We start from the raw sequence: 71,262 nt of genomic DNA on the forward strand, positions 1-71,262 counted from the left end.
GATCAATTCTGGACAAGATTATGTCAGAGAAACTAAAAACTCAGGTTCTGACCTGGGAAAGGTTTTTTCTACTTGTGAAAATGCAAAAAAATAAGATTTCACCACATTAGACCAGATCTAAAACCACCAAGTATCCACTGGTCAAATCTGAACTAAACTGTCCCACAGAAGCTAAAAACTCTTTAAGGCAGTTTCTGATTCGTGAAAGTTTTATTATATTTGTAAAAATGCAGAAAATGCACATTTCACATTTTTTTTCGTTCACATCTGAACCATGTAGGACCAGATCCCATCTAAAACCAATATATGCAGGCCGGTCAGATCTTGACTAAATTATACCAGAGGAGCTAAAAAGAGAGATTTCACTGCTTTTTTGCATCTGGATCATAATAGAACATGTCCTGATCTAAATCTTTATTATATTTGTAAAACTGCAGAAAAAAATAACATTTCACTGCTATTCTTCTCCATGTGAACCACATTAGACCAGGTCCTGATCTAAAACCACTAAATATAGAAGAATCAAATCTGGACTACATGATGCCAGAGAAGCTAAAAACACAGTTTCTGATTCGTAAAAGCCTTTTTCTAATTAGAAAAATAAATCTAAATCTCTATTATATTTGTCAAACCGCAGAAAAAATAAAATTTCACTGCTACTTTTTTGAATGTAAACCACATTACACCTGGTCCTGATACTGGTCCTACTAAATATAAACGGGTCAAATCTGGACTACATCGTGTCAGAGAAGCTTAAAATTCTCTAAAACACAGTTTCTCATTCCTGTAATAGATTATATTTCAGGTCTGGTTGTCTACATACAACAGAAAACCGTGAAATCTCTGTCGTTCTGGATGTGCTCCAATGTCTGAGGGTATTTTAATGCAGCATTCAAACCTCTGGTGTCCATCTTTGGAAGGAACTAGAACTACTTCTACGGAGGTCAGAAGACTGTGTCCTTCACTACTATTCATGATACTTTTGAGATGGAGGCAAACTGAAAAAATCCAATATTAGCTGATCTTTTGAAGCTTCTTTCTGTGACCTCTGCCCAGGTACAGAAGTAATCCTTTATTTGATCATTTAATCTGGTATTTTCACTCCAACCTGGCAGCGACTTTCCAGTTATTATTCTTTCCTGTATTTTTATACTCTCCTGTAAGATGCCGTGTACTAGCTGTGGAGTATTTATACCTCGGCCTTTAGGTAACATTGTGTGGTAGACTGGTTCTGGATGTAAGGCAGTAACACTGATCGTGCGGTTGGTTGGTTGGTTGGAGGCGTTCAGGGGTTTAAATTTATCACATATTATATATAAAGACATTAACTGATGTTAGGACAGAATAATCTGACTGAGTGCCAGACTCTGAGACACTCTGGCAGAAGAGTTTCTGGCTCCGGCTCTGATTTTATTCAACTTATTTATGTGACAGCTAACCTTGAGAGGAGAAGCCAGAGAGCCTGTATTAAAATGACGAATATAAAAATAACTTCTGTAGGAGAGGTGTCTGTTAAAATGAACTCCAGCAGCACTAAAGCATTCAATTTAAAGTTTCCACTGCAGAAATATTACTGAGAAACTCTGGCTCGGGAACACTTAATTAAAAGCATAATAGCAAGATTGTTGACTTAGATCAACCTTTAAATTTGAAGAGAAGAAGAAGGGGAAGAACAGGCAGAAGAAGAAGACAAAAAAGAAGAAGACGAAGAAGAAGACAAAAAAGAAAAAGAAGAAGGGGAAGCAGCAGAAAAGGAAGAAGAAGGGGAGAAGAAGAGAAGAGGATGAAGAACAAGAAGAAGAGAAAAAGAACAGGAAGAAGAAGAAGACAAAGAAGAAGAGGAACAGGAAGAAGAAGAAGAGGAAGGTGAAGAAGGAGGAAGAACAAGAAGAGGAAGAAGAAGAACAGGAAGAAGAGAAGAAGAAGAAGGATAAGAGGAGGAAGAAGAAGAAAGGGTAGAAGAAGAAGAGGAAGATGAAGAGGACGAACAAGTAGTAGAAGAAGAAGAAAAATAAAAAGAAGAGGAGGAAGAAGAAGAAGAGAATAAAGAAGAAGAAGAGGAGGAAGAAGAAGAAGAAGACGGCGGATGAAGGCCACCGATATATCAGAGACCCAGACAGGAGGTCGTCATTACCAGGAAACCTCCAGCAGAGGACGTGTTGGAAACAGGAAAATAAGATGTTGACCGACCGGCCTGTAATGATTTCCGATACGTCAGCTTTGTTTTTCCCTCTAAAGTGGTAAACAAGCTGTTTCTCTTGAAAACTCACAGACCGAGGGTGTTTGATGTGCGTCTTTATAACCTCCGGCCAACGAGAAAAAGCACTTCTTCATCTTGATACGAGGGTTCTTGAAGTGCAAATGATGGAGTGAAATCAGAGTGATGAAACAAGGCGGCAACACTCGGCTTCAAAACTCCGTCTTCTGTGGCTTTAATTCTCTGCGGTGACGTGTCCTCTGAGACGCAGAATGTCTGACTAATCGGCCGTGAGTCACCACTTAACCAGGTAAATGAGGCTGGACTGATCTGGACTGGACACAGCGATGATTAACGACGTCGCAGAAAGTGAAGGAAGAACAGCTGCTTGTTGGAGATTCAGTCAGAATAAAGATGTAGATGGAAAAAAAAAACATGTTCAGCAGGGGCTCTGATGATGACATTAAAAACCAAGAAAAGTGTTAAAAATCACACTGTGCACCAACTGTCTGCTTTAGCATATGCACTCAGTGGCCACTTTATTAGGAACACCTTCTAGTAAAAGGTTGGACCCCCTTTTTGTCTTCAGAACTGCCTTAATTCTTGGTGTCATACTTTCAACAAGGTGTCGGAAACGTTCCTCGGAGGTTTTGGTCAATATTGACATGATAGCAATATCATGGCTGAACATCCATGACGCCAATCTCCCGTTCCACCACATCCCAAAGGTTCTACTGGACTGAAATCTGGTGACTGTGGAGGCCGTTGGAGTTCAGAGAACTCATTGTCATGTTCATGAAACCAGTTTGAGATGATCTAAGCTTTGTGACATGGAGCATTATCCTGCTGGAAGTAGCATCAGAAGATGGTCCACTGTGGTCATAAAGAGATGGACATGGTTAGCAACAATACTCAGGTAGGCTGTGGAGTTTAAACCAGGATCAGTTGGTACTAAGAAAACATCCCCCAGACCATCACACCAATAACACCATGACACCAGCAGCAGCCTGAACCGTTGATACAAGACAGGATGGATCCATGCTTTATGTCGTTTACTTCTAATTTGTTTGGTCATTTTCAATCTCTTTGTTGTTTTTTGTCGCATTTTTTTGTCATTTTAATCTCTTTTTCTTGTTTTTTCCTTCTAACTTTTCTAATTTTATGAATCCATGCTTTCATGTTGTTTACGCCAATTTCTGACCATCTGAAAGTTACAGCTGAAATGGAGACTCATCAGATCAGGAAACGTTTTTCCAATCTTCTGTTGTCCAGCTTTGATGAGTCTGTGTGAATTGTAACCTCAGTTTCCTTTTCTTAGCTGACAGGAGTGGAACCGGTGTGGTCTTCTGCTGCTGTAGAACGTCTTCTTCAAGGTTGGACGTCTCCAACCAGTCTGTCCATTCTCCTCTGACCTCTCACATCAACAAGGCATTCTGGTCCACACAGCTCACTGGATATTTTTTTTTGGGACCATTCTCTGTAAGCCCTAGAGATGGTTGTGGTGAAAATCCCAGTAGATCAGCAGTTTGTGAAACACTCAGACCAACAACAATGCCATGTTCAAAGTCTCTTAAATCCCTTTTCTTCCTCATTCTGATGCTCGGTTTGAACTTCAGCAGGTTGTCTCGACCACGTCTACATGAATAAATGCATTGAGTTGCTGCCATGTAATTGGCTGATTAGATATTTGTGTTAACAAGCAGTTGAACAGGTGTACCTAACAAAGTGGCCAGTGAGTGTGTTTTAACATCCTTTTCTTGGTTTTGCCGGATTTTCTTTTGTCCCGTTAACCTTCTTGAACCTTCAGGTCTTGTCATAGTGGCCTTTTATTTCACAAAACTCAGAATAAAAACCTCACAGTGAGTCAACCTTTTGTTTTTATGGTTCATGTCAAGACCAGAGGCGTTCAGGATTTAAAGGTTACGAAGGAAACGTCAGGTTTAACTCACTAATGACCAGATCAATCCAGATTATCTTCCCGATGTGCATTAAAACATCAACTCACGAGTTTCGCAAATGATTTCAAAGCCATTTAATTGTTCCATATGTCTCGAATCCTTAAACAGACAAAACACTAAAGTCTTATAGCCGGACTCTGGACCTCATAAGATTTGCAGTAAAGTCTACTTTATGTTTTTATATTTGTTCTGTTTAACACCACCCACATGCAGCTGAAAGAATAAAACTGTCAGAAAAACACATCTAAGCAACACATAGGATATATAGTAATAGTTAAAATGTAATTTATGTTGTAGCAAAATTTAATTTCTATTTGGATGAATTGTATTTGTAATATGATGATCACAAATAAGTCTAGACCTGAGCATGAATATGTTTTCGACTATTCTGTTATGTGATTATGTTGCACCATGTTATTATAATCCTGGGACTTTTTGGCTGAATTGTAGTTTGTCTTTACACAGAACAGATAGAAAGCTAATTTAAAAAAAAAAAAAGAAAAACATCTAGTGTTGTTAATACCTGTGGATACTTGGAAAAAAGATTGTTCATGTTGATTCCAGGAGTCAAGGAAAGTGCATGTGACAAACTTGGTGCGTCACATACTTTTCAATTTGAAAACATCCAAAAAATGTTTTTTTTTAATTAATATATATAAAACAAGATGTGTAACAGCTACCTAAAATCATTCACTACTTCAAGCTAAAGGACAAAATACTAATTTAGGAATATAATAATAATAATCTCAGTCAATAACAAGCCAGAAAGCACCCACAGCAAGTGTAAAAACATTCTTTTCTCTATTACAGGACAGATAATGGAAATGTAGCAGTTTCCTTTTTCATTTTTTTTCCAATGCATCACTTGAATCACGACTGCGTTGGCGGTGATTCATTACAACTGATGAATGTGTGAGTCATGAGGATGATTTCACGTCTGATCTCACCTCGTCTGATCCTCCTGGGTGGGAAACTTCGTCCACAGCAGCTTTCTGGAGGACATGAGGCAGATTAAGACCTCAGAGCAGAGAGTGGAGGTCATCAGGAAGACCGAGACAAAGACGACAGCAAAGCTCAAAATCTTTACAAAACAAAGCACAACCATATGGTTTTTTAAAGAGCCCATAAGACATTTGCATAACACCTGTCTAGCAGCTAGTCTGACTTTGATTTATTCATTTATTTTTACAGATTTTCTCTATTTTCTAAAATTACACATAATATCTAGCAAAAAAACCAAATATAACAAAAACAATAATTTACATGTAAACTGTAATAAAAACTGTCCAAAATTGCAAATAATGTCCACATCTTTCACAATGTGTCTGCAAAATTACACTGCACATTAATCAGGAGGAAAAAAAACATTATTTTGCAGATATTCGCCATTATTTGAAAAATAATAAATGCTAAATTAAGGCTGAAAAAAGGAACACATTTTTCTAGCTGTTGTTTTATATTTTCTTTTCCTGCTTGGTCAAATTACAAACATCTATAAAATTTATTTCCATAATGCCCACATCAAGAATCTCTATTTTTTCTAAATAGTAGTGTAATAGTGTAATAGTAGTAATTACACTGTTAGTGTACTGAAATCTGCTAAAAATGTATAATTATTTTACAGGCATTTAGTTATTTTCACTGTAATTGAGTTCTTTTTTTAACATTACAGCATTAAATTATTCTTTAATGTGTTTTTTGTGGGATTGTTGCTGCCTTTTTCTACAGCACAAAAGAGACAAAAGCTGAAATGAAGCGTTTTAGACAAATGGTGAGAAAAGAACCTGCAGAAATGTACAGTATGAGAAAAATAATGTGTGTTTTTAATGTTAAAGCATGGAAACATATTCTAGTAAACCTAAAAAATAATTCTTAACCTGTAAACGTGCTGAATATAGGCTTTTAAACTGTTTGTGACAAACAAGATCAATCAGTCTGGGTGTTTTTAGAGAATTGTTTACATTAAGAAAATGGAATTGAGTCCATCTTACCCTTTAAATATTTGTTTCTTTTAAATGAATAAATATTTTGCGGGCATGGATCCTAGTATGCAGAGCCGTGTTTAAACGCTTAATTTTAAACTTATTCAAAGTATTTGGTGGCGTACAGACTCACATATGCAGCTACACAACAAACAAGAATTAATATATCATTGAAGCCTGTTTCCAAAGCTAGATTCTGTCCACTTTAGCGACTGTGACGCTGTCAGCTCGGCTCTCTGATGAAGAAACAAGAGGTCATTATTCCGGATGGACATTCTGCACTGAGCTGGAATCACCACTGGGGGGCAGCAGTCAGTAGCTGAAGCAGAAAACAAAAATGCACATTTTTGTGATTTCTCTGCAGTGTGCAATCCCACTTACACCTTATTCAACACTTTTTAAAGCTTTAAAACAGAGAATGAGGTCAGCATGATGCAGATGTGCTGCTGAGGTTTGGAATATGACAGGACAAGCTTCACAAGAGGACAAAAATCTAAAATTAATTTAGAAAAATACGGCTTTAGTAGCTCCTTAATACAGAAACACTCACATCTGGCCTCATGTGTCTCGCTGAGTTCCCAGACTTGGGGAAGATGCAGAAGAAACCCTGGAAGTAGAGTTGACGTTGTTCAAGAAAACAATATATTTTTCTCCTGTGGATCATGAATTGAGGAAGTGTGAAGACGGTTGGTACAATTTTCTTGGAATTGACAGTAAAATTTGCTGTTGAGATCAGGTTTAGCTATTATATTTTGTGCAAAACTATAGTGTAATTCTGTTCTGAAATGTGCACAGTAAATAATGTAAATTAAGCTTGTTTTTCTCCAAACGTTCCTTAAACTGCTCGTGAGTTGACCAAATCTAAGCTTAAAATCCTAATATTCAATCAAATCACTTTCTCATTTAAATATTTGCCAAAAATAAATTATTTCCTGTACCCAGTTTCTGCAAAAAATAAAATATTCTGCGTTTCTTGGTGCAACTGGTAAGTTATTAATGATTCAGCTGCCACCAATAGTCGTGTTGCAAAAATTCAGAGACTTTTCGACTGAACAGGCTGTTTCTGCAGGACAAATAGGAAACAAATTAAAAACACTCAGAGAGCGCAGTACTCCACCAAGGCTGCTCATGCCTTGTATCATTTCCAACATAAGTCCTGATAAGTCCTCAGCGGTGGATTTGTAGTAAGATCACAATCATGTGATCGTCATCAGGCAGCTGACGTAGTGTTCGCTTGTTGTCATGGTTACAGTGCCGCTATCTGGCAATGATACAGAAATCTTTAACAAATCCGTGGATCCAGACTATAAGCTGCATCACTGCCAAAATCTAAACACTTGGTCCTTGTGTCATTTCTGACCTTCCCTGAAAATTTCATCTAAATTTGTTCGTCCGTTGTTGAGTAATGTTGCTGACAGACAGACAGACAGACAGACAGATACGCCGATCGTCACATAACTCTGTCGCATTCCTTGGCGGAGTAAATATAGTACATTATCTAAAGTATGCAGAGCTCCATTTGTTTTAGTGCTGGTAACAATACTCAGAAAAATGGTGTTCGTGTTGATAAAATTTGGTAAAACAAATTAAACTTTTTCATTTTTCTTACATTCTACTTGTGTCATACCGCACGGACATTTCTTTTTCTCAAAAAAAGCCAAAAACCACCTTCAGCGAGAATAATAACTTCCTCGTTAAATACGGTAATTAAAAGTGTCCATTCATTTTTTCTAATGCACATAAAAATACAGTTATTCAGGGTTTCTGCTTAGATTCATACAAAATTGCTTCTTTTCTCACCAAGCAAAATAAATAAATAAATAAACCTCATACTTTGCATAAACTTAAAGTTTATTTAAATGAAAATGATTAAATTCAACACTTATGCTGAATGTCCACTTGATACCATTTTTTCATGAACATGTCCACTACCGTTTAAAAGTTTGGGGTCACTTAGAAATTTCCTTATTTTTGAAAGAAAAGCATTTTTTTTTCAGTGAAGATAACATTAAATGAATGATGAATCCAGTCTAGACATTGTTAGTGTGGTAAATGACTATTCTATCTGGAAACGGCTGATTTTTAATGGAATATCTACATAGGGGTACAGAGGAACATTTCCAGCAACCATCACTCCTGTGTTCTAATGCTACATTGTGTTAGCTAATGGTGTTGAAAGGCTCATTGATGATTAGAAAACCCTTGTGCAGTTATGTTAGCACATGAATAAAAGTGTGAGTTTTCATGGAAAACATGAAAATATCTGGGTGATCCCATACTTTTAAATGGTGGTGTATATTCTGTTATTTAATTAATAACAAAAAGTTCTTTACGACAGCAAGACAACAACTCTTACAATAACAAACAAAAGTGCTTATAGAAAGTGGCATCAGGACCTGGTCCAAAACAACGTAGACTTAAGGCGATAACGGATGTAGAAACAACTTAAAGTGCAACGACAACAGCTGCTACATGTCGCCTCATAATGACTCTGACGTACCTTACTCATTTAAAGAGTCAACTTCTTAAACAAAATACTAAACATTATTTTTAAATCAGTCAATGTGCTCCCAATTGGTACAGTTAAGCACTCCACTAGGTTTGCTGGTGGTCATTTAGGAAATTATTGCTTCAAGCCAACAGAACTGAGGCTCTAAGTATCGCAGTGATTCTGAGAAAAAAAAAACAGCCACAACATTAAAACCACTGATTGCTTATCTCATTACAACACAATGTTCTGATTGGAACTTTTGGTCATGCATTCATGCAGACATTACTTTGACGCCTATCTAGGGACTGTTGCAGAACTTTCAGTAGGATTATACTTCCTGCCACACTGCTAGCATTGTTCAGGGAGATAATTAGGAGTTCAGGGTGTTGACTCTAAATTCCCCAAATCTCAATCCAGCTGAGCGCTTGTGGAATCCCTCAGCAGCAGATCCTATAAGTCCTGGAAGTTGTAAATGTTTTGGTGCCTGATACGGCTGGACGCCTTTATTGGAGTCCAGCTACACAATATTAGGCATGTGATTTCAAAGCTGTGGCTTATTGGTGTGCAATACTTGTAAATTAATATTTTATTTCCTAAAAAAAATGGAATAAAGGGGCAAAAAGTCTCTCGTCTCCCTAGTGTTTTGACACTTGTGGTTCCTGTTGTTGTACTGATTGTAGAGCACTGTTTCTGTAGCAGTTTATTAGTATTAGCATTAGGAGAAATTAGGGTTAATGAAGTGTGCATGGCACAGGACTCATTAGTAAAAATAAATACGTAAAAGACTAATTTTATAGTCAAACTTTGCTGACTTTGAAATGAGCTTTATAGCTGGTGAGATGCTGCACGTACGCCCCCTATTGACCTGCTGTTATTACTTCTAATTTGTAATATACAGAGTCAACAATTCCAAATGAAGTCTAAACATGGCAATAACAAAAAATTAAAGCTCCAAGTAAGTTGGAGCTTCTCTTGTTTTTTTTTCCCAAACAAACTTAATGTTTTCACAATTGTAATTTGGGTTTCTACCCAAGGTGGAACCTCATGTGTCTGTTTAAGCTGCCCTGTTGGGTAAATCCTTGACCACAAACCGCACAACTAAATGGTTTCTCTCCTGTGTGAACTGTGCTGTGTGTCTCGAGATGTGTTTTGCGGTTAAATCGTCTACCGCAAACATCACAGCTGTACGGTTTCTCTCCTGAATGGACTATCATGTGTGTCGCAAGATGTGATTTACGGTTGAATCTTTTACCACAGATGCCACAGCTATACGGTTTTTCTCCTGTGTGGACTATCATGTGTGTTCTAAGGTGCGATTTTCGGCTGAATCTTCTGCCGCAGTTATCACAACCAAATGGTTTCTCTCCCGTGTGGGTCATCATGTGCACCTTAAGATTATTTTGATGCCGAGATCTTTTACCACAAATGTCACACACATATGGCTTCTCTCCGGTGTGGGTTCTCATGTGCGTCTTAATATTATTCTGATGCCTAGATCTTTTACCACAAATAGGGCAAACAAATGGTTTCTCTCCGGTGTGGATTCTCATGTGTGTCTTCAGGTTTTGCGGGTGTGTAAATCTTTTTCCACAAACATCACAACCAAACGGTTTTACTATGTGGACTCTCATGTGTGAATCTACATTTTCACTGTTTACACCTGATTCAGTTGCCCTAGTGTCCTTCCAGCCATCATCACTGTCATCAGGTTCAGGGACACAATCTGACAGAGGTTCCTGCCAATGACAACCATCACCATCATCCTCATCATCATCATCACTGTCGTCAGTCCCAGAAGTGTCTGAAGCGTTTTCATCAGCGGTTGGTTGAACATGATAATTTGGATTTGGGTTCCAGGCTGTTTCTGGTTCTCCATAGTCCTCTTCATCCATTTCAGTTTTTATCCATTTAGTTGGGCTGCTGGTTGCCTCTCTGGTGTCTTCAGTTAAGCTCTGCTGAAAATGTGAAGACTGAGGTTTCTCTTCATCCCATTCACTCTTCACAGGTACACCAGTGAATGTAAACATGGTGAAATCAGTCTCCTGCTGCCCATTAAGCTGCTCTTCCTCCTGTCTGGCCCACAGTTCCTCCTGTTCCTCCTGTTCCTCCTGTCTGGCCCACAGTTTCTCCTGTTCCTCCTGTCTGGCCCACAGTTTCTCCTGTTCCTCCTGTTTCTCCTGTTCCTCCTGTTCCTCCTGTCTGGCCCACAGTTCCTCCTGTTCATCCTGTTCATCCTGTTCCTCCTGTTCATCCTGTTCATCCTGTTCATCCTGTTCATCCTGTTCATGGAAGAACTCTTGTTCTTGGTCCAGACTGGGGCTCCAGGGAACCTCTTCTTTAATCACCAACACCTCCTGAACATCTGCAGGCAACACTGGAACACAGATAAAAGACAACTGTGACTTAAAATATATGTTTGTAAAAATCGACAGCAGGTTTAATTTCATTTGGAGGATGACATCACGTTATTTCCAAGCATTTCCGATGAAGTGCAGGGTGGGACGGTAAGCAGAGTTTTCAAGTGAGCCTGCAAAACAGCTGAGTGGGAAAAAAATGATAAGGAGATGGAAACAATCATTGAAAATCAACTATAAACCACAGAAATTACATTATAAAACGGACAGAAGTGGCCCTTGGCTTAGTTGCACTAAATGCTGCTGTAAAATACTCTACATCAATGTTACTGGCTTCAAAATGTCCAATTGACTGGTTAATTTTGATTAAATTGGTGAGGTAAGGATTGACTACGGTGGAAAGACAAGGACGGGAGACAGAAGAAAGACTCAAAGAAAGAACTGACGAAAAAAATGAGCTGGAAGTGAACAGAAACAAAGCCGGGACCATTAAACATTAACATCTAAAAGTTACTGGCTATTGATTTCAAAATGAAGCTAAACAAGGTTCTCCAACAGTTTTACATTGGTTTTACTTTTAACCAGCAAGTCATTGATCCAATCCTGGTCCTCCAACCACCAAGAACAGTCAGAAACACACAACACTGTCATTGAACCGGTGTACAAAGAACTAGAGACGCCTGTAAAACAAACAAAGAGAGTCTACAGAGTTTTATGTTTGAACAGCGGAGAACCTGCTGGGTTCAAAATCCTTTTAATCAGCTGACCTTTTATCTTCCTTTAACATGGACCAAAGCAAAGATCTGTGGTGTGTTAATGATGTAACTTTAGCTAGCACATTTTACTTTGTAGCCTGTTGAGTTCACCTGTCTTTAGCCTACAAAATGAAGATGGTTGATAGATATGTTCATAAAATGTAACTTCAGCATCATGGGAACATTTTTCCTGCATTATTCTAACATTAGGTCTAATAGAGAAACTATGGGGTAAAGTTCTTGAACTACATGTTGCCACATATTTGTAAAGCAGCCAGCGCTTACAAAATCTACACCAACCACAGTTTATGAAGAACCAGTGCACAAAAACTCAGCTGAAGGGCATAAATGTAAACCGTCCCTGCAATGTTCGAAGATATTACAGCACTATATACAGTTGCGCCATGCAGTTAAAATGCTCCTGTCCAGAGTCAAACACCTTTCTACCAGCAGAGAAGATTGCTATCATAATTGAACAATCAATGGAGATGTCCACATAAATGTTAATAATCACCCCAATCTTAATAATGGATAATGAATTATTCGCTGCTACACACCAGTGACTTAACTGTGCAGTAATCCAAGATCCATCAGGGCCCAAATACTTCTTCTAAATGCTTGTTTTTTATTATTATTGTTGCATTATATTTAGATTTTCTAATACTTTTTTAAAAATTGTAGTAGCATCTTTTGTTTTGTAATTCGTTCTTCCACCAGCATGATCTGCACCATATTTTTGTTACATGTAATGTGTGAGCTACAGGATACCTTGAATTTGAATCTATCTATCTATGGATAAATAATTAAAATAAATAGGCAAATAAATAGGCAAATAAAATAAACCAGATGATTTTTTTAAAAAAAAATTATTAGTATTAGTGTGCAGCAGATAATGAATAACCTTCCCTGTAAAATAAGCAAGCAAGTTTATTTATGTAGAACCTTATCATACACCGATGTTATTAAAAGTGCTTTAGAGACAAATGTAAAAAAAAATGAACAGAATAAAACTGAATGACTAAACAAGCTGAAAGAGACATGAGATGTGGAAAAATAAAAGCATGTACTAGAAAATAAATTAAGAAAAATAAGAAATTGAGAAAAATTCAGTGTCCGTTTGTGGCTTCTGAGCTCTCGTCTGCACTACAACAGCTTAATAAAATTCCTGAAATTCAGTCACAGCTGTTGGTTTTCGTGTTTCCCCCTCAGACTTTCTGTTTTCCCTTTTTTTTTTTTTTTTTTTTTTTTTACCCCCCGACCAAATATTTCTGGATACGACTAAAACCTGCAGCAGCTGCGAACATCTGGAGCTCAGTAGAGAAAACCCCCCAGAAAACATCCTCATCTTCACGTCAGCTGCTACCTGCAGCCTCACCTCTCCTCACCCGTCCTCACCCAGCAGCGGCTAGCGGCTAGCAGCATTTAGCATTTTAGCATCAGCTGTCAAATCTTCTTACCGGCGGTTTGCTTCAGAACGACGTCCTGCGGCTGATGGAGGCGTTTCATCTGCATTTTCTCCTCCAGACACACACCTCCGGCCCACTGCTGTCGGACAGATTCGTTCATGGTGTCTCTTCTTCTGCTTCTGCTTCTTCAAAACTAATAACTGGAGGCCGAGTCTCGGAGGAGCCGCGCCTGCGCAGAATCCATCGCCGCCGACGGCAGCACAGCGCGTGTCGGGAATATTTCTGCCAGAGCTCATCGTGATTGTGCTAAAACAGCTGATTCCGATTCGATTAGTGAGAATGTTTTGTTTTTATAACCGATTTATTGTTGCGTCTGTCGTTTTTTTAATCAGGCATCTGCAAGGACCCCTATATTCTCCGTCAGTCGCCATAGCAACCACAGCCTCCATGTGTTTGTCATTAACTTGCATACTTAAGCAAAAAGTAGCGAATTAACAAAGAAAACCAGAAATATTCCGTAAATTAATAAAGACTATTATAATCTGCAGTAACAATATCGCATTTCTATGATATTTTAAAGGAATTTTTGCTGGAATTTTTAGAATATTTTGCATAAATTCACGTTTTTATTTAAAATCTGACGTAAATTTCAGTCTACATTTACTAGTTTCGGATTTTATGAGCAGCCTGCACAGAAAATAACATCAAAATATCCTAAAAAGGAACAGCTAACCAACTTTAAACTGTTTTCTCTTAAAGCAGTATATGCATTTATTAAACACGTTCCGTTTAAATGAAAATATAATTCATTAAACCATGAAAATGACTAAAACTGTAGCAATCTCACATTTTACACTGTAATATTTTATTTCTTATGTATTATTTTATTGACATTCTTACAAAAATATTTATTTATAAATCAATTCTGTTGCACAGAATTATTTATATGCTTTTATATCTAAATTTTTTATTATTCTGACATTATTTGCTGACATCAGTCTAGTGGAAATTTAATTTCAACTGTTAGATCATGTTTTTTTCAGGATTTTTTTGGTTTATGTTTTATTAAAATAAGTCTACAATAAAAATTATGGACCACACATTTGGTTTTTTAAATTTTGTACATTTTATGACGTTTAATTGTGTTTTTTTTAACTATTTGTCTGAGATTTTGTGCTAATATCTGAGGATAATCATGGAAAACGTAGAAATGTTTAAACTTAGCTGTCAGTAAAAATGTCTCTGATTCTGAAGCTTCTATCTCCTAAAATAAAACAGGTCTGGTTTGATATTTTCATCCAGATTATATCCATGTAAAGTTATCTAAATTAAAATGTTTCTTCTGCGTATTGAGCTGCAGTGATCGATTAATGTGTCTTTTGACATCTTCTCTGGAATCTACAACCTTCCCTGGACAGTTACTGAAACACATGGCGCCCCCTGTTGACAGGTTAGTACCATGACTCACTAGAAGTGCATCAAAAACTGTTCCAAAAACAAGAGTCTGTTTTGGATGAATGCGTCTCTTTACACATAATGTCATGTATGACTTGCGCTCTACAAAGGCAGCTGACTCTCAGTATTTACCTTTAATAAGAAAATTTTACTTCTTTATATCTTTCGTCATCGTTCTTCAAATTATTTCAAACGGATTAAAGAGTCTTTTTTGGGCTTTAATACCAAAAGTTTACAGAAAAGTTTGCTTTTCATTCCCTCCAAATAAGGCTACGCTGAAACCATTTACATGTCTGACGGCCAGAATAATCAAATTATTCAACAGACATTCAGCACTACAATAGAAAACAGAAAACCTGATCTGTGTGTATAATCTGAGTTCAATTTCAGTCTTGGAAATATATTTTATGGGAAAGTTAATTTATAAATTTAAATGCACCTCTTTTGCTTTAGTTTAGATCTAACATGAAAGGTATAATTTCAAGATTTTAAGAGTGTCCATCACAGAAAAAACATGAAACCTTAAGAAAACAGTTAGTAAAACTTAGAAAAATGGTTTCTAATAAAGGAGGTGGTGCATTTATCAATTACGTTCATTTTGTTGATCTTTAAAGGATACAAAATTACTCTAAAAAACCTGAAAAATATTCTGTGACACCTATAGTTGAAGCTAGAAAAGAATTACAAATTCTCTTCTCCACCTGTTCCAAAGACAGAAAGACTCAAATAAAATATATTCATGGCTGTGGTTTGGGGTTTTGTGAAGAGAGGAGTGACGCTTGAACAGTTTCCAACACTGAAGAGCTTCCTGATGGAGGCAGGCAAACGTAACTTGGACATTTTAAAGTCACAGTTTAAAAAACCTTTTAAAAATATAAATTATGCTACAGAGATGTGCCAAATATTGCTTTAGCTCGATAAAAGCTTGTATGTTTATTTTGCAATCATAACATTCATGACATTAAAATGAGCTACCTTCATTTTTTTACCCTCTGGATCCCAGTTTGTTTTTGTTTAATTGCAAAAATGACTTCAACATCTCTTTATTGCACATGTCTAGTTTAAAAATTCACCAAAAATAAACTATTTTGTCTAACCAGATTCTGTAAAAAGAAAAAAAAAATCCTGCTCATCAGTGCAATCAAACAGCTATGACTGACGCAGCTGTGACCAACAGTCACATGATAAAAATTCAGAAACTTTTTGGCTGAACTGCAGGCAGTGTAATCACACAGAGCAGATACATAGTATGGAAACAAAACACAAGTATGAATAGTTAAATACTTGCAGTCTGGCATGTTTTCCTGAATCTGTAACACCTATGGACATCCTGTCAAAATACATAATTAGGAAATTCTACTTTTTTGCACAGAAACCCTTGCTAACTTGCTGCTGTTTCCTTAAAAGTGCAGGACTTTATGCAGGTTGGGCTTCAGAGGATTCGTTTCCCTTTTTCCCAATAAAATCACTTTTTTTTTTTAGAAAGAAAGTTTAAATTAATGTCATTTATTGTTTACGTCCCTCTGATTAGGGAAGGATTAAATTAACGCTCCATGGATTTCTGACAAACTACCCAGCATACATTATACACACAAGGCACTTTGTTTTCACAGTTTGAGTCTGAAAAAAAGCAGCTGCCCTTGACTCTCTAGATATCCTCAATCCATAATGTCAAAGAACCTTTAAAGACAATATTTTTTTGGCAAAGACAAAACAAATTGAAGGAATGTTTTTAACATATTTTAAAATATATACAAGACACAGATAAATATAATCAAAATAAAAGACAATAAAAATGTGGTTCTTGCCAGCATTTAGGAAATGAAATCTTCCCAATCAACCCTGCATTTGTCCAGTTTTTATCACGTATGGACTCTCATGTGTCTCTTCAGATTTCCTTGTCGTGTAAATCTTTCCCCACAAATGTCACAGGAAAATGGTTTCTCTCCTGTGTGGACACTCGTGTGTCTTTTAAGAGTATATTGATGTCGAAACCTTTTCCCGCAAATGTCGCAGCCGAATGGTTTCTCTCCTGTGTGGACTCTCATGTGACTCTTCAGAACCCCTTGTTCTGTAAATCTTTCTCCACAAACATCACAACCAAAAGGTCTCTCTCCTGTGTGAACCCTCATGTGTCTCTTCAGATGCGTATTGCGACTAAACGTTTTACCACAATCATCGCAACTAAATGGTTTCTCCCCTGTGTGAACTCCACTGTGCCGTTTAAGACTTCCCTGTTCTGTAAATCTTTCGCCACAAACATCACATCCAAATGGTTTTTCTCCCGTGTGGACTCTCATGTGTCTTTTCAAATTATACTGGAGTCTAAATCTTTTTCCGCAAGCATCACAACTAAAGGGTTTCTCTCCTGTGTGGACTCGTATGTGAATCTTGTAATGTGTCTTCTGGCTAAACCTTTTCCCACAAAAACTACAATCAAACGGTTTTTCTCCTGTGTGGACAGTCATATGTGTCTTGAAATGAGTCTTCCGGCTAAATTTTTTACCACAAACGCCACAACCAAATGGTTTCTGTCCTGTGTGGACTCCTCTGTGTCTCTTCAGACTTCCCTGCTCTGTAAATCTTTTACCACAAATACCACAAATAAATGGTTTTTCTCCTGTGTGGACTCTGGTGTGTGATTTGAGATTAGACTGATGTATAAATCTTTTTCCACAAACATCACAACTAAATGGTTTTTCACCCGTGTGAATTCTCATGTGGCTCTTCAGTACCCCCTGCTGTCTAAATCTTTTACCACAAAAACTACAATCAAAGGGTTTCTCTCCTGTGTGAACCCTCAGGTGTCTCTTCAGATCTCCTTGTCGTGTGAATTTTTTACCACAAACACCACAACTAAAGGTTTTCCCTCCTATGTGAACTCTCCTGTGCTTCTTTGGAGATCCCTGTTGTGTACGTTTTTCACCACAAACTTCACTACCAGACTCAGGTGTTTTTCTCTTGGTCCAAGCACCGTCACTGTCGTCACTTTCAGGTCCAGATTCTGACAAAGGTTCCTGCCAGTCACCATCATCCTCCTCCTCCTCCTTCTCCTCCTCCTCCTCCTCATCATCATCATCCTTACTGACTTCAGTCTCAGAAGATTCTGAAGCCTTTCCATCAGTATTTGGTTGTAAACGACTTTTTAAATCCTGATTACTGGCTGGTTCTGCTCCTCCACAGTCGTCTCCATCAGTTTCTGTTTTCACCCGTTTAGCTGAGCTGTTCGTTTCCTCTCTGCTGTCTTCAGTTTGGCTCTGATGAAGCCGTGAGGACTGAGGTTTATCTTCCTCATCTTCACTCTTCACAGGAACAGCAGTGAATGTTAACCTGTTGATATCAGTCCCCTCCTGTCCATTAAGCTGCTCTTCCTTCTGACTGGTCCACAGTTCCTCCTGTTCCTCCTTTATGTGGAGGAACTCTGGGTCCTCCTGGTTTAGACTGGGGCTCCATTCACGGGGAACTTCTTCTTTAATCACCAAAATCTGGCAGACATCTGCAGGAGACACTGAAACACACATTATCAGCAACTGTGATTTTTTTATAAATATATTCAACAGTAGCACAGAAGTAATTGTTTTAGTCAAAAATACTGATTCTTTCCTTAGATTCCTTTTTAATAAGAAACACTTTTCATTATCATAACAATATTTCCTTGCTATAAAAAAGAAACTGCATAAGACTTCTTTTTAAAATGGAGATGCACATCAACTAGGCCTGAACAGTTACAAATGGACAAGTGTAATATCCAAATATGTTCAACATTTCATTATAAATAAAACTGTTTGGTGCTACAGAGACGCCTTGACCTACAGATTTTTGTTTGTTTGGTACTGACCACCGCAAAAATGCCATCAGCATTTTCATAACTTTCTTTTTTTAAATTGGAAAAACAATGCAAACAACTGACATTATCACTAAAATCATGACTCACATCACAGTATCTGTCAAAATGGTCCATGAGCTTTGTATCTGCTTTGTATCTGCATATCACTCAACCCTGAAAACAACACATGTAAACGTTTCTGATCTGATGCTACCATTAGTGGCACAAAATCATTTGTCATGACTTGCGAAGATAATGAGGAATGGTTTTCCAATCTTGCACAGATATGGCTGTTTTATTTAGGTTTTCCAGAAGAATCATGTGCACGGGGTAAACTAAAATATCAAGGTTTCTTTTGAAGTCTTTCCTTGGCTAAGGTTAGAAAAGCGGCTGTTTAAATTTTGTATTGTTTCTTATTTAGACTTCATGCTGCACATAAACAATTGGGAGAGGCAAAACAAAGGTAGCTTATATTAGAGACGGTTCTGCAGATAAACTGCGAGAGTTTGCAGATTTTTTAAAATTCCTGTTAACTACATTAGGTGGGAACATTATGCTATTTTTTGCTTTTTTTCCCTACATTTCAGTGAGAAATATTGTCCTTTTTACTCTCTTACACTTTTGTGTTGTGTAGTATGTCATATATGTAATATTAAAGTAGCAATATTTATATTGCAGATTATAATTTTACAAACAAACTGTGCATCCTGTGAATATTTACTCTTTAAGACTAACTTCTGCATGAAAACAAAGAAATGTTTTATAGTTTTGCTGCAGGTTTTTTCAAACTAAACACACTGAAGATGTTTTGTAATTTCTGTAAATGATGCAGCTTAAAAGAGTCACTAAATTCTTCTCCTTCATCTTTAATGCTGCTGATTAGGTCCTAAAATTAAACTGTTTATTCAGACTGAACTACGAGGTGTGTGTCGCGCTGTAAACCGTCCGGGTTGCTGCACTGAACCGTCACCGTGAAAAGTTCCGCCTTTTCCCCACCCAGTTATTAACCTTCTAACGTTATTAGTGTGGCTGTTATTTCTCCATCAGTGGTCAGATTGAGGCGAACAGAAGCTCAGCAGCTCGGTTCTTCAGTGAATCGTCTCTTCCAGCCTCCCTCCCTCCCAGCAGCTAGCAGTTAGCAGTTTCCTCCACATCAGCTGTTAAATCTTCTTACCGGAGGTTTGCTTCAGAACGACGTCCTGCGGATGATGGAGGCGTTTCTTCTGCACTTTCTCCTCCAAACACACACTTCCAGTCCGCTGCTGCTGGACAGAATCCACTTGGTTCATGGTGTCGCTCTGCTGCTCTTCTTTAAAACTAACCGGAGGCTCGGACGGAGGAGCCGCGCCTGCGCAGAACGCGTCACATTTCTGACAGGCATCTGCACGGACACCTTTATTCAAATCTTTTTATTTTTGCTTTATTAATCAAAACCTGAAAAGACACAGTAATTTAAAAAAATACTGAATAAACAACTAAACAGCACAGAAATACAAATATATAAGTAAATAAACAAACTCTAAGGAATTTATTTAGTCAAACAGGAGTTAAAGTTTCACACCTGAATCATTTCTTTTCTTCTGATTCTTTTTTTGTCAGTTTTCAGAAAGGTGATAATTCTGCTGCATGTTTGTTGTGAGTGTTGGTGATGAACTGTACTGTATTATATTTAAAAGCGTCTGAGGCGGAAGCCCTGAATGTTTTAGATTAGAATAGATTCTACTTTACTGTTGTTGTACATGTACAGAAACAACAAAATGTGACTTAAGACGTCCCCGTCGTGTACATTTTCTACTATGGACAAAAGGTTTCTCTCCTATGTTAACTGACAAGCGTCTCCAGATGTCTTTGTCGACTAAATCTTTGACCACAAAAGTCATGTCAGTAGGTTTCTGTCCTGTGTAAATTTTCCTGTGTGACTTCACAGATCCCTGTTCCATTAATCTTTTTCCACAAGCATCACGACAAAAAGGATTTCTTTTGCATGTGGACAATCATGTGTAACATCAGACCTCCTTGTAAAAATTTTTGACCACAGACATCACAGCCAAATGGTTTCTCTGCTGTGTGAATTCTAATGTGTAACTTCAGATGTCCTCAATGTTCACATTTTTTTTTACCACAAACATCACAGCCAAAACATTTTGCTCCAGTATGAACTGGCATGTGTGCCTTCAGATGTCAATTGTGGTGAAATCTCTGACCACAAACATCACAGCCAAATGATTTAAATGACAACTGTAATGAATAACTTCAATGTACAATTTAAAAATCTGGGTCAGAAATAGCACCAAAAAATCTAATCTGTCTGTTGAATCCAACAGACAATAAAAATCTGTGTTCTGGAGACTTTAGGAGATGAATTTTAGAAATCCAAACACCAAAAAAGGTCACAGTGGAAACATCAAAGTACAGATTCACACTTAAAGCACTTAAAGCAAAGATCCTGTTGCTGTCTTTTGCACCACTTTTAAATTCATTTCATTAACATTCAGCCGGACTTTCTTTGCAAATTTGGAGATCTGCACAACAATTTAAAACTTGTGGATTTGAACAAGGTTCCGAAGCAAACGTTTTATTTCCAATGACATTAGATGGCCAAAAAGTAACACTGAATATAATGTAACACAGTATAAAGCTCTGTGCAGCGTTAAACTGAGTTTCATCAGCAGACTGATGAGAGTTCATTCAGACTGTTGTTTTATTAAAGAAACTGTGAAGGTTTTAAATCCTGGAAACTCTTCATCTCTTTACCAACAAACCTTCCCCCATTAACGACCCCACAGAGGAACTAAGGAGGTAAGAAGCAGCTAGAAACTGTCTCTGAGGAACAACAGGAGGTCTGGAATTCAGCTTTACTCTCCTTCAGTGCAGATTCAAATCAGGACTAAATAACTGGAGGTTCTTACCAAACTCAGTGAAAAGTTTCCTCATCAAACACCAAAAACTGCATCTCAGGATCACAGAGTCAGAGGTTGTTATGTGGCATCCAGCAACACAAAACAAACTAACAAGTGCCTGTTTCAACCGTCTGATACCTTCAATGTATGATCAATACATAAAAAATATTAACCATCTAAATCCCAAAACACGCTGGCTGGTTTAATGGCATGATGTCTTTTTAAAAATCACCAAAATGTCACCATTCATCAGAGCCACAAACTGTATAAAAAGAAAGAAGCGACAGATTTTAAACTTTTTCATAGTCCTTGAACAAATCATCTCTAACATTCCATCTGGAAAATCATCCAAATCTACACTTCAAAATCGTGATAATTAATCAAAACCACTTAATTCTATAAATCCTACAAATAAACCACTTGTACTAAGCAGATTCTATAAAAAAAAATATGAGACGACGAGTGAGACATGAAGGAAAATTCAACATTACTGGATGAATAAAATAAATGGAGCATGGCTCAGAAACAGTGAACAGAGGAGGAAGTTGGTGATACATTCAGCATAGTGAAACATCTTTCTATAGCTGATGAGCAGATTAGAGAGGAAATGTTTGGAGAGGATATAAAAATTTAAATATTCATATTTATAGGTACTCAAAAAATGTCCAAAATGACTACAAATTTGTCAAAATAACAGAAACTTGGAAACTTGTCCAAAATGATTGAGGAAACTGTCTAAAGTGGCTTTCAAAATTTGTCCAAAATGACTTAAACTTTTCTAGTTGACTGAATATCATCCAAAATGATTTGAAAATGGTCCAAAATAACTCAAACTTTGTCCAGAACAGCTCAAAATTGGTCAAACATGACTATAACCTGGAAACGTAAAAATTATTGGAAAAATTGGTCTTCAAATTTATCCAAAATAATTGAAAATGTCACAAAATGACTTAAACTCGTCTGAATGTCTGAAAAACGTGTTCAAAATTACTATAAATTTGTCAAAATTAATGAAAATCTAAAAACGTGTCCAAAATAACTGAGAAAATTTTCTAAAATGGCTTCAGAACTGGTCAAAAATGGCTCAAATTTCTGTACAATAATTTTAAAATATTGTCTAAAATAACAAACTTGTCTGAATGTCTAAAAAAATGATTCAATATTTGTTCAAAATGATCATGAGAGGAAAATCCAAGCTACTGGGTGAACAAAATAAATGCAGCATGGCTCAGAAACAGTGAACAGAGGAAGAAGTTGTTGGTGATACATTCAGCATGGTGAAACGTCTTTCTACAGATGACGAGCAGAGTAAAGAGAAAAAACACCCAGAAACTGCTTGGAGTTCAGATTTAATTGTAGCAGAAACAGTTTTTTGTTTTCTTCTTCTCTTAGATAGTCAATGACTCATTATGGCGGATTTCAAGTGATGTTACTTTGAAGCGATTGAAAAATGTCTTGCTTTGCAGTAATACTACAGTTTCTTTAACTGTACACTAACATTACAGTCTGTAGAGGAACAACCCAGGGTTTCATATGACTGGATCACTGTGAATATGCTCTGACTTCATAGAGCATAAAAAGCTCATTTTAAAGACACACATTGCCTGATACGCAATAAATAAAAACCATACAGACAGACCATCTGTGTTATCGAGATTTCACAATAAAAGTTGTTGACGACTGCCTTGAAATCCAAACACAGAAAAAACGTGACAACATAGCAGAATTACATATGACACAACTTTGAGCTAAATGCAGTAGCTAAAATGCTAACATGTTTACAATGACAGTGCAATCAGTGGCTTATTATCTTCATCCAATTGAAACTAAAGAAACTGACTAGAAGGCACTGATGTAAAGATGTAGAATACAGGCTACAGCAAAAGAATCAGTGTTACATATTGCAGCATGATGATCAGTATGTTCAGTGAGATAAAGTGTTCAGACTTGCATAAACAATCTCTCTGTGGTAAAATCTGTATGCAAAAGAGAAGCATTAAAATGAACCCAATGAAACAATACAGTACTGTGGTTCTTGACACACTTCCACACAGTTTCTATTCGGTGTGGGCTTTCATGTGTCTCGTCAGACTTCCCTGCTGTGAAAATTTTGCACCACAAACCTTACAGTCAAATGGTTTCTCTCCGGTATGAATACTCATATGTGTTTGAAGCTGCGACTTTTGCTTAAATCTTTTCCCACAGTCGTTACAACCAAATGGTTTCTCTCCTGTGTGAACTCGCATGTGTGTTTGAAGGACGTGCAAAAGTCGAAAACTTTTACCGCACGTGTTGCAACTGAAAGGTTTCTCTCCTGTGTGAACTCCCATGTGTCTTTTCAACGTTAGCTGTTGGCTAAATCTTTTACCACAAAAGTCACAGCCAAATGGTTTCTCCCCGGTGTGAACTATCATGTGTGCTTTCAGAGTTCCCTGCTGTCTGAATGTTTTACCACAGTCATCACAGATAAATGGTTTCTCCCCTGTGTGAACTGTCATGTGTGACTTTAGCGACCCCTGTTGACTAAATCTTTGACCACAAACATCACAGCCAAATGGTTTCTCTCCTGTGTGAGCTACACTGTGTCTCTTCAAGTGTCCCTGTTGGCTAAATCTTTTACCACAAACATCACAGGTAAATGGTTTTTCTCCTGTATGGTCCGTCATATGCAACTTCAGACTGCAATGATGTCTAAATCTTTTACCACATTCATCACAGCCAAACAGTTTCTCTCCTATGTGAACTGTCATATGTGACTTTAGATTGCAATGATGCCTAAATCTTTTACCACAAATATTACAGCCAAAGGGTTTATCTTCCGTGTGAGCCCTACTGTGTCGCTTTAGAGTTCCATGTTGACTGAATCTTTTTCCACAAATATCACAGCTAAATGGTTTCTCTCCTGTGTGAACAGTCATGTGTGACTTCAGTGTTTTTTGTTGACTAAATGTTTTACTACAAACATCACAGCCGAAGGGTTTCTCTCCTGTGTGAATTGTCATGTGTGACTTCAGAGTTCCCTGCTGACTAAAGCTTTTACCACAGACGTCACAGCTAAATGGTTTCTCTCCCGTGTGAACTACCATGTGTCTTGTCAGCGTTCCCTGTTGGCTAAATCTTTGACCACAAACATTACAGCTAAATAGTTTCTCTTGTTCTTGAACTCCCACCTCTGAATCATTTTTTACAATCACACTGCTCGTTGTCCTTGTTCCTGAATGACATGTCATGTGTCTCTGAAGAGACTGCTTGTAGAGAAATTGTTTATCACACTCAGAGCAGCTAAAGGGTTTTTTCCCAGTCTTAGATCCAGCATTAACACATAATTTAGTTGCCCTGGCCTCCTTCCATTCTTTGTCACCGTCTTCATTTTCAGGTCCAGAGTCTGACAAAGGCTCCTGCCACTCATCCTCATCTTCATCACAATCATCAATACTGACTTCGATCTCAGACCAATCTGAACACTTTCCATTAGTAAATGGTTGTAAATAAGTACTTGGATTTGGGTTTTTAGCTTGTTCTGGTCCTTCACAGTCCTCTCCATCACTTTCTGTTTTAATTTGTTTAGCTGAGCTGCTGGTTGCCTCCTTGTTGTCTTTGTTTTGGCTCTGATGAAGCTGTAAAGACAGAGGCTTCTCTTCGTCATCATCTTCACTCTTCACTGGAACAGCAGTGAATGAAAGCCTGGTGATATCAGTCTCCCCCTGACTGGTCCACAGTTCCTCCTGTTCCTCCTTTATGTTGAGGGTTTCTGGGTTTTGTTGGTCCAGAGTGAAGCTCCATTCATAGGGGACTTCTTCTTTAATCACCAACACCTTCTGCACATCTGTAGGGAACACTAAAACACACAGGCACATTATAAACAACTGTAATTTCATAATCCCACTGGTAGATTTATGTAAGCGAAGTTTTTAATGAGCCCTAAGAACAAAACAGAACAAAAAGTTTCTCGGAGATTTCCAAAACTGTGTTTTCTAATCTCACGAAGATGTGGTGAGGGTAGGTACAAAATAATTTGGTTAGACTAAAAAGATTATAACTGAGGTAAAACAACTACTTTGTTGATGTTGTTTGTCATTAAAGGTAAAATAAAAAATCACTGTTGAGGTTCGAGAAGATTAAAAACGATCATCCAAAATGGGGAAACAGCCATCGGTCTCCTGTGTCTACTGTTTTGTTGACCTGTCCATCAACCAAAACCTCCTCCATCTGTAGAGATTATGGCTTTTTAACATCACAGAGTGCATATATTGTTTCTTTAGCGTTAAAAAAAAAAAATCATTAGCCTGCCAAAGTGTCAGTAACAAATATGACAGTCCTTAGTCTCTACTCCTTTTGTAGTTTTTAGAGTGGTCTTTGCGTAGGCTCATCATCAGTTAATGAAAATAAAACATGCAAAGTCTCACAAGGAAGTAACAATATTTGATGACCTCTAAAGCAAGTATGGATTTTTTTAAAAATCAAATCTATTTATTTAATTAAACTCCTTTAAAAAATAATTTTCGTGTATTTTATTAGAGCATCACTTCAGGAAATGTAGTTTATTTTTCTTAGTGATTGTAGTTCTGTTGTATAATTTAAGATGTTTCAGTGACTCCTCAGAGTCTCTCAAAGCTGCTGATTAAATCCTAAAATTAAACTGTTTATTCAGGCTGAACTACGAGGTGTGTGTTTCGCTGTAAACCGTCCGGGTTGCTGCACTGAACCGTCCCCGTGAAAAGTTCCGCCTTTTCCCCACCCAGTTATTAACCTTCTAACGTTATTAGTGTGGCTGTTATTTCTCCGTCAGTGGTCAGATTGAGGCGAACAGAAGCTCAGCAGCTCGGTTCTTCAGTGAATCGTCTCTTCCAGCCTCCCTCCCTCCCAGCAGCTAGCAGTTAGCAGTTTCCTCCACATCAGCTGTTAAATCTTCTTACCGGAGGTTTGCTTCAGAACGACGTCCTTCGGATGATGGAGGCGTTTCTTCTGCACTTTCTCCTCCAAACACACACTTCCAGTCCGCTGCTGCTGGACAGAATCCACTTGGTTCATGGTGTCGCTCTGCTGCTCTTCTTTAAAACTAACCGGAGGCTCGGACGGAGGAGCCGCGCCTGCGCAGAACGCGTCACATTTCTGACAGGCATCTGCACGGACACCTTATTGTAGTTTTTAATTTTGCTTTAATAAACAAAACCTGAAAAGACGGTATTTTTTTCAAGACTGAGCAAAATGTAAAATGCATATAAACAACCCAAAATTGCAAATATACTAGTAAAAAAATAAACTCTAAGAAGTTTGTTTAGTCAAACAAGAGTTAAAGTTTCACACCTGAATCATGTCTTTTCTTCTTTCCTGTTAATTCAGCTGCTCAAATTTATTATTTACTTCATTATACCTGCATGCACAATCAAATCCAGCAGCTCTGCCTTCAGTTACAATTTTAACATGAATAAGAAAAAAAACCCAGACAAATTTTTTGTCCAAATATGTTGCTCAGAAAAAGCAAGATGTCACGAAAATATATGTTGTCAAAAATCAATAAGATGAAGTGTGCTACATTACTGAAACAGACTAAAATAAGAATAGAATAGAAACGCAAAAAGTGGCAATGAAGTAATCAAAAATACCTCTCATGAAAATGAAAAGTTACACAAACTGTTCAGAAAAGTAATATTGCAAATTATATTGTTATTTTTGTTCAGATCTTTACATATAATTTGAGTGGTAAATCTTTATAAACAAGAATAATTCAAAGACAGTCAGGGAACTACTATTCTGTCCTAAAAGTCATAAAGATTACATTAGTCTTTAAATCAGTACAATTGCTTCAGTATTAAATGTTCTAAGCTTTTAGAAAATTTCATCTCTTCTCCTCCCTCTGAATATGTCAGTAAACATTAGGATGTAAATGTTCTTGAATTTTATATAACTTTAAGAACATAATACAACAAATTCACAGCAATTAACAGCAGCAGCATGACCTTTAACTACAGTAACATTAGTCTAAAATATGTCAACGTATTAGAACTGTTCACATTAATCCTTAAATACATAAATATTGTTAATTATTTCATATATAGACTCCAAAACATCCATAATTGTAGAAATAAAAATGCAATGTTTTTTCACTATTTCATTATTCTAAAACTTTATGTATTGATCTGTTAGTTTGCCAGTAGAATTTTCTTTCGCATGCAACCTGTTGACACCAAATAATGCAAGTAACTAAGTCAAATCTTTCCAAATGAACGTTGAATCTGTATCTATATTTTTATTATTATATCCTGGAATCTTCCTCTAAATGTACAGCTACAAAAATTAAACATACCATTGAGATAAAAATGTTTTCTTTAATTCACAATTTAAAATTCATAGAAATACCGCAGTCAATCTCCATTTTAGCCGCTACAGTGTGTACAAATATAACACAACAGAACACATTACTATAAACTGCACTTTAAAGATGAACTATACATTCTTAAATAAAATGACAACAATTGACCCCCAGAAAAGCAACCTTCGATGGATTCAGTGAGCGCTACACTTGGGTAGATGATGGAATTTATGCCACCTGGTTACAGAAAGTATAACATTAGCCTAATGCGCTCAATAGCAGATAGCTGATCTTCCTGGAGTACATTACCTCAAAAATACATCATAAACATGCTTAAAGTCACATACAGACTCACTGAATGTACACTGATATGACCCATTTAAGGGCTGCGGAGTGCAGCGTACTGATGGAATACCAGACAGAGGAGGTGACAAAGTGCCTGTTAGCTGATAATCAAACAGCTGTTGCAGGTAATCGTGTACAACAAGCCCTGAAATTCTACAGTTTCTATTCTTTGTGGACTCCCATGTGTCTTGTCAGACTTCTCTGTTGTGAAAATTGTGCATCACAAACCTCACAGAGACATGGTTTCTCCCCCTATATGGATTCCCATGTGCGTCTGAAGGCGTATCTTTATCCAAAATTTCTTCCCGCACTCACCACAACCGCATGGTGATGTTCTTGTGTCAGCTCTTTTCCTATGTTGTCATGTGTGAACTGTCACATGATTATTAAGATGTGCCTTCTGGGGAAATCTTTTGCCACAATCATCACAACTAAATGGTCTTTCTCCTGTGTGGGTTCTCATGTCTCAGCAGAGTTCCCCATCAGCGAAATTGTTGACCACAGTCACCGCAACTAAATGGTTTCTCTCCTGTGTGGATTCTTGTGTGTGCTTGAAGATCTTGTGTTAATCTACATCTCCTTCCACAAGTCTTGCAATCGAATGGTTTCTCTTCCATGTGAACGCTCATGTGTTTCCTTAGAGTTCCTTTTAATCTAAATCTTTCACCACAAGCATCACAGCAAAAGGGTTTCTCTCCTGTGTGACCTGTCAGGTGGTACTTCACATATTCGTGTTCACTGAATCGTTTACCACACATATCACAGCTGAATGGTTTCTCTCCTGCATGAATTCTCATGTGGTTCTTCAGGATTCCCTGTGTGCTAAAATGTTTACCGCAAAGGTCACATTCAAATATTTTCTCACCTGTGTGAACTGCCGTGTGCAACTCAAGTTAATAATGATATCTAAATCTTTCACCACATTCATTACAGCCACAAAGTTGTCTCCTGTGTGCATAGTCATGTGCAACATCAGATCACAATTATACCTAAATCTCTTGCCACACACATCACAGTCCAGTCGTTTCTGTCCTTTGTTGGCTCTCATCTATGAATCTACATTTTTCTTCTAAACCAAATAGAGGGAATGTAGAGAGGTAGAGAGGTAGAGGAATAAAGGGGTAAAGGGGTAGAGAGGTAGAGGGGTAGAGGGGTAGATTGGTAGTGGGGTAGAGAGGTAGAGGGGTAGAGGAGTAAAAGGGTAGATTGGTAGTGGGGTAGAGAGGTAGAGAGGCAGAGGGGTAGAGGGGTAGATTGGTAGTGGGGTAGAGAGGTAGAGGGGTAGAGGGGTAGAGACATAGAAAGGTAGAGAGGTAGAGGGGTAGAAGGGTAGAAGGGTAGAGAGGCAGAGAGGTAGAGGGGTAGAGGGGTAGAGACATAGAAAGGTAGAGAGGTAGAGGAGTAAAAGGGTAGATTGGTAGTGGGGTAGAGAGGTAGAGAGGTAGAGGGGTAGAAGGGTAAAGGGGTAGATTGGTAGTGGGGTAGAGAGGTAGAGAGGTAGAGGGGTAAAGAGGTAGAGGGAAGGGAGATGGAGGGGGAGCAGGATAATGTCATCAGGGAGGGATGGATGAAGTCATTGTCATTATTGTCTTCAGTCTCAGAGGAGTCTGAAGCCTTTCCATCAATACTTGGCTGTAAATTATTATCTGGATCTGAGATTTCGGCTGGTTTTGGTCCTCCGCAGTCCGGATGGTCACTTTCCATCTTCACCTGTTTAGCTGAGCTGCTGTTTTCAGGTTCTGTCTCTCCCATAATGTCGTCGGTTTGGGTCAGGCAAAGTTGTGACGGCTGAGGTTTCACTTTCTTCACAGGAACAGCACTGGTCCACAGTTCCCCCTGTTCCTCCTTTATGTGGAGGGGCTCTGGGTCCTGCTGAACGTCTTTTTCAATTGCCAACAGCCGTCGGACGTCTGCAGGGAACACTGAAATGCACATGTACATTAGGATTATCAGAACTATGACTTCACATTACCACAGATGACACGGATAAACAGTGTCAGCATGTTCTGAGCCGACGCAGCTATGGTTAGGTTTGGCACAAAAATAACATTATTAGGCTTGAGGAAGGTCGTGATTACAATAAAATGTTGTTAAAGTTAAGTTGTGTCTCCAGCTGCTATGAAACTAATTTTTGATCATATATTCAGTTCAGGTCATTGCCCCACTGCTTACTGGAACAGATGTTTCAAGGTAAATTTTTCCTATAAATAAACATGTACTCACACTTCGATTGGTCTTAAAAGTTTAGTTTCAGTGGGACACAAAGCAGAACAATCCATTTATTCCATTTGATGTCCATGAAAATGAAATTAAATATACACGACCTTTCAAAAGTTTGGGGACTCCCAGGCAATTTCACACTTTTATTCATGTGCTAACATAACTACACAAGGGTTTTCTAATTATCAATTAGCCTTTCAACACCATTAGTTAACACAATGTAGCATTAGAACACAGGAGTGATGGTTGCTGGAAATGTTCCTCTGTACCTCTATGGAGATATTCCATTAAAAATCAGCTGTTTCCAGCTAGAATAGTCATTTACCACATTAACAATGTCTAGACTGGATTTACCATTTATTTAACCCTTGTGTTGTCCTGCGGGTCAAATTGACCCGTTTTGAGAATGTGGAGGAAGAATGTATTTTCACAGTGAATCTACTGATGTCCACATTTTCAACATCCATTATCTATACACCACTTAATCCTCACTAGGGTCATGGGGGGGGCTGGAGCCTATCCCAGCTGACTCAGGTGAAGGCAGGGGACACCCTAGACAGGTCACCAGTCTGTCGCAGGGCTACATACAAAGACAAACAAGCACTCTCACATTCACACCTACGGGCAATTTAGAGTAATCAATTAACCTCAGCATATTTTTGGACTGTGGGAGGAAGCCGGAGTACCCGGAGAAAACCCACGCATGCACAGGGAGAACATGCAAACTCCATGCAGAAAGATCCCGGGAAAGCCGGGACGTGAACCAGGGACCTTCTTGCTGCAAGGCGAAAGTGCTAACCACTACGCCACTGTGCAGCCCCCGTTTTCAACATTTTTAGGAAAATTTTGAAAAAAAGAAATGATTTAAAAAAAAATAAAAAATTTCTTAAGAGCATTCACAAAAAATCAACCAAAATCCAGAGAAATTCGCTGGATTTTGGTTGCTTTTTTGTGAATGTTCTTAAAGTAAATATTTGAAATTTTACTGATATATATGTAATCACTTTAGATTATGGATTTTTTGGAAGACATTTACTAATTTTTTGAAAATATTTACAAGAATTTTCTTGCCAAATTTGGGAGATTTTTTTAAATAAACTTTTAAGGGAAACTTTTGATTTTCTTCCTGAAGGTTTTGCAAATTTTCAGAAATTTATGGAATTTTTTGGTGAGATTTTTGGATTTTTTTCAGACAAGGTGCCCGTAAATGAAGACAACAAGAGGGTTAATGTTATCTTTATTGGAAAAAACTGCTTTTCTTTCAAAAATAAGGACATTTCTAAATGACCCCAAACTTCTGAATGGGCAGTCACCAAAACAGCCAAAATGTTAACTGTACCTGTATTAGTTTGTGCACATCAGATAATTAACAGTAGAATAAGAAGCCGAGCTACATCAGCATGATATTTCTTAACTCATACATTAATATAGTTTTTAAAGTAGCCTTTAAACAATAACAGCACAATAGATTTTCTGAAATTCACCTTTGTCTTTTTGTTGGCATCAGGTAAAGTCGCGGTTATTCAGCTGCATGTTTTTAGAAAAGACTTCTTCTTACCAGATGGCTTTAGAGCGACTCTGCAGCGTTTAATCTGCGCTTCCTCCTCCAAAAACACACTTTCAGTCTGTCGGTTCATGGTGTCGCTCTGCTGCTCTTCTTTCAAACTAACCAGAGGCTCGTTGGAGACAAACTAAGAATCAGAACAGCAGCAGCAGGAGTTAAAGTCTGCAGTGGAGACGGAAAGCTACAGAAACTCACTGACTCAATCAAATGCTGACAAACAGAAACATCACTGATCGTTTTAATTATCATGATGCAACATCAGTTTCATTGTACTGTAAGATTTCATCATTGCACACTGAAAGCTCATTGTTCTTACATAACTAAAGAGCACACAGTCGCTTCACCTGTGGAGAAATAAAAAAAAAAAACAGGAAGAAAAAACTAATAAAGAACAAATAAACAGTGAAATGTTCCTCTTGATTAACACATGGTGGAGAAAAAGAGAAAAAGAAAGCTAATCTGACACACAGAATATTCATTCTATTAGGTAATTTAAAATTAATTTTGTTATCTCAAAAGAAATATCAAACAAAGTCTGCCTGATTTACAAAAAGAATTATTCTTCTGTTTGATTCTCTGTTAAATCCACATATTTCAAGTGAAAGATCCCAAACTTTATTGTTTGTTCATGTTTCAGCATAAATGGTTTGATTTCTAGTGGAAGTTTTGACATTATTTGTCTAATCCAGTGCAAAATAGTTGATGTGTGAGTTGCTTTTGTTTGTTTGTTGTATATATTGAGTATATTATAAGATTCTTGTTGAAGCCAGATGTTTTTTTTATTTATTTAACTATATCTTCTTTGACAAAAATATATGAGAAAGTTAAACAAAAACAAGTCAGAAATGGTACAGTTGTGCCAAAATTTGAGGAAAAATTTGTGAAAATATTGTCCTTTTTTCCCCCCAAAAAAAGTTAGATGAAGGACAAACTTTTTGTTTCATTTAGAGTTAGTGTCCAGACAAAGTTATTTATTGTCATGCAGTTGTATTTGTTCTGATCATTCATATTTTCATTAAACAAAGGTAAATATTTTAGTAAATCTGCAAGAGAATCTACATTTATGAGCACAACTGTATATAACAATGGTTGGGACATTAATGCCCACAAATTATGGATCAGAGGGAATGATTTAATATACAACTAGACAAACAACAAATTTATAAAGCCTCTTTGTTTAAACAGAGGAGGGGCTTTGTGACACCACTTATCAAACCTATAACACAGTGATGAGGTTCCTCCCCAGAAAGTTTCATCATTAACATCTTGAGTCGCTCCTGACTTGGCAGATTCACATCCTTTGTTGTGTAAACTGGCAGCTCCATCACCATGATTGCTGTCGTTGTTGGTGGACCAACTGGTTTCACAACAATCACACCTGGAGGCTGTGAGTCCTGGTGGTTAATGGACCATCAGCTGTGGACCTGGAGGGACTCAGAACTAAAGAAGCCTCTCGGATGAAGGAGAAACATCTTCAAGAACCTCCAAGATTCAGCTGATTTCTACTGAAGCTCCAATGATTACCACAACCCGGATGACTGATAATCTATACAGACATATTCGCTTGTTGCTTTCTTAAAGTTGTATTGCTTTTAGTATTTCATTATTTTGCATTTTTTGGTGATAAATAGGTCTCTATTAGTTCCACAGCAGGGAGTGTAACAGCAGCAACAGAGTGCATATTATATTGGGACATCATTTTTAAAAAGTATAAAAATAAACAAGAAATATATGGCTGAAGTTGGACAGATGATCCAATATGTAGAAAAACAGATATTACACAGATTTCTTAGAATGTGGAAAATAAAATATATTGCACAGGGTTGTTTTATACATAGAAAGACAGCAGTGTTGCACAGAACCTTCCATGAGAAGAAAATATTGATATTAAAAATACTGTTCCTTCACAGTTTTTTTGATAAGATAGATAAGATGAGACAGATAAGATATGATAGGATAATGCTTTATTATCTTAAAGTGTGGAAATTTCCATTGTTACAACAAGAATGTGGCATGAAAGTAACAAAATAAATAAACCAAAATGTACATAAATACGAGTAATCTAAAAATAACTACTGTAACAATAGTTATTGTACAGATTTTTTAATGGATAGAAATACTGATAGAGCATTATTATTGCACAAATTTAAGCAGAGAAATAATGCAACAACATATATTCTTGTGTATGTAGTAAAATAAATATTGCACAGAGTTTTTAAAAGAATAAATATATAATATGTAGAAATATGTAGAAATAATACATAATTTGAAATAAAACATTATTTGAAATGTACATATTATTCACAGCCTTGTTGTATTTCTTGTAAAGTGAAGGCAATAAATGAGGAAAGTTATTAATTAGGGATATCCAATGATCTCGGCGAGGCTGCACAGTGGTGTGGTGGTGAGCACCTTCGCCTTGCAGCTAGAGGATCTCCGGTTCGCATCTCAGCCTTCCTGGGATCTCTCTGCATGTGTGGGTTTTCTCCAGGTTCTCTGGCTTCCTCTCACAGTCCAAAAACATGCTGAGGTTAATTGATTATTCTAAATTGCCCGTAGGTGTGAATGTGAGTGTGATTGTTCGTCTGTATATGTAGCCCTGTGATAGACTGGTGACCTGTCCAGGTGTCCCCTGCCTTCACCTGAGTCAGCTGGAATAGGACTGAGCTGTGTACAGATAATGGATGGATGGATGGATAATATTGGAATGATACTGACATAAAAATGTAATATTGGTCATTATTGTTATCATTTTTTTTGCCTGTCATGAAAACCGATAAAATAATTCCTGGATTTTGCCAGCATTTACCAAACTCATAGAGGGAGGGAGGGAGAGTGTGAACTGTTGTTTGAGACAGTTAAAAAAAAGGAACCACCTTAAGTTGAAGTTGTTTTCTTATTTTGCACAGACAATGTTTACATTGGAAAGCCTTGTTGCATTTGAGAACACATCTAATGGGGCATCACAATAAAATGAGGCATGATGTGTTAATTCCATGACAGGAGATATGTGATCCTACCAAAAATTAGTCAGATAGCCCACATATATCGGTATCGGTTGATATCAGAATTGGAAATTGAGAGCTGGACAATGTTGGCATATCAGTTATTGGCAAAAAAGCCAATATCAGACATCCCTATTATTAGGGATATGAGAGATATCGGTAGTTCAGTTTAATTGTTTTCCTACTACCTGTCAAAGTCACTTTAAATCACTCAAATTCACTTTAAATCACCGTACCTTGAAATGTGTAAATACTGTATGTTGAATTTTAATCACATTTAGTGTTCTATAGATTTTTAAATTAGAAGTGTTTTTTATAGTATATTATTGTACAGCAAGATTTTCAGAGTATATAAACCTTTGTTAATGTAACTAACCTGCCTTTTTGTTATTTTATGTTGTTGTATGTAAGCTGCTGAACACTTGAATTTCCCTCGGGATTAATAAAGTATCTATCTATCTATCTATCTATCTATCTATCTATCTATCTATCTATCTATCTATCTATCTATCTATCTATCTATCTATCTATCTATCTATCTATCTATCTATCTATCTATCTATCTATCTATCTATCTATCTATCTATCTATCTATCTATCTATCTATCTATCTATCTATATGATGAAAAGAAATGCGGAACCTGTGCGTGTGTGTTTCCAGTCGGGTCGCTGCGGTGTGGGACCGGTGGGAAACGGCCGGACACTAATGCGTGTAACACCCGGTGTTTGAGTTGTGTGATGGAGTTTCGCTGACAGACAGACAGTACCGCTGCATTGTATTACTGTTTTCACTCCGTCTGTCCTCCAACTCGGCGGTTTCTACCGGGAGCTCTCGGCCCAGCGACATGGCGGATAACATTGTGAGTACAGCGGCGGCTCACACCGGCGCCGGTAACGGCTCGACCCGGCTAACGTCAGCTAGCCGCTTAGCCCAAGTCCGGAGTGATGAGGCAGCAGAATTAGCTCGGCGAGTTAGCTAACGTTAGCTGCTTCTCATTAGCACTGAGTGACTGGGGCCTGCAGCTAGCCGGCTAATCCTAGCTACGAGGCTAGGTGACGGCATCCGAATGAAAAGAATCATTGTTAGCTAACGGAGAAGCTACACAACCATTTAAATCACAACATACATATCTGAGTTGTTATCTAGCAGCTCGTTAGCTAAACGTTAGCAGGCTCGGTGGTCGTACTAAGATGTTGTTCATCCCCTAAAAGTGATATTTTGTTCATTGTGGAAACGCCAGCACACCGTGACAGCGTTTTTACTTCAATGAATTCATGTTGCAGCAGAAAAGCGCCTCAGTGAGGAACGTAGGGGCTCTTAAATTAACGTCAACGTTACTTTTTTTTGCACTGTCATCGTTGTCATAACGTCCTGACAAGTGACACCACTGTGGAGAGGGGGAGAGAGGGGGAGGTAGCCCGTGTTTACACTGGCAGGTGTTGGGATCTGGACCAGGTTTTACTGTATATGTAGGACAGCTGCTTATTACTGGAAAACACTGACAATCCCATGTAAATGCAGGCATTTTCACAACGTAAATTAAATGAGTGTGTTTGGAAACAGCTACTAATTCTACAAGGATTGGGGTGATGTTACTGGGGAGTGCATCTGCAAAGAAAATGGATAATAATTTCAACAAAAGCTGCAAAAAGTTTGGAAACTTTCACCTACCGTGTAACTATAGTAGCAAAAAAAAATTTACCACGAGTCCTTTTTATTGATAATTGATGAGTTTTAATGACCTGTTTGAGTACAGGCCAGGAATAAAAGGGTTTATTTTGAATTTAATCACTTTAGCCTATTATCAAGGTGCACAGGTAACAGTTTTAATGTTAGCACAACAACGAAAAACACACAAGGAAACCCGTTTATAAATAATAATAAGGGCAATGATAAAGGTTGACTTCCTCTGTACTTTTCACCTTGACACTTTGATTTATTTATTTTGCTTATTTCTATCTATCTTTCTATCGATCTATGTCAACCACTGTTCAGAAGTTTGGGGTCACTTTGAAACGTCCATGTTTTTGAAAGAAAAGCATTTTTTTCAGTGAAGATAACATTAAATGAATGATAAATCCAGTCTAGACATTAATCTGGTAAATGACTATTCTAGCTGGAAACGGCTGATTTTTAATGGACTATCTAAATAGGGGTACAGAGGAACATTTCCAGCAACCATCACTCCTGTGTTCTAATGCTACATTGTGTTAGCTAATGGTGTTGAAAGGCTCATTGATGATTAGAAAACCCTTGTGCAGTTATATTAGCACATGAATAAAGGTGTGACTTTTGATCGAGAACATGAAATTGTCTGGGTGACCCAAACTTTCGAACGGTAGTGTGTATATATATTTATTTATTCTTTATTTTTCTTTGTCTTATTATTGTTTTGGTCTGGAACAGGTGCTCAACACATTTCACTGCGCGTTATACAGTGTATAATTGTGTTTGCAACAAATTAAGGTCTTTAACTTGAACCATGATACACAGTAAATAAAGCAAAGAAGGCAATAAGGATGAAACTGTCCAGGTTTAGGTTCCTAATGCAAAGATGCAAGTTCTTTAGCCTTTGAAGCAGTCTGTCAGTGGTGGGTTGCTTGTGAGATGGAAATGGTGGGTAACACGGGGTCATGGTTGTTTTTAGATCGCCAAGCCGTTCTCGGCAGGCTGCATCCTCCACCAGGGGAGGTCTGCGGATTAGCAGCCTCAGGAGGCCTGTATGGAAGCCTGTTGAAGAAAGCTGGGACTATATTATACAGAGATATGATAAGCTGTTTATGAGCCACAGGGGGAGGATGCTTTGAGTTTGTTCATGCAACCAAACTTTGTGTTTTCAAGTGTCTAATGCATTAACTATCAAAAATTGCTATTGATGATGATGTTTTATTGCCCAGGCTTTGGTGTAACACTGGCAGAAGCATCCAGATTTAGTATTTGATTCGGATGGTGCGCTTGTCACACAGAGCCTTGTGTTGCCAATTTAAATAAGTCATGTTGCCTCGTGTTGTTGCAGACTGTTTATGATCAGCATTATCCCTTAAGTTCACCAAGTATTTCCATTTAACCGACATTCCTTGTCTTTTCGCTACTTTCAGTGTTTCTCTTGCTTATTTTGCTGTGAACATATGAAGCTCGCATGTCCACACACTTTTGAATAAGGTTAAAATTAACCCTAAATCAGTGTAAATGATGTTATCAGGCAGACCTCTCATATAGATTAGTCATGAGAAATGAGAACCATGCGAGTTTCCTTTACATACCAAGCTGCATGTTGTGTTTGAGTTAATTTGCTTTACTTGCTTCCTGAAATGAAATATTGTGCAGAGCTAATGCAGTTTTTTCTTCTTTGTTTTGTCTCTTTCAGATCATCAGGGTACAGTCCCCAGATGGGATGAAGAAAATTCCTTCTACCAAGAGGGAGACAGCTGCTGCTTTTTTGAAAAAGGTACAGTGTGTAAAATACAATGATAATATTGTTTCCCTGCACATACACGCTACCATTCAAAAGTTTGGAGTCACCATGAAAACTCTCTCATGTCCTAACAAAGCAGACTTTGTTAGTCGAAGACGCTTTAATCCACTTCTGATGGCAGCTTCACATGTGAATAGAGGTGTGAAAAGCTGCAGTGTTTTGCTATTTGTTTTCCAAGCCTGACATGAAAGAGAGGGTTTTTTGTTGTTGTTGTTTTTGAAATTTTGAAAGAATTGGGAAAAAAAAAAAATTCCAAACACAGATGAACAGCTATCCCCTCCTCAAACTGGCATTAAATCTTTCTCTACACAGCAATTCAAACATTTATAAGCTTCTAGACTTTCTGTAGCACACATTCTGATCCAGCAGGGCCATATGGGTTCTGTGAAGTGACTGGAGATGATCTGAATTGTGATTGGCACTATATGAATAAAATTGAAATGAATTGAACATAATTGCACAAAGGTTTTCTAATCATCAATTAGCCTTTCAACACCATTAGCTAACACAATGTAGCATTAGAACACAGGAGTGATGGTTGCTGGAAATGTTCCTCTGTACCTCTATGTAGATATTCCATTAAAAATCAGCCGTTTCCAGCTAGAATAGTCATTTACCACATTAACAATGTCTAGACTGGATTTATCATTCATTTATCGTTATCTTTGTTGCTTTTCTTTCAAAAACAAGGACATTTCTAAGTGACCACTAAGTCTGCTGTTGTGTTCTGAGTGCTGTAGGTAATCATGTGATTTGTGGCCTCAAAGCTGTGAATTCTTGGGTTTATTCTTGCCGTTTTTTCACTTTTTAATGTGTTTCGTCTGTACTGCACAGTCACAAAGTGCGCTTGTGTTTCTCCTGGGTTTTCTCTTCTTCCTGTTCATTCTTCTGTAATGTACGAAGCTGTGCAGGAATACCCAGAGCAGGTCAGTCCTGCGCTGCTCCTCTGCTGGTTTCCACTATTGTCATGTGGTTTTGCAAAGGTAATTTGCATTTGAGGAATGTTGTATAGCTGTACACAGTTGTCATCACAACTGCTTGACAGGTTGTTTCACGGTGCAGGCATTACTTCACACCATTTCACAGACACAGTGTGAACGGATGTGACAAATGCATAGATGAAATAACGACACATTCAGTCTCGAATTTGGATGTTTTTTAAAATATAATGTCTGTTTTGTACCATCTGACCTTCAGTCGCATTTAAGCGCCTAAAATAATTATGGAACCATTTGAAGCATTGGCTTTGAACGACCTAAAATAGAACGGTTCTCCAGCAGACTGCTAGCAGCGGAGCTCTGCAGCAGCACCTCATCAAAAATGTATGTATCCGTGTTAAGGCAGGATGGTGTAGACTGCAGATCAATGCAAAGGGTAGTTTTCATTCCCCGCTGATGTGCAGCCAGCGATGGGTGGAACAGAAAACCACGGGGCCGACGGGCCAGAGACACTCTGAGCCCTGCAGGTTAGATTTCTGCAGCTGAGAGCGAATAAAAGAAGCTCAACGTGACGCTCCGTCTCTCGCTGTCTGGCAGGTTTTATACTGTGTTCTGGCTTTTGTGCTCAAAGTACCTCCTGACTGTTCACTGCTAATTTTATCAGCACTGACCTTAAAGATAAATAAATAAAAAACCCACAGTGCTCTTGCTGTCGGTAGCCGTTTTATGATGGTCTGCTGGTTTAGATGTCATGGGAAGCACTGCAATCTTTGCAATAAATGTCATGAATACAGTTTTAATGTCAAGATGATCATCCTGTTTCTATGTGAAGGTCCACTAATGATCGCTGAATAAACCTTTAGATGCATAAGTGAGGTTGTTTTCCTGCAATGTCTTTGTAATGAAAAGTTTTTATCATTTCGTATTCTAGCATATTCCTCAAAAAAACATTATTAATTTTTTATTTTACCAGGTAACGTCAGCTGAGAACAATTTTTCATTTGCAATGATGACCTTACAAGAGGCCCAGCAGAAAGAAAGATAACAAATAAACAATACATAGCCAAAAAAGAGATTTAAAAACAGCTTAGATTAATGCTTGCAATTCAGTGAAAACTGTCAGCATGTGCAGCAGTCAGCTAGGGTCTGCTGTAGCTTCTGTTTAAACATATAACGGATGGACGAGGTGACAGTTTCAGAGATTTTTTGAGGGAATTCGAAGCGATTGCTGCAGCAAAGCAAAGGGATTTCCTACCAAAGATAGTGCGAACTTTGGGGATATAGTGTTATGACAAAACATGTTTTTGATATCATTACATTTAAAATTTTAAGTTACCTTTTATACTTTTAAAGAAATTGTAATATTTGTATTACTACCCTTATCTTTTTATCACTGATAATAATCACCAAGAGGTGATTAAGTACATAAACTCGGAAGGACGGAGTGGAAAAATTTAAACAAAATGGTTATTGATATTCTTCTGCTGCTGTTCTGTGTAATATTCTTCTTTTTCAATTTTTAAAATGTTCAAAATCTTATGAATTGAAAAATAGACATATTTCAAACATGAAATCATTCTTATGTGGATAAAAATATATTAAAAAAACAATAATAAAAATTATTGTTCTTAACCAAAATGGCATAAAAGCACATTCATTTTTATACATTTTTGGCCCACTTACGGAATAGTGTAGGGTCCAGTCACTCGTGCATTTAAGGGATAATTCCATCCTAACTGATGAAATCCAGGCGAGTCTTCAGCACCAGGCTGAGTGTCTGCCAGATATGCGATGTGATGTTAAGGTGCCTTGGGATTTTCTGTTGGCTGGCCTGCTCAGAGGGCTCTTCATAACTCAGTCTGGTGGGCTGTGAAACAACCGTACGAGGTGTTCCTACAAGCTGAGTTCCTCTCGTGCCAAGAGGCTCTTTGCTAATCTGCTTTGAGTGAGTGATTGATGTTGTTTGAAGAGTGGTTGATCTTAACAGGAGCACCGGCGTCCGTGATCCGAATAGTTTCTTGGTGTAGATTCCAAGGAAGCAGACGCCTTTAGATTAAAGATAAGCCCAGAGTAATTTAAAATGTCATACCCTCTTTACAGTCTGGAAGTGTACTGATATTTTTATAATTTTGGTGTCGGTTCTAATCAGCACATCACCTCCACGTCTCCCACAGGTGGCCAAAGAGTTTGGGTTCAACTCCAACGGGTTCTCAGTTTACCTGAACCGCAACAAGACTGGAGAGATCCTGTCCCAGAACAAAACCCTCAGCCTGCTGAAGATCAAGTGAGTAAAAGCAGTCGGGCTGGTCAACTGAAATGGAACCAACCGATCGATTGATGGAGATTATGGAGAAGAAATCTTTATCTTATTCATCTACATTTCTGACGGATAAGTCCCAATAAGTCCTCAGCTGTGGATTTATTGTAGGATCATAATCATGTGATCTGACGTAGTGTTCACTTGTTGTCATGGTTACAGTGATGCCATGCCGCAATGATACAGAAGTCTTTCACAAATCCATGGATCCAGACTATAAGCCACATCACTGCCAAAATCTAATCACTTGATCCTTGTGTCATTTCTGACCTTCCCTGAAAATTTCATCCAAGTCCGTGAGTCCATTTTTGAGTAATGTTGCAAACAGACAAACCCACCCCAGTCATCACATAACTCTGCCAAGGCTCTGCCTTCTTGCTGGAGTAACAAACTGGAAGCAGAGGATCTGCACATATTTATAGGATTCCTGATGAACTGAACTATATCAGCTGATAATTTCAGCTCAAGAACTGTTCAGGACTGAAACACGAGTTAACTGCTGTTTTCAGATGATCTGACGTGTTGGTCGTTGAGCTAAAATGCACAAACTGCCACATGTAAAGTTTAAACTCCACTTTTTGTCCATCAGTTTGAACTAAATTCAGCCACACTGACCATTTCTTTGACATGGAGTCGGTTATTGTGGAGCTGACAGAGTAAAAGTTCAGTAAATGTTAAATCAGTCGGATCTAGCAGTGAGGTTGGACCAGTTCAAAGTTGTGAAAATACAGGGATGCTGCTAAAAATAATGGATTAATCCTGGAAGTCTGTTGATGTAGAACTTTTATCTTTATGAGTGTATCACTAGAGATTGTCTAAGCAATGAGAATTTAGTCCAGTTGACATGTTAGCGTTAGAATATGAATTCTTCATCCTCATCTTTAATAATTGTGGTGAGATTCAGTCAATAATATCAACTTTATGTATGTTTAAATTGTTTTACCAGAGCACAATACAATAAACAAAGGTTAGTGAAATATACACAATAACACAGAGGTTAATAGTAAAATAGGAATGAAAAAGAATGCAAAGTACAAAATGCAAAATGTCTAAGTGGATGCCAAGGAATAATGAAATAAATATAATAAAATAACACAAGTACAAAATGTAAACTATAGTAGACTAATGACAAGAAACAGATTTACAGAAAGTGAACTGAAAGTAAGAGTAAGCAGATGTATACAGTATTGAGTACTGTGACTAAATAATGATATATATTTACATAGAACCTTTCAAGACAATTTCAATGTACTGTACAGAGAAAAACATCAAAATGAATCCATTTAATTACAAAATATTAAAAACGTTGATTAAAAAATACCCCAAATGAATATAAAAATGATTAAAGTAACAATGAATTCATAAACTATAATGCATCGTCAACAATCACATATGATAAAGTGAAGCCAGAAATCGTAAAACGAAACAACAACCAAACCACCAGTATATTAAGCAGTAATTTAAAAGTTATTCCTGTTTCTTATAGAATTTATATTTCAGAAAATAATTGACATGAATGGCTCCTAGAAAATGTCTTTCAGTATTAATGAGGTTGTAACTCATCAAAACACTAGTCAGTCGCTGGGAATTTTTATGGTAATTTGCGCAAATTCAAGCTAAAAATTGATGACAGTTTCAGAATAACTGAATTATAAATGATGCATTTACCAGAAAAGTCATTGCTCTTAATTATTCTATGTGGATTATGAGGGAATACAGTGACTTAATGAGGTTTTACTGTGTGTGAATGTAGTCACTGATGGTGTTTTCTTGCCTCTTGTTTTATTCTTTAATTGCTTTAATCATCTTATTTTCTCTGTTTTTCGTTTTTCTAGGCATGGGGACATGTTGTTTCTGTTCCCTTCAATGTCCTCCTCCTCCTCCGAGGTGATGGACACGGCCACCCCGCACACATCTTCATCACTACCATCCCTCTCATCCTCCTCCTCGTCCTCCTCCTCTTCGTCCTCCATGATCCCTCGGTCCTTCTCAGCGCCGCAGGTCCAGGAGGATGAGATCGATCAGTATCTGGCCAAGCAGGACGGCAAAATCTACAGGAACAGAGATCCACAGCTGTAAGAGGGAGACCCGGCCACAAACGTGATGCAGATTAAATGCAGATGTTGGATTCCTAATTATTCTCTTCTTATTCCAGATGTCGCCACGGCGCCCTTGGAAAATGTGTGCACTGTGTACCGTTAGAGGTAACAGAAGTTGTGTTTTATTTACTGCGAACAGAATCACAATAAGAGGAATTTATTCTGATTTAGGACCTCAGCTATCGATTATTTTAGTAATCGAGTATGTAATAGTTTTTATGTTGCTCATTGTTCTCCATTAAATACCAAAATAACACAACAATGACACGAAAAGATGCTTAGATGACAAAAAAGACACAAAAAAGGATGCTAAAATAGCACAAAAATAACAAATTGATGCTTGCATGACACAAAGATGAGACAAAATGATGCTAAAATACCACAAAAATGACACAAAGTGACAGAAAAATTACACAAAGGGATGCTTAAATTACTGAAAAAAATGACAAAAAGACACAAAAGGATGTTTAAATGATTAAAATATGACACAAAAAGACAAAACAATGCTAAAATAACACAAAATGACACAAAAGGCAGATAAATGACACAAAAGGATGCTTAAATAAAAAGACAAAAATGACACAAAAGAATGCTAAAATACCACAAAAATGACAAAACGATGCAAAATGATAAGAGCGACACAAAAATATGCTTAAATAACTAAAAAAAATTACACAGTGAATAATTAAAAAATGACAGACAAAATTATGCTAAAATAGCACAAAAATGACATAAAAAGGCAGAAAAATTACACAAAGGGATGCTTGAATATCTAGAAAATGACACAAAGACAAAAGGATGCTTAAATAATTTTAAAAAAGACACAAAAGAATGCTAAAACACAAAAATGACACAAAAATGACAAAAGGATGCTAAATCCCCACAAAAATGACACAAAAAATAAAAATGACACAAAAAGATGCTTAAATAACGAAAGACCCAAAAGGATGCTAAAATAACACATGAATGACAAGATGATGCTTAAACAACACAAAAATGACAAAAAGACAGAAAAATTTGACACAAGATGATGCCTAAATGACAAAAAAATGATAAAAAGACACAGAAAGATGTTTAAATAATTAAAAAATAACGCAAAAAGACAAAAATCCTATAAAACTGACAAAATGATAAGAATGACACAAAAATATGCTTAAATAACCAAACAAAATTTACACAATGAATAATAAAAAATGACACAGACACAAAATTATGCTAAAATAACACATAAATGACATCAAAAGGCCGAAAAGTTACACAAAGGGATGCTTGAATAACTAAAAAATGACACAAAGACACAAAAGGATGCTTCAATAATTTTTAAAAAGACACGAAAGAATGCTAAAATAACACAAAAATGACAAAAGGATGCTAAATTACCACAAAAATGACACAAAAAGATGCTTAAATAACAAAAGAAAGACACAAAAGGATGCTAAAATAACACAAAAATGACACAAAATGATGCCTAAAGAACTAAAAAAATGACACACAGAAGGATGCTTAAATAATTAAAAAATAACACAAAGACACAAAAGGATGCTAAAATACCACAAAAATGATAAAAATTGCACAAAAAGATGCTTAAATGACTAAAAAGACATTAAAGGATGTTTAAATACTTAAAAAAATGACACAGAAAGACACAAAAGAATGCTAATTTGACTTTTTTTTCCCCTCCAGCCTTTTGACGAAGACTACCTGAATCACCTGGACCCACCAGTGAAGCACATGTCATTCCACGCGTACCTTCGCAAGCTGACCGGTGGAGCCGATAAGTGAGGAGTTGTTTGTAATCTTCCCATATTTGTGGTCCATTCTTGTGCCCGACGCTGAGACAGTTGTGATCTCTTTCAGAGGGAAGTTTGCGGCTCTGGAGAACATCAGCTGTAAGATCAAGTCCGGCTGTGAAGGTCATCCTCCGTGGCCAGAGGGGATCTGCACCAAGTGTCAGCCCAGCGCCATCACACTCAACAGACAGGTGTGTTACCACAACCAGTGTTTAAAGATACAGTCAGGTCCTTTAATCCAGTATTAATACAGATAGCACATTTAAAATACTTAACCGGCACATTTTTCCTCACTGGGGGCTCATTTTTGTGGTTGTTTTGTCTCCTTGTGATTATTTTATGTCTCAATTTTGGCTTTTTTTTGTCACATTTATGGCGGTTTCTATCTTGTTTTTGCCATTCCGTGTGTCTTTGTGACAGTTTTTGTCTCCATATACTGTAGATATTTAACTATTTCCATGTTTCCAGACTTTTCTCTCTACTCTGCTCATCATCTGTAGAAAGATGTTTCACCATGCTGAATGTATCTCCAACAACTTGCTCCTCTGTTCACTGTTTCTGAGCCATGCTGCATTTATTTTATTGATCCAGTAGGTTTAATTTTTCTGCCACATCACTGTCACACCGTATGAAGTTTGGTTGAAAACTCAGAAATTTGTGACGTGACTGTTGGTAGAATTCTCGATTGCTCTAAGAAACACCACATTTTGGGTTATTTTTATCGTCTCTGATAGAAATAGTTTATTTTTTGTTGAGTTTTTAAATTATACATGTAGATTAAGGTGATTTTTTTTTGATGAACTCGTGTGATTTTAAGTCTAGATTTGATTAAGTTTCCTATTATGTCAAAAATGAGCAGTTTAGGGAGAGTCTTAAAGCTGAAAGTCTGACAATTATTTTAGTTTTAACAGTTTCTTGCTCTGATTAATGGTGTCATTTTGGTGATTTTTAAATTTTATTTTGAATTGATTTTTGGCCAATCTTTAAATGAGATAAATGTAATACAGTTTTAAGCTGACATTTGGTTCTTTTTTTGTGATGAAACCATTCAAAGATAATTGAAAAGGTTATAATCCAGTGATTTTCTGTGTAAAACCTCTGACCCTGATAAATGGTGTAATTGTGGGGATGTCTTTCAAACCCGTTGGAGAGTTTTGGGGGTTCAGATGATTAAGATAAAGTGTAAATAAGTCCACATGGCTTTGGTGTTCAGTGTCTTTCCCACTTCAACATGCTGCTGGAACTGGATTAAAGGAACTTGGACTAAGTTGGAGACACATTAATTTAGTTTTTGTGTTCTTGTTGCAGAAATACAGACACGTGGACAACATCATGTTTGAGAATCACACCATTGCTGACCGTTTCCTGGACTTCTGGAGGAAGACGGGCAGCCAGAGGATGGGCTACCTGTACGGCAGGTACACCGAGCACAAAGACATCCCTCTGGGCATCAGAGCTGAGGTGGCTGCCATCTACGAGCCCCCACAGGTGAGAAAGAAAAGTCCATTCTGTCCTCATCAAGTCAGTTAAAATGTCTTTTGCTTGCTGGTTTCAGAATGCCACTCATAGCAACCTGAATTCAGGCAAGTTTAAGTCATTTTAGACAATGTTTTCGTTATTTTGCAGAAATTTGACCCATTTTCTGTCAATTATGAAGGTATTTTAGACCATTTTTTTGTCTGCTATCCCTACCCAGATCCCAACATGTCCTTTTTCTTTTTTTCTTCAAGAAAGGTGCGCGCAGCACTGCGCAGCAGCCAGAGCTGTCATTGACAGGCAGCTCAAATGAAATTTCGTTGTATATGAAAATGTGCAATGACCAATAAAGATTGATAAAGATTGATTGATTATTATTTTGCACAAGTTTCTAGGTTTCCATCATCTTGGACATTTTGTTCACCTCTTTTAGACAAGCTTAAGTCACTTTGGACTAAATTTGAGTCATTTTGAACAAATTTTGAGTCACTTTGAATACTTCCAGCCTCTCCAGACTTTTCCTCTCTACTCTGCTCATCATCTGTAGAAAGATGTTTCACCATGCTGAATGTATCTCCAACAACTTGCTTCTCTGTTCACTGTTTCAGAGCCATGCTGCATTTATTTTATTCATCATGTAATGTTTGAAAGGGCTGCACAGTGGTGTAGTGGTTAGCACTTTCGCCTTGCAGCAAGAAGGTCCCTGGTTCGCGTCCCGGCTTTCCCGGGATCTTTCTGCATGGAGTTTGCATGTTCTCCCTGTGCATGCGTGGGTTTTCTCCGGGTACTCCGGCTTCCTCCCACAGTCCAAAAATATGCTGAGGTTAATTGATCATTCTAAATTTCCCGTAGGTGTGAATGTGAGAGTGATTGTTTGTCTTTGTATGTAGCCCTGTGACAGACTGGTGACCTGTCTAGGGTGTCCCCTGCCTTCACCTGAGTCAGCTGGGATAGACTCCAGCCCCCCATGACCCTAGTGAGGATTAAGCGGTGTATAGATAATGGATGGATGTAATGTTTGATTTTCCTTTCATGATCATTTTGAACAAATATTGAGTCCTTTTGGACAATTTGTTTCAGACATTAAGAGATGTTTAAGTCATTCTGGACATTTTTCAATTATTTTGGAGAACTTTGAAGCCATTTTTGACCAATTTTCTCAACAATTTTGTACACGTTTCAAGGTTTTTGTCATTTTTGACCAATTTTGAGTCATTCTGGACATTTTTCAATTATTTTGGAGAAATCTGAAGCCATTTTAGACAAATTTTCTCAATTATTTTGTACACGTTTCAAGGTTTTTGTCATTTTTGACCAATTTTGAGCCATTTTGGACAAACTTTGAGTTATTTTGAACCATTTTTGGGTATTCAGAGAAGTTTAGGACATTTTGGATGATTTTCAATCAATCGGAAAAGTTTAAGTCACCCAAGTCACTACTGAATACAATTCTGTCTTCAGTTTAATTGTCTTCTGCTTGCTCTATTTTATATTTATCCGTCTAACGCTCCCTGCTGGGTTTCAGAATGCCACTCAGAACAGCCTGGAGCTGTTGGAGGATCCCAAAGCTGCAGCTGTGGATGAAATTGCTGCCAAACTGGGGCTGTGCAAGGTCAGTCTTTGTTCCTCATGGGAGCTTCGTCTGAGTCTGACCTTTAAATCTTTGCATTCTTGCAATTTGCATAAACTGTGAAATTTGAACTGGAGGCTTGAGGCAGATTTTTGCTTCAAAGCGTTTCACGGATCCAACCATTTAACCGTTAAAGCGGGGGTCTCAAACATATGGCCGACTTTGTAAAACTGTAAATTTAAAGTGAATGCTAGATCTTAATGAGCTGTTTTGATCATAAAGTAAAATACTATATTGTTGAATTCCATATATGTTAGTAGATGTTTTGTGCCTTTGTAGATAAACTGTGATCTGTAAATGATAAACTGAGGCATAATGTTGTTAAAATTGCACGTTTTTTCCTTAACCCTGTAGAGCCCAGCGTAGCACTAATGCTATGATTGCATATTCCTTTTTGATTGGCGGTAAATTTGAAATCGGAGAAGATCATTCTTTTTGCATATAAAAGCTGGGGAGTTACACTAATATGTCACACATTCACCAGGTCTCAGGGTGCTTTTTTGTTGCAGTGATGGGTTTGTAGAAATACACAATAAAGTGCACGTAACAAAAATCTTTATAAACGAGACCATGGGATGTTGTGCAACTTTTTTGAGAGATACAGCTATGCAATTTCTGTATTTTGAAATATATATGAACAAAACAAAAACGATTTTCTTTTTTTTTTGATTTATTGCACTTTTAAGCAATTTATTGTTGCAGTTAAGACATAAGTCAATACATATTATTAAAACTTGGCATAAAAGAGTTATATTGAAGCAATTAAAAATACTCCAAAAAATTGCACTACAGTATGTAAAAATGTAAGCATATGTCCTGGACTTGCACAATGTTAGGTCTGAAAGGGTTAAGAAACTTCAGGTTGTTCATAATGTTTTGCAAAAAGATAGTTCCTTAAATGTGAACATTTTCAGAGTTGCACTTTTTTGAACAAAAACAAAGGGGAAAGTTAGGAGTTGTGGTTATTTATAGGTTATTATGCTGTGATTGTACTGGTCCTGTATGTGACCCGTGGACTAAAATGAGTTTGACACCCCTGCATCAAAGCGTTCAGTAATACCAGATTCACGTCCACTTTTTCCAGTTTGTTGTCAACCACTTACTGCCAGTATCATGTGTTTGTCATGTGACACTATGATGTGCATATATATGTGCTGGTGTTTGTGCTTAGGTAGCTGTTTTCTTTTGATTCCTGCTCTTAACGGTTCATATAATGTCGTATAATATTATAATCACTGCCAAAACTATATTATTTCCTCACGTATTTGGTCTTTTTCTCGTTCCGTAGGTGGGATGGATCTTTACCGACCTGCTGTCCGAGGACACGAGGATAGGAACCGTCCGCTACTCGAGAAACAAGGTGAGGACACGGCCGATTCAAAGGCGATTTGGTCGACAGATTAACGCTGTGCTCTCCTCGTGATGTAAACGTCGTTTTCCTCCATCAGGACTCACATTACCTGAGTGCAGAGGAGTGCATCACGGCGGGATACTTCCAGAACAAACACTCAAACCCCTGCAGACTCTCTCGAGACGGACACTTCGGATCCAAATTTGTGACCGTCGTCGCTACAGGTAAGTTTAATTTTTTGGTGTAACGTGATACTTAAAAGCACAGTTTGACCACATGATATTTAAGTAAGACAACACAGTAATTGGTACAGTGAATTACAGTCATCACCTGATTTAAAAACAGCAAAGAAATGAGGTATTTCAGGGTTTTTCAGGAGGGTGTAGGGTTGCCAATCAGGAAATAAAAGTTTTATTTGCCTGAAAATATTTATAATTCTTCAGTATTTGGCTTTTTAATAAAAAGTTTGGTTGGTCGGATGTTGGAGTTACTGGTGCTTTCTCTGAAAAACGAATTTTCCAAGAGCATTTTCTAAATTCTTTATGAACTCATCGTGTGTGATAATTCGTTGCTGCAGTTCTATCTGAGAAGTTGTATTTTCATCGTCGTCGCAATATGAGCATAAGCCTTAAATGCATCACAAAAGATGTCAGGAATATCTTTTAATTTCCCTGCATTCACACAAACATTTGACCAAAAAGGTGCACGGGAACCTCAGATTAATTGGTTGAAATTCACTGTTGACTGTGAGGTTGATGAGTGAGGACAGAGAAGAGTGAAGACATATTTTTATTGAGTTTAGAATAAAATATTTTCAAAAGAAATTAAACTTTAATTTCTTTCTAAAATTAAAAAAAAATTAACTTCTCATAGTTGTATTGCCTTACGTAAATTAACATTCTGCTTATTGATTGGGTATTCATGTGCAAAAAAAGCATTTATTTATTTCTTTATTCAATGTTTGAGGTCTATATTAGCAGTAAACTGATTAGAGAACTAGGTAGTTAGTGTGCACACTTCAATTTATTTAGATTTATTCATCACAGCTCATATCGTCATTCCAGTACTGAACATTATTATCAAACAGTGCAGAATTTCTTCATTTTCTGCAGGTCTTCTTGACTCTTCGACACCATTTCTGCTGCTTTCATCATGAATTTATTTCTTCTGTGTTTTCAGCAAAACACATCAAAGCAGCCTTCAGAAACTCCTGCTGGTTGCAATGATTTACACAGACACTTTTAGAGCCGACTGATGCTAAACCACTCACTTTAACTCTGCTGAAAATACTCACTAGCCTGCAGATAAAGCAACAGTGCTTGTAGAATTAATCCAGCTTTGAATGTGTCTAAACAGAAACAATATTCTCTCTTGTTTATTCGGTTAAATGCTACACTTAAATCTTATAGTGGTAGGGAAAACCTTGGATTGTATTATTTATTTACAGTCTAACTTAAAATTTAAGCCCCAAAAAACTCTCTCATTTTTTAGAGGATTTTCAATGAAAATAATCACTTTGTTCCTAAAAATGGCTTAGATTCAACTCTGCAGCACAAACACTTTAATGCTACTCTGCAAATTCCAAAGAAGAATAATGGTCCAGAAAGCTCAAGGATTGTTTTTTTTTTTTTTTTTTATCGATACACGTCAGTTTAAAGGTAAAAATGTTCTGTCATGGTGCTTATTTTGCTCATGATGTGTCTTCCAGCATATTAAAAACACAATATCTACATGTTAACAAGGTTAAAAAACTGGATTTTCTCTGGAGAAGTTCTTTTTAACTTGGTCGTGTCATTGAAAAGCTGTAACTACAGAAATGGTTCATGTTAAATCCAAGGCCAGTCGAGCAACATAACACAATCCAGGCCTTCTGAGGCTCTGCTGGGTCATATTTAGAAGTAATTTTCAGTGAAAATAATTGCTTTGTTCTTATAAAGGGCTTAGATGCAACTCTGCAGCACAAACACTGTAATTCAGCCGTGCATGTTGCAACCAGAAGCTGATTCTGAAGAATAATGGTCCAGGAACCATCAGTACACCTCAGTTTCAAGGTAAAAATGTTCTGTCGTGGTGCTTATTTTGCTTTTGATTTGTCTCCCAGTGTATTAAAAACACAACATCTACATGTTAGCAAGGTAAAAAACTGGATTTCCCTGGAGACAGTCTTTTTAACTCAGTCACTTAGTCGTGTCATTGCAAAACTGTAACTACAGAAATGGTTCATGTTCAATCCGAGGCCAGTTGAGCAGCGTAACATGAACCAGGCCTTCTGAGGCTCTGCTGGGTCATATTTATAAGTAATTTTCTGTCAAAGTAATAGCTTTGTTCTTAAAAATAGCTTAGATGCAACTCTGCAGCACAAACACTGTAATTCAGTCATGCATGTTGCAACCAGAAACTGATTCTAAAGAAGAATAATGGTCCAGAAAGCGCGAGGATTGTCTTTTTTTTCGATACACCTCAGTTCTAAGGTGAAAATGTTGTGTCATGGTGCTTATCTTGCTCTTGATGTGTCTTCCAGCATATTAAAAACACAACATCTGCATGTTTGCAAGGGGAAAAAAAGGATTTTAGCTTAACGTTACCTTAAACTTGATTGTCTTTCGATTTGTTGTCATAGAACAAACATACAAACGAAGAGCTTGTCATTGAGGTTCCAACAACTGAGGTTGCAATCACTTTGGACTTTACGATGCAATGATTTTGGTGGTGTCTCTAAATTGAGTCTTATATTCAGTCTATTTGGTCCATTTTTCAACAGTTCTTAATATATGTTTGAGTCTCTCCGTGTCAAATGTCTCCTCAACCGTGTCTTTCCATTGGTTTGGGGTAGGAAGTCCTCTTTAAGCCACTTCCTGGAGAAGTACTTTAAACTGAGTCATTTAGTCGTCTCTTTGCAGAACTGTAACTACAGAAATGGTTCATGTTCATTTGGAGGCCAGTGTAACACTAGCCGGCCCTCTGAGGCTCTGCTGGGTCGAGTCCAGCTGCTTTCACCTTCCAAGTTCTTCTTGTTGGTTCCAGCAGTGACCTCATCGCTGTTACTCGCATGAATGAGGTGCCGGCGGCCAACGCTGACGTCACGGCTACTCATCTGGTGCCAACCAGAGCCAAGTCCATCTGGTTTACTTTCTCTGGTGCAGAGGCTCAATCTGTTTGCAAATTAGTCTCATGTGCGACACCGAGAAGACTTTAGATGCTCGGTTTGTTTAAGTTATAGCGTCCTGAACGGCGTCTTTGTTAGTATTTCTGTCAGGTGGACTCTCTGAGATGTGTCACTTTGAGGCAAATTAAGTCCAATTGGACTCATTTAAAACAGATGAATTAAATCAGATCAATATTTAATGAGCATAAAGTTTGCTTTTGATGCTTTTAATAAGTAATTAATCACAGGAGTTGTTTTTCAGACACATTCTTTGATCCGACATCAAATAAGAAGGTTCAGCTGCTCTCTTAGCTGCACTTTTATTGTCTTGTTTTCTGGTTGTATTTAGTTAATAAACTTGAGAGATCAATGAATAATCCGCCTGGCTAATTATGTGGTCTGATGTTCTACATTTTTCCCATTATTGGTATCATTATTGTTTTGTTTTCATCGTTTTCAGGTTAAATAAATTAATTTAAAATGTCCTAGTTTGGGTCTTATGCATACATTACCATTCAAAAGTTTAATTAATACAGGGCAACTTTGACTAATATGGAGCAACTTTAACTATTGTACACTGCTGTTCAAAAGTTTGGGGTCACTTACAAATGTCCTTATTTATGAAAGAAAAACAGTTTTTGTCAATGAAGATAATATTAAATGAATGATAAATCCAGTGTAGACATTGTTAATGTGGTAAATGACTATTCTAGCTGAAAACAGCTGATTTTTAATGGAATATCTCCATAGAGGTACAGAGGAACATTTCCAGCAACCATCACTCCTGTGTTCTAATGCTACATTGTGTTAGCTAATGGTGTTGAAAGGCTCACTGATGATTAGAAAACCCTTGTGCAATTATGTTAACACATGAATAAAAGTGTGAGTTTTCATGGAAAACATGATATTGTCTGGGTGACCCCAAACTTTTGAAGGGTGGTGTATGTCTGAATTTGCCTTGAGTCATCTCCCTATCTGATTGGTTACAAACAACACGTAATAGCCAATAAGCTGACATAAAAGATTAAGTTCTGTTTTAATTAAACATGTGTAACGTATATATGTATATGTTTTTGACACCAGTATTTTCATTTTTACTGCAAATGTAGATCAGTTCTTCATATCTGTCTCCTTGACTGATAATTGCTACCAATATCGATTGACCCCTGATACTGAAAACAAAGTACAGCAAATATTCCACCACCTCCGATCACCAGGTCAGATTCAGGATCAGTCAGAAGATTCCTGCTAGAGGATCTCCAACAGCCATCGGGCTCTTAAGGAGTTAAAAGGTCGCAGTTTTGCATTTTGTTACAGTATTTGTGTTTCTGTGTTGTGCTTGCAGGCGGTCCAGACAACCAGGTGCACTTTGAAGGATACCAGGTGTCCAACCAGTGCATGGCTCTGGTGAGAGACGAGTGCCTACTGCCCTGCAAAGACGCCCCAGAGCTCGGCTACGCTAAAGAGTCCAGCCTCGAGCAGTACGTCCCCGACGTCTTCTACAAGGTACGACACAGGCAGCAGCACACTGTGATTTAGTGTAGCAGGATGGACACGCTTAATGCTCGTCTTTACATCAGAATAATGACCTCCAGTTGAATATTTAGTTGTTTGCGTTCATCCAGATGTTGAGATGTGTGTTTGACTTGACAGGACAAAGACAAATTTGGAAATGATGTCACATTTCTAGCTCGGCCTCTACCCGTGGAGTACCTTATCATAGATGTGAGTAAAATATACACATTTATTAACACACCATACAACCACTGCCTTTCTAGATTATTTCCTTTTTTATTTTCTCCTACAGATAACTACAACTTTTCCAAAGGACCCTCAGTACACCTTTTCCTCAACACAACGTTTCCCCATCGAGAACCGCGACATCCTGGGAGAAACACAAGTAAGTACCTGGTGGATTAACTCATCTAAACCTTCTCTCATCAGATTCAACCACAAATACTGTCCAAAATATCTAAATATTTGCACATTTTAATCACTTTTCAGTCCAGTTTTATGTATGTTTTACATACGTATTACAAAACCAATCAAGGAAATCAGACACAGTTGATAATGTGTGCATACAGAAACCTCAGAAACAAGAGGATGAATACATAATTGGTGACATTTATGAGCGTATTTATAGTGCATGAATGGATGCATGTGAGTAATGTCAAAGAATATGACATTAAATAACTTTATTGCATTAATAGAAGTAATACAGGGGGTTCACCTTTTGCTAAAGTTGGTGTTTGGAGTCTTAATGCATGTGTGATTTGCTAAGTCCTTCCTGAATACACAAGTTTTTTAAAAAGGCCATATAAAGTCTGGGAAATGTTCTTTAACATAAGCAAAAGTCATGAAACGGTGTAGAATATTCCTTCCAACACATCTGAAGCTGCTGTTTTTATTCAGATGAGTAGAAACGGAAAGCAGCAGCTTCATACACCATCTCAAACCTTCCTTTTCCTAGTGAAGTTTGTACAATTTTGTGACTGAAATTAGCAAAAACCTGCTGATTCTTGGATGGATTGGTGACTAATTTATACCTTAAATGGATCTTAACACGTCTGAAATCTGTCTAACAAAATCACAAAGAAATATCAGATTTCAGGAAAACTGTAGTACGTTAAAATATTTGCTCTTTAACGTTTAGAAGCACAGTCTGAAGGTTAACAAGTTGACCGCAGTGAACTCCAGCTGCTGTTTGTAAGAGGTTGTGATGTGGTGGATACATTATCAGTTATTTATTGCATTACTGACAGTTTTCTTTACTATATTTATGAGGCTGGTTCCAGTTTAGCTCAGTAGCATCTTGCTCTAATGGAAGAAGCTGGAAAAACTACGACAAATTTAAATTATTGTAAAAATGTAACTCTGATGCAAAGCAAGAGATGAACCTGATCGTCTTCTGTGATTCGGTATAAGAGCCTCGGCTTCTCCGCAACTGCTTTTTAATGTCAGTTTCACTCTTTTAAATATTCCTCAGATGTTTTGCTTAGCCGTGGTCCACCAAAATTTGGGATGACTGATCCTTTACGCTGTTTCTTAGTAGCTAAAATCTGTACAGTCTAATGCAGTGGTCAGTTTTACTGTTTTAGAGAGGTGTTGTTTTATTTTGGAAGCTGTTTTCCTGACTTTACCCATGTTTCTGAATGAGGGTAGACTTTACAACTGAAACCTCTCTGTGTATAACGCAGCGCCAGAGAGCCACAAACTGCATCCTGCATATTAAACCCTCATAAATGGTGTATTTATTGCTGACCATTCGAGGTTTTAGCTGCTTTAACTGAGTGTATTTACACAGCGACACTTTAGCCCGCATAATCATGTGAATGATATCGTCATTTGTTTTAGCCAGATTTCCTCACCTCACTTCATCCTCTACTTAGACTTAGACGACTTTATTAAACCTCGTAGGTAAATGAAGTTGTTCCAGCAGCATGAATATTCAATACAAAGGGGTAAAAAATAAGACAACACAGAATATTACGGTATAAAGTGAAGGTAAAATAAAACGAGATAAAATAAAATAATAAATAAAATAAATATAAAATATGATAAACTAAAAATAAAATAATAAATAAAATTCAATTAAATGTAAATAAAATGAAAAAATATATAAAGAAAATTTAAAGAAAATAATAAATAAAATATGCTAAAATAAAAATAAAATAATGAATTAAATGAAAACAAAATAAAATATGATAAAATAAAATAAAAATAAAATACAATAAAATAAAATACAGTGAAATAAGGTAAGAATATAATATAGAAAAAAATCAAGAGAATATGCAAGAGTGACAGTATTTTTTTTTCAAAGGGTATACATAAATGTGCAAATGAACAGAAAGTGTAAACAAGAATGTGCTTGGACATGCAAATGACATAAGAAGATGCAGGTAAGTCTACAGATATAATGAATGACATTCAGCCTGACCTGGGAAGTTACAGCTGAGAACCGGAGAAAATCAGACTGCCCTTGAGAGTCCACAACTTCCAGAGTTCAGCGACACTTCTACATGTTTTCGATGTCGTTTGTTTGCAGGATTTTCACAGTTTAGCGACATACCTGTCCCAGTGCACCTCGGCATCATTCCTGGACATCGTGTCAGACTTCCACCTGCTCCTCTTCCTCGTCACCAACGAAGTCATGCCTCTGAGAGTAAGTTGAAGCTTCAAAAGCCTCCATTTGTTTCCCATTTGTGGTGCAGAATGTGGCCACATTCCTCTGCGGTCTGGAGCCGGTTAGCGTCCGGAGGATGTTTTCACTCAGACCTTTTTGTTCTGGCCGATTTTCAAAGCGGTCCATCAAAACGCTGTTTCTCTGTGGCGAACCGTCTTCTGTAAAACCTCACGAAACAATAGAGCTGCTGGTGTGTTTTTACTTGTGGATGGATGAGGGTTTGTGTTTGTGTTTGCAGGACAGCATCGGGCTACTACTCGATGCCGTGAAGACTTCTAATGAGGATCTGGCACAGACCTGGAAGAAGTCTGAGCAGTGGGCCACCATCGAGCAGCTGTGCAGTGAGTACCTCAGACCTTTACCTCAGCCTGTTTACTTTGAGCTCTAATGTACATATTCTCTAGTGCTGGAATGATTAGTTTATCAGTTAACCATCTAAACCCCCAAATACCTATTGGTGAGTTGGAAAGGCAAGTTACTGTTGAAGAAAATCAACAAAATTACATCATTTATCTGAGCAAGAAACTGCAAAATCAGAAAGAAATGTCTGATTTTTAACTTTCTGATTGTCCTTAATCTACTTCCACACTAAATCAAAGCCTAAAATTGTGACATTTCATCAAAATTATTTCACTCTACATGCCTCCTTTAGAAATACAAACATCAAAATACACCAAAAATAAACCACTTGCATCAAATCCTGTAAAAAACACCCCAAAAAATCTGTGTTGAACATTAGGGAAACCATGACCAACTCTGCTGTGACAAAGTGTTCAGGTTTTATCTGCAGGCAGTGTTTCCACAGAGAAACCGAGGGGAAAATCAAACCAACTGGATCAATAAAATAAATGCAGCATGACCCCGAAACAAAAAGTAATTGAGAAAATTGTCTAAAATGGCTTCAAAATTAGTCAAAAATGGCTCAAATTTATGCAAAAAAGCTAAAAAAAATATAGCCTAAAATGACGTAAACTGGCCTGAATGGCTGATAAAAAAATGTTCAAAATGACTTAATGTTTGTCCAAAATGATCATGAGAGGAAAATAAAAGCTACTGGATCAATAAATAAATGCAGCATGAAGATACATTCAGCATGGTGAAACATGTTTCTACTGATGATGAGCAGAGTAGAGAGGAAAAGTCTGGAGAGGCTGGAAACATGGAAATAGTTCAATATCTACAGTATATGGAGATAAAAACTGTCACAATGACACATGGAATGGCAAAAACAAGATAGAAACCGCCAAATATGTGACACAAAATGACAAAACTGAGACACAGAACAATCACAAGGAGACAAAACAACCACAAAAGAATGCAAAAATACCAAAATAATGCTCAAAAAAGCCGTAAACAGAGGAGCAAGTTGTTGGAAGATACATTCAGCATGGTGAAACATCCTTCTAGACGATGAGCAGAGTAGAGAGAAAGATAGTGGTTTTGTAGAGGCTGTAAAATGTAAATACTTAGAAAAATGGTATATGTATTCATTGTAAGTTTGTTTTTTTTTCCTTCAATTTTTATAAAACAAATAAAGAAGTAAACATTTTTAGAATATTTTGAACAAAAGGTTAGGTGTCTGTATATGGTCCAGATCTGAAAGGAAGACGGGGTTGTAGACGCTCACAGGGTTTTAGAGTCAGGCTAATTCCTGGGTTAGGAAGGATAACCTCCGTAAACAGTCACTGAAATAGGAAATGCTCTTTTAAGATGCATTTTTACATGGACTTTTTTGCACAACGTTGCTTTTGTAATGTTGAATACAATCTGTAGTGTACTTCTGAGAGTAGGTAGAGCACAAGCAAGGGTCTAGTGAGGAGAAAACAACCTGGATAAGAGCCATAAAACAAGTTCAAGTGTGACAATCCGTCTCCTGTCCTGCAGGTACGGTGGGTGGGCAGCCCTCCAGCTCTCTGGGTTACGGGGCCATGGGCGGCCCCTCGGTTCCGGCCTCCTCCTCAGCCATGTGGTCCTGCCTCCACTGCACCTTCATGAACCAGCCCGGCACAGAGCACTGTGAAATGTGCAGCCTGCCCCGCAGTTAAAACCCTCCGCCCTGCTTCCACGCCCTGATCAGCCACTGCTCCAGGACCAGCTGCAAGATTCGGACGCCCCGTTTTCGTTCAGTCCCTCGCCTCACGTCGACGCCTCCGCCCTTCCCGCCTCGCCGGCTGCTCGAGGGACGCGCTCGTTTACATCGAATTTCACTGAGTAAATAAACCAGACTGTTTGGTGTTTTGTGTCCCTCCTCACAGCGGCTCCGGTGAGCGGCGGGTTTTAGGTAAAGCACTTTTGGCCGAGGCCCCACCGTCACCCCCAAAATAAGCCTCCCTCATGGCTCAAATATATCCTGCTGTGACTCAGGACGGCAGCAAAGACTCAAGTGTTTGGATGTTTTCTCACATCAGTGCCGCTCTCACTCTCACAACGTCTTCTGGAAAATCTTGCTGTGTATAAATACATTTGAGGAATGACACTGTTATTTAATTTTCTTCTTTTTTTTATTATTATCAGATTGTAGCGCATATCTTAAAGTTTTGAATCTTCAGCGTGGACTCTGCTGTCAGGTTTTTCTAGGTCTGTTTGGCCCTTAAAGCCCCTTAAAGTACAATCATCGGACCTGAAAGAGCTCCAGAGTTACCCCACCTCAGTACAGAGTTTCTATTTTCAGTATTAAATTAAGTCCCACGTTTTGACTTGACACCTAAAGATCTTTCGCTGGTTTGTTGGAATCGTAGCTTTTTTGGATTTGGTGGTTTTGAACTTGATCAGGCACAATATGTAGCTTATTTTATCGGCTGTATTTTCTTTTCTTTTTATCTCCGATATCGCGCCCATCTCCATCCTTATCACTGACTCACAGAGTTTTAGCCGTGAGGTGCTTTAGAAAACAACTGGTGCTCGCCACTCTCCTCTCCGTCACTCTCACATCCCCCATGGTTCTTCTTTTGTTTCCTTACTCACGCCGGAGCGTAACCGAAGTTCCTCCACTAAAGGGCCCCTGCTGGGTTCATCCCCATCGCTCAGCCTTCAAAGACTTTGCTGCTCGGAGTGCAAAGGGGTCATCTGGGTCGCCGTAAATCTGCGAGAAGGATGGCGACGATCTGCTTTGTAAAACTCAGAAAGCTTCTTCCTGCAGGAGGCTTTAAAGAATGCTTAGCATTGATATTTTTTATAGTTTCTTCTTTTTGTACAGAGCTACGGTTGTCGGTGGTGAGAAAGGGGCTGAGAATGAAAGCTCGTCTCGATGACACTTAAGGGGTCAGTTCAACCAAATTATAAAAAAATAAAACACATAAGACATATTTTAGTACTTAAATATAACCAGATATATATCCAGATCTCGACGACGTTTCCAAGCCCAGGATACAGTGGTGGTGTCTCAGAAAGTTTGTCATTAAAATTAGGACGTTTCGCTTATTGCACCATCCAAATTCTCTGCAAAAATGAACATTGTCAGCGTGTAGGTTGCCTCTTGGAGGTTGTAGTTGTTGGTTTTTATAGCAAATGGGAAATTTTGGAAAGAGATAGTGGAAGGGGAGGAGAATGCAGCGTGAAATGTACGCTAGAAAGGGCGGACTTGTATCCAAAGTCAACATCTGGTAAGTCAAGACTACCTCCACCCAATACAGCGGCTCTTTTTTATAGCAGACATGTAATAGCAGGAAAAGCATAGGTCAAGCCAGAATGTCCGTCATGAAATTGAAGAGTGGAAATTTATTCGTTGGAGCATTGAAAACTCAAGAGGCGAGAAAAAATTCTTCATGTAAAAATGGAAAAAAGTAAGAAAACATGTTGCTCTGTGTAGTAATTTCAGTGAACTGACCCTTTAACTCAGTACAATCAGTTGTGGATGTATAAGGACGGTCGATTAAAACTGGTTTCTTTTGGATTTTCTGAATACTGCGACCGAGTACTTGTTCTTAACATCTGGCAGCAGCTGCTCAACATGTGCCCAGTTAGCAAAACCAAACCAGAACACACTGATGTCAATCCACACTCAACCTGTTTACAGTCTCAGGGCATCAGAAGCTGCCATTTCATCAAAGCCGCCGATGTCTAGGAGATGCAGACAAAGTTCATATCAACCAGTGATAGACGTGTAGGAGTTTTTCTGGCTTCATAAGAAGGTCGAGCAGATGGAGGTCACATAGCTGCCGTTTCTTTTTTTTAAAGTTATTTTTTTGGCCTTTTTTAGATAGGCGCAGTGAGAGAGAGAGACAGGAAACAGGGGAGAAGAGTCGGGGGAAGACATGCAGCAAAGGGCCGCGAGAGGGAATCGAACCCGGGCCAGCTGCGTCAGGGACCAGCCCCTGTACATGGGTCACCCTCTCAACGCGTTGAGCTATACGGGCGCCCAGCTGGTGTTTCTTTAAGGTTAGGTCCCAAACCTACTTGTCCAGGTTTGGAAAAAGATCCTGGTTTAGGTTATCAAACAGGTTTAGGTAACTCAAACACCAACTAAGAACATTTAGCTAAACACTTACGTCTATTTCTGATGAACTAGCCTACATGCTAACAGTTAACCGGTGAATTCACCTGATACAGTGGCCGAATATGATGAGATCTTTTCCAAATTGGTGTAATTTTTCAGGGCAATGATATTGTGTGATTAAAAACTAGTTTCATGACTTTAAGTATGTGTAGTTAATGCAAGAAAAAAGACAAATTAAATTGGCTTTAGTGTATTTTTAGGCTAATTTTGAAGTATCACCTTAGAAAATGCTAACAGAAACAACAAAAATGTTGCTCAAAAAAAGTTTTTAGGTTCTTTTGAGGTGCATTTTGACTTCATGGGTGATGGAAATACCTTTTTGGATTTAGTTCCGACAAATAATTACAACTTTCCCGACTGAAAACAACTCCTGAAGATATCTCTCTGATTTTCTTCTTGAAAACGCCAAAATGTTGTTTCATCTTTGAGGTTTTTTTTGGGTTTTTTTGCCTTTTAACAAACGATTGGTTTTGTTTCCAGTTTCTTCTTGCAGTTATAGCGCCACCTTCTGATAACACAAATTTATTCTGTCCCAACCAGTTGACAGAAACACACCTATTTCACATTATCTTTTGGGATTTATTTTTGTGAGTTTTAAAACGTTCACTTCAAATTCGCGTGACAACGAAACACGGCTAGCGACACTAAAGCTAACGAGCTGCACATTTAGCGTTCTTCCAGCTCCTGAACCGTCCCGATTGATCCAGAATCTTCTTTTAGTCACGTCCTCGGTACGTTTCCCGCTGACTGAAGCATCCTCAGGCCTTTTATCACCACTGTTGGTTTCTTTTTCCCTCCTAACATTGTGCACTGTCACAGCAGATGGATTTTATTCAAAACTGATGGATACTGAAGTGAGGTTGTCAACGGGGTTGTGTGCTTCTTCTAAGAGCGTGACGGTGAATTCCATGGATGAATATATTTTTAGTTGTAGTTTCATTTTGAAAACGCCTGGACAAAAAAACCTATTTTGCTTTGTTTTCGCCCGGTGGTCTCATTCTTCCCCCGCCCCCTGTGTGGATTGTTGAGAGTGATTTCTCTGATGTCATGGTAACGGACGGCAGTGACCTTTTTCCTTTTGTATTGATCCGGGGGCCGTTTGCTGAGCAAGCATGCTCTTGGACCTACAGCCGGTCCTCACTTTCCACTAAGCTAACTGAGGACTCTGAAAATTGTATGCTGTTGACCTGGATTTGAAAAAAAAACCAATAAAAAAAACAAAAAAAAAAACAAAGAAGGAAACCGATGACGTCTTTGATTTCCAACAACTGTTCAATTGGTTGTGATGAAGTTTGGTGCAGATGTTCTCCAGAGGTTGAATCTTCATAATAATCCTGTGATTTCCCACTCTGGCGCCACCAGCAGGTCAAAGCTTAGACTCAACAGATTGGTGTGAAAAAACTGCTAATACTCAGGATGAATTGTCAAGTCAGAGCAAAATTAAAAGAACAGATGTCCTTTAATGTAGAAAAAAAAAGACAAATTTGTCTCACACACTAACTAAAAAATGTAAAAATTGACATTAAGACTATAGTGTTCTTTATGATGTGAAATTACCTCAGTAATTTACATATTAAGAGTTAAACCCCTACAGAAGTATATATAAAATACAGCTTTACCTGACTATAGTAAATAATAAGACTACTTCAAGACCATACAGTGTTATAAAATAACTATTTATTAAACATTACTATGGGTATTACCCTGACTGATTTTGACCAAAATGTTTTACTCTACAAAAATATACGTGATATTTAAATATTAAAATTTTTTTGTGTATTAGTTTATTTACTTGATTTTATTTATTTTATTGCAGCGCCACCATCAGGTCAGAATTTTAATTTGTGCAATATGTTGGTTTAGGGCTAAACACTTGTATAACTAATAACATGTTCATCAGCTTCATCCATATTCGTGCTAATTAGCAAATGCTAGCGAACATGGTAAACATTATCCCTGCTAATCGGCATGTTAGCATGCTGATGTTAGCATTTAGCTCAAACATCCTCATAGATGACTGTTTCTAAACATTACCCGGTGATTTCACCCGATAAAGTGGCCATATATGATGAGATCTTTTCAAAGCTGGTGTCATTTTAAGGGCAGTGATATCGTGATTAAAAATTAGTAAATGCAAGTGAAAACACAAATGGCATTAACTTTGTTTCTGTAATGTATTTTTACGCAAATTTTTCAAGTATCGCATTGGAATATGTGCATATGTCAGTTCATGGCCAAATACCTGCAAAACTAAAAACATTCCCATCAGCTTCATACATATTAGTGCTAATTAGCAAACGGTAGCAACCATGGGAAACATTATGCCTACTCATCGGCATGTTAGCATGCTGATATTAGCATTTAGCTCAGACATCCTCACAGATGATTGTTACAAAACGTTACCCAGTGAATTCACCTGATAAAGTGGACGAATATGATGACTTGGGAATGAAATCTTTTCAAAGCTGCTGTCATTTTAAGGGCAACAATATCATTTGATTAAAAATTTGTAAATGCAAGTAAAAACACAAATGGCATTAATTTTGTTTCCGTAACATTTTTTTTGCAGTGTTTTCAAGTATCACATTGTAATATGTCGGTTTATGGCCCAAACTGATAACATTCCCATCAACTTCATCCATATTAGTGCTAATTACCAAATGCTAGCAACCATAACACCTGCTAATCGGCATGTTAGCACGCTGATGTTAGCATTTACCGCAAACATCAAATCTCTGCTGATTTGTAAAGAGGAATATTTATTTTGAGAAGTTATATCAAAGAATATTCGGGTCTTCTGAGGAGGAAACTAATAACTACAAACTTTAAGGACAGAAAATACAACTATACGGCCAAAACTGTATAAACAGAGGTGTTTAAATGCGTTCGTTTTGAAGACAAATCTGTAAAGAAAGCCTCTTCTTGTGAAAGAACTTGAATGGTTTGCAGACAGTTCTTAGCTCAAGACCGTCTAATGCCAGCTGGAGTGTTTCAGTTGTGTCTGAATGGGAGATGGAAGGGTTTTAACCAGAAGAGTGCTTAAAGTAGCAGAATAACGGCCACGTTTTTGAAATTTCATGTTTATTAGTAATGTGTAGGCATCCGCTAGTCCCTAAGAAGTGGAAATGAACCTTTCTACACCTGTTTTTGTACATTTTTGCCATGGAAAATATCCACTATTTTCACATTTCCACGTGATTAAAATACTTCAGCAGCCATTTAAACCACAAAAAACTATTAATTAAAGTGATATTTGTGGTCGCTATGATACATGCAAGTTAATCTTTAAATTGTAAGGATTTGACCTTAATCTGTCCTGGCTGCTCTCCTTAGGTCTGCACATGGGCAACAGATGAAGAGCAGGAATGTTTAGGATGGACCTGACCTTAAAACATCAAACACCTCCGCCGACGCTCCCCGTGGACTGAATTCATCCCATAGAAAGTCTGGATTCTAACGTGTAAAACTGTTAATAACCAACAGAGTCAAGGATTTCTAACAGGTATGAAGCTAAAGGTGACACATTTCTGTCATATTTTAAGCACAATTACCTTTTCATTTCCATCTCTTAGTTTCAAAATGAAAAGAAAAAGTGTCTAAAGCTAAATTTGGGTGCAGTGCATGGTTAGTAATGCCCCTTTAGCAGAATCACAGCTTGTAAACACTTTTACTTCTTTAGTTCTAGGAGGTTCTTTCATGTTCTGCTCCTTGGAGGTCCATCCACAGGTCTTCAGAGGTGTTTAAGTCAAAACCAGCCTCTTGTGGTCGTCCATTGGGGATTTTATGATGTGTTTAGGATCATGAGTTAAGATATTTCATGAAATTCTGCACCTTTTTTCTCAAAACGTTGCTCATTTTCACTCAAAAGTTCTATTTTCCCATCATTACTCCACAGGATTCGTTTCCAGTGTCATCAGGTTTGTTCAGATGTTCATTTGCAAACTTCTGTGCTCAATCTACACTGCCTGCAGTTCAACATAACAACTTTCTTGATTTTTGACCGTTGTGAAGCTTCTCGATTGTTGTGAGAAGCGCAGATTTTAAATTATTTTTACAGAAACTGATGCAAACAATTTATTTTTGGTGATTTTTTTAAAGCAATAAATGTAGAATACAATGATTTTGATCAAATTTAGGCTTCATTTTCCTGACAAAACCACACGTCACAAATAAGTAATTCAAGGAGCATCTTAATGTCGTTCTGTTTTAACAGCTTCTTGCTCTAATAAATGGTGGTATTTTGGTGATTTTCTTTGAAGATGCATTTCAAACTCGCTGGCTGGTTTTGGGGTTTGGAGTTATTTCTTCTTTGCTGTTCGGAGGTCCATCCACAGATCTTCAGAGATGTTTAAATTAAAACCAGCCTCTTGTGGTTGTCTGTTGGGGATTTTAAGATATGTTTAGGATCATGTTTCTCTTGTAGAAGCCATTTTTATTAAATTCTGCACCTTTGTCTCCAGAATTGTACTTGTTGTAGCTTAGAAAGTTCTATTTTACCATCAATACTTCACATGATTTGTTTCCAAAATGCATCAGGTTTGTTCAGATGTTCATTCGAAAACTTCTGATGCCAAATTTACACTGCCTGCAGTTCAACGTACAAACTTCCTTGTTATTTGACTGCTGGGAAGCTTCTCGATTGTTGTGAGGTGCAGATTTTAAATTATTTTTACAGAAACTGATGCAAACAATTTGTTTTTGGTGGGGTTTTTTGTAAACAATACATGTAAAATATGATTTTGATCAAAATTAAGCTCAGATTTGATTCATTTTCCTGACGAAAACACACGTCATAAATAGGGAGTACAAGAACCATCTGAACGCTGAATTCTTTCTGTTTTACCATACCTTCTGGTGGCTTTCGGGGTTTAGAGTTATCTTTTCTCTGCTCTCCATAAACACTGCCTGCAATTCAGCCAAATTGACTGTTGGTCATTTTTGTTTTTTCTTTACAGCATCTGGTGCAAACAGTGATTTCTTAAATATGACAATGTAGAACAAATATAATGATTTTAAGCTTAGGTTTGGGTAATTTTCCTCAAGGAACTATAGGTCACACATGGTTAGTTCAGGGACTGTCAGAAAGTTGAAAATCTGGGGATTTTTCCTGTTTTTCCAGTTTCTAGCTCTAATAAACACTGTCTTTTTGGCAATTCTTTCTCTTTTTTCTTTTTTAAAGAAGACATGCCTTTCAACTTTACCAGCAGAAAGTTAAGGTCTGACACCAGTATTGTACTCCAAACCTTTGTACGGCGCTTCTTTTTCCTTTTTCTTACTCTATGAAATCATACAAAACAAAAATGAAACACTAATCCTGTTGAGAGGGATGTTTTGTCAGCTCATTCACAGTAAATTCAGACCAGGTTTGTCCATTTCTGCTGGACTTTCTCCGTCTCATTAAACGCTGGTTATGACTGTCAGCTTGAGCAACATTAAACCGTTTTACTTGCTGTCAGATTTGACTCGAGGGGAAAGTTTGGTCAGGTTTGAATCTGCAGTAAAATCCTGACATCTGATGCTCAGTGTGATGGGGGTGGACGCTGAAGACCCTCCCTCTGGTCCAGATTATAAATGTGTCAGCTCCGTCCACGGCCGGTCGTTCCACGTTTAACTCCTTCCTCGTGTCAAAGAAGCGACGGTTTCACCTCTGAAGGATCTCACAGGTGTGTTTTTATGTGTTTGTCGCCAGGATGAGGACTTCTGGAGTTCTGGTCTTCTTTTGTGCGACTCTAAGTGTCGCTCAGAAACAGAAAACAAGCCAGAGATCAGAGTGGGACTACAGGAACGAAGGCAAGAAAACTGAAAAAGTTTGCTGCAGGTTGCATGTTTCTTAATGCACAACTTGTTACATCTATTTCTGATGATTTCCACAGCTTTTATAGAAATTTGGAACTCTCCTGCATGTTGAAAATTGATGCTAAATGTTAAATAAAGTGGCTGAATCTGACGAGCATGAATGAGATCTTTTTAAGGCTGGTGTAATTTACAGAGTAGCAATATTGTGCGATTAAAAAATCAGCTGCACGACTTGAAATTTTTGTAATTAAAGAAAAAAGACAAATGACACTGGCTTTGCTTTCATAATGTGTTTTTATGCTAATTGTGAAGCAGCATAACTTCAAAAATGTTGCTCAATTACTCAAAAAACAAGTTTTTAGGTTAATTTGAGATGCATTTTGACTCAACTAATAAGTGATATAATGTCTTTTTACTGCCATTTAAGTTAATTATATGTAGTTACACATCTGAAAACTTTTACTTCACATCTGGAAATCGTTAAACCTGATGGCTGTTGTTACCCATAGTAGATTTTCCATTCAACATGAAAAAACCGACACTAAATATCTTTACTTTCTGTCATTCTTTTAATATTTAACTTTCCTCTCCTTTGTTTTCATGTTTATTTTACACTTTTTTCCCTTCCTTAACCCAAACATTTTACTAAAATACCATTTTGCAGTACTTAAGTTGGTTTCTTCTACATTTAAACTTCTTTATACTTTTAAATCCCAATAAGAAATTTTGTACTTTTTACTCCACAAGATTTATTTAACAGCCTTAGATACTTTTGCAAAACTGAAATTTGCACACAAAACATATGAAGTACTTATAAAATCCGAAAAAGTACTCGACAGCAGAATCTATTTTTTCATAATCGTTTTTTTTTTCAAAATTTTGTGATTCCAGTTTTTCAAATGTGAGGATTTGCTGCCTTTAGTTTTTTAAATAATGAGAATATTTATCAGTTATAAAAATGGTCATTAGCAGCAGGCATTATTTGCTGCATGGTTTTTTATTTTATTTTGTTTTAAAGCATTAAGTACATTTGCTGAATTAAACTGACATATTTTTCACTTTTTAGGACTTTCACTTGTAATTGAGGTTATTTGCAGCGTAATATTATCACTTTTACTAAGTAAACCTGAATATTGTATTTTTCTTTCATTCCCGAACTGGAAATGTAAAGTTCACCCATAATTCTGGTGTCACTGATGTGAAATTGGATGTTTGCGTCATAAGATGAAGAGTAAAAATGTAAATGAAGTGTGTTTTCTGTCTGATTTGTCGACCTGTAGCGGAGAAAGTGAACACCAGAGGATGTGCCAACCTCACGCTGGTTTTAGACAACTGGAAATACGCCATCATGATGCAGGTCAAAGATCTGCTGCTGCACGACCACAACACAGTGCTGCCCGACTACGGACGGTCAGGATCAGTCTGACGCTTTAAATGAAGTATTTGGACAGTCACACACGTGTTTTTCAGGCTCAGAGCTTCGATTTTACATTAAATAATGTATGCTACATTAAATTCCCAGCTCTAATTTTGAGCAGGTTTACATACATATAATGAGGATTGTTTGGGAGATATTTTACTTACAGTCTATGAATAAAACTCTTTTGATAAATAGTGAACAAAATGCACAGATGCTAAATTATATGGACACTTGACTCATAAATGGTTCTAGCTGAGAAATGCTGTTTTTTAGGCTAGTGATGGTAGTAACTAGCCTATAGATGCTAGTGACTAGGCTAGTCATGCTAGTGATTAGCCTAGTCATGCTAGTGATTGGCCTTAGGATGCTAGGGAATTATTTATTACTTGTTTATAACTGTTTTAATAAATAGTGTACAAATTGCACTAGCAGGATTCAGAAGTAAAGTGGACACTTAGCTACACAACCTAGCAATGTTAGTTGTTAGGTTAGAGATGCTAGTGATTAGCCTCAGTATGCTAGTGGCTAGCCTATGTATGCTAATTCTAGTTACTAGCACCTTAAAGCTATTTCAGTCTAGGAACTAGGGAGTAGCCCATGAATGCTAATAGCTTGCATTCTAGCCACTAGCATTCATTCGCTGGTCACTAGTTTCTAGACTGACAAATAGCTTTAAGATGCTAGTGACTAGACTAGGGATGCCAGTTGCTAGCCTTGGGTTGCTAGTGACTAACACAGAAATGCTATCTGTCACTCTAGGAACTAGTGACCAGCCTATGAATGCTGGTGGCTAGCCTTGGGATGTTTGTGACTACTTTAATGTTGTACCTTTATTTTATTTCAACCTCAACAAACAGAGAAACATGTAACTCTCAAATATTTCTGGTCTGAACTTGAAGACCCATTTTTTTAATTGACTTTCTCAGATGACATTATCACCATAGATGTAAACTTTAAAAGTCTTTTCCTCCCTTCAGGATCCAGCCTCTGTCCGACGCCCTCGGAGATCTCTACAAAGAGTTCAACACCCTGAAGGAGCGTCTCGCTGAGCTCACCACCAAGTTCGATGGAGTCGAGGCCTTCGTGGACGACGTGCGATTAGGGAGGAACCCTGCTCCAGTCCGAGGAGAACCACGACCTCCAGGACCTCCAGCACCGAGGGAGGTGGAGGCTCCGGATGCTGGAGGTCGACCTCAGGGACGGAGGAGCCGGGTGGTGGTTCGGAGAATCAAGAAACCTGCAAACCCCCAGGACTAAAGATCGAATACAGCAGACATGATCTGTTTGATGCAGAGAGATGTTTTATTATTGTTGTCCGCTAATAATTAGAAATCATTTTCTCTGCTAAAAACTGAGCTTTAGGTTCTTGTTATATTTTCACCGCTAAAAATATATTATAAATTGTGCACATCAGAGATACTTTAGAGCCTAATAAGCACATTTATAGCAAATCATTGTAAAGCAGAAAATATTGTAAATATAACGATATTTACAGCTTCACAGAACCAAGGGAGAAAAAGTTCTATTTTTTTATTTTTGTTTGTTTTGTTTTTTGTGGATGAACATGAAAATACAAAAATGATCTCTTTTTTTGTAGAGAAAAAAATGCTTCAATGAGGGCAACAAAACAAAACCAAACAAAAAAAAAATCATTAAATAAAGACTAGAAACTGAATTTGAATGACTCAACTTGAATTTTTGTATTAGAAAATTGACCTATCATCATTTGAAATTAAATTCAAATTCAAATTCATTTTAAAATAGAAATGTTTATTTTAAAAATTAGATTGTTCATATTTGTCGTGGCACATATTTCCACCCATAAAAGACAAAATAAGGTGAACATTGAAATAAAAGTGTGTTTTAAAAAGAAATCTAGTGGCACAATTTAATGCAAGTAATTTAAAGTAACTGCAAAGTGACAAAATGCTTTATTCTCTCTCAAATTCTTATGTATTTGATATTTAAGAGGTTTCGTTTCACTACATTAATGCAAATTAAATGTCAGTATTGATATTTAGGAGCATTTAATGTGCATTAAAGCATGTAAACTTATTATAGTAGACTCGAAAAAACATTTTTTAATCTGTAAATGCGCTTAATATTGGCAATTAATTTAACTGTTATGCTTTTCTTTGCCACCAGGTGGCGCCATAGCATCACAAACATTTTTATCCTTCCTAGACGAACAGATCAGTGAGGATAGCTCAATAAATCCCATAAATTGTGAAATAATCTGCCTTTAATTGTTAGATACTTTGGTTTTAGCACCTGTTAGTGTCTGCCTGAATACAATAAATGCACGATGGTATAGAAATCAGCTGTTTATCTGTTTTAATATTCACATATGTAATAATATCTGTAGCAGTAGCAGC

The 71,262-nt window shown here is 37.5% G+C and overlaps 4 protein-coding genes across 5 annotated transcripts; 1 reads left to right on the forward strand and 3 right to left on the reverse strand.

Annotated features, from left to right (window-relative positions):
* Positions 1-7,967: 7,967 nt before the first annotated feature.
* On the reverse strand, positions 7,968-13,303 carry LOC118469083 (zinc finger and SCAN domain-containing protein 2-like). The gene is made up of 3 exons (XM_055004814.1): positions 13,195-13,303; positions 10,924-11,002; positions 7,968-10,827 (listed from the first exon to the last, which is right to left on the reverse strand). The coding sequence occupies exons 1-3, from the start codon at positions 13,301-13,303 to the stop codon at positions 9,654-9,656; spliced, it is 1,362 nt and encodes a 453-aa protein (XP_054860789.1). The 3' UTR covers positions 7,968-9,653.
* A 2,199-nt stretch (positions 13,304-15,502) lies between these two features.
* On the reverse strand, positions 15,503-19,779 carry LOC111575696 (gastrula zinc finger protein XlCGF57.1-like). 2 transcript variants are annotated; one of them, XM_035953156.2, is made up of 2 exons: positions 19,599-19,779; positions 15,503-18,094 (listed from the first exon to the last, which is right to left on the reverse strand). In XM_035953156.2, exons 1-2 carry the CDS (start codon positions 19,711-19,713, stop codon positions 16,461-16,463), a joined length of 1,749 nt encoding a protein of 582 aa, XP_035809049.2. In that variant the 5' UTR covers positions 19,714-19,779; the 3' UTR covers positions 15,503-16,460. The 2 variants fall into 2 exon arrangements, with proteins under 2 accessions (XP_035809049.2, XP_023136743.2); XM_023280975.3 differs by having other exon boundaries at positions 15,503-18,106.
* Positions 19,780-22,660: 2,881 nt separating this feature from the next.
* On the reverse strand, positions 22,661-26,407 carry LOC111575695 (gastrula zinc finger protein XlCGF57.1-like). The gene is made up of 2 exons (XM_023280974.3): positions 26,241-26,407; positions 22,661-25,162 (listed from the first exon to the last, which is right to left on the reverse strand). Exons 1-2 carry the CDS (start codon positions 26,353-26,355, stop codon positions 23,382-23,384), a joined length of 1,896 nt encoding a protein of 631 aa, XP_023136742.2. The 5' UTR covers positions 26,356-26,407; the 3' UTR covers positions 22,661-23,381.
* A 9,063-nt stretch (positions 26,408-35,470) lies between these two features.
* Positions 35,471-62,917, forward strand: nploc4 (NPL4 homolog, ubiquitin recognition factor). Its single transcript, XM_023280973.3, has 17 exons — positions 35,471-35,631; positions 38,140-38,220; positions 41,360-41,469; positions 43,338-43,577; positions 43,658-43,706; positions 45,285-45,379; positions 45,459-45,582; positions 46,700-46,879; positions 48,393-48,479; positions 49,786-49,857; positions 49,946-50,072; positions 54,339-54,499; positions 54,647-54,718; positions 54,801-54,893; positions 57,039-57,155; positions 57,415-57,517; positions 59,061-62,917. The coding sequence occupies exons 1-17, from the start codon at positions 35,617-35,619 to the stop codon at positions 59,219-59,221; spliced, it is 1,887 nt and encodes a 628-aa protein (XP_023136741.1). The 5' UTR covers positions 35,471-35,616; the 3' UTR covers positions 59,222-62,917.
* The last annotated feature ends 8,345 nt before the right edge of the window (positions 62,918-71,262 follow it).

The sequence above is a fragment of the Amphiprion ocellaris genome, chromosome 18, assembly GCF_022539595.1.
Source record: "Amphiprion ocellaris isolate individual 3 ecotype Okinawa chromosome 18, ASM2253959v1, whole genome shotgun sequence".
NCBI classification, from domain to species: domain Eukaryota; kingdom Metazoa; phylum Chordata; class Actinopteri; family Pomacentridae; genus Amphiprion; species Amphiprion ocellaris.

Coding starts and splice junctions, on each gene's coding strand:
- LOC118469083 (XM_055004814.1), bottom strand. CDS start 13,303: ATGAACGAATCTGTCCGACAGCAGTGGGCCGGAGGTGTGTGTCTGGAG. Junction 11,003..13,194: donor CGTTCTGAAGCAAACCGCCG/GTAAGAAGATTT, acceptor TCTGTGTTCCAG/TGTTGCCTGCAGATGTTCAG. Junction 10,828..10,923: donor AGTCTGGACCAAGAACAAGA/GTTCTTCCATGA, acceptor ACTGTGGGCCAG/ACAGGAGGAACAGGAGGAAC.
- LOC111575696 (XM_023280975.3), bottom strand. CDS start 19,713: ATGAACCAAGTGGATTCTGTCCAGCAGCAGCGGACTGGAAGTGTGTGT. Junction 18,107..19,598: donor CGTTCTGAAGCAAACCTCCG/GTAAGAAGATTT, acceptor TGTGTGTTTCAG/TGTCTCCTGCAGATGTCTGC.
- LOC111575695 (XM_023280974.3), bottom strand. CDS start 26,355: ATGAACCAAGTGGATTCTGTCCAGCAGCAGCGGACTGGAAGTGTGTGT. Junction 25,163..26,240: donor CGTTCTGAAGCAAACCTCCG/GTAAGAAGATTT, acceptor TGTGTGTTTTAG/TGTTCCCTACAGATGTGCAG.
- nploc4 (XM_023280973.3), top strand. Junction 38,221..41,359: donor CTGCTGCTTTTTTGAAAAAG/GTACAGTGTGTA, acceptor CGTCTCCCACAG/GTGGCCAAAGAGTTTGGGTT. Junction 54,894..57,038: donor ACATCCTGGGAGAAACACAA/GTAAGTACCTGG, acceptor GTTTGTTTGCAG/GATTTTCACAGTTTAGCGAC.